The 52500-nt window shown below is 47.3% G+C and overlaps 2 protein-coding genes across 3 annotated transcripts; one reads left to right on the top strand and one right to left on the bottom strand.

The window, feature by feature from the left end:
- Positions 1–15500: 15500 nt before the first annotated feature.
- Positions 15501–35655, bottom strand: zfc3h1 (zinc finger C3H1-type containing). Its single transcript, XM_076732769.1, has 35 exons — positions 34934–35655; positions 33848–34249; positions 33417–33610; positions 32910–33324; positions 32455–32666; positions 31993–32116; positions 31491–31585; positions 31168–31359; positions 30735–30896; positions 30362–30499; positions 29923–30041; positions 29673–29813; positions 29370–29544; positions 29170–29298; positions 27010–27657; positions 26649–26758; positions 26087–26218; positions 25878–25999; positions 25691–25792; positions 25483–25611; positions 25029–25206; positions 24687–24873; positions 23924–24112; positions 23311–23548; positions 23008–23113; positions 21197–21395; positions 20966–21060; positions 20762–20866; positions 20556–20660; positions 20105–20267; positions 19870–19970; positions 19522–19623; positions 18899–18938; positions 18435–18497; positions 15501–16391 (listed from the first exon to the last, which is right to left on the bottom strand). Exons 1-35 carry the CDS (start codon positions 35487–35489, stop codon positions 16296–16298), a joined length of 6264 nt encoding a protein of 2087 aa, XP_076588884.1. The 5' UTR covers positions 35490–35655; the 3' UTR covers positions 15501–16295.
- Positions 35656–36639: 984 nt separating this feature from the next.
- tbc1d15 (TBC1 domain family, member 15) lies at positions 36640–49671 on the top strand. Of its 2 annotated transcripts, none has more exons than XM_076733436.1 (17): positions 36640–36704; positions 37832–37933; positions 38280–38354; positions 39746–39887; positions 40050–40254; positions 41911–42013; positions 42451–42645; positions 42993–43121; positions 43313–43416; positions 43751–43845; positions 44177–44293; positions 44608–44708; positions 45030–45129; positions 46218–46315; positions 46565–46681; positions 47044–47130; positions 47451–49671. In XM_076733436.1, the coding sequence occupies exons 1-17, from the start codon at positions 36681–36683 to the stop codon at positions 47637–47639; spliced, it is 1983 nt and encodes a 660-aa protein (XP_076589551.1). In that variant the 5' UTR covers positions 36640–36680; the 3' UTR covers positions 47640–49671. The 2 variants fall into 2 exon arrangements, with proteins under 2 accessions (XP_076589551.1, XP_076589550.1); XM_076733435.1 differs by having other exon boundaries at positions 42448–42645.
- The last annotated feature ends 2829 nt before the right edge of the window (positions 49672–52500 follow it).

The following is a 52500-nucleotide window of genomic DNA, read 5'->3' as shown; positions in this document are numbered from 1 at the left end:
CATCCTCTTCATCAGAGCGGGACAGCCTGACAAATATGATGTCATTGTGTAATAATAGATATAATCAATGAATCTGAAGGTCCGAGTGAAGCGATCAGAGACGCTGACGTGAAGAGGTTCATGAACGCAGCCTGGCTGAAGGAACATCAGAGTTCAGGCTTAGAGGCCGTCCGGTCCACGCATGAAGTTTACTGACTGTTTCTTCTGACTGTTCAGTTCCATCACAGGCAGCCACATCTCCACCTTACCTGACAGCGTCTGTGAGGAGCTGCCCCACCTGCTCAAACTGTAAGACGCCTCTCACGTCTCATTGACTCTCATGGGGGTTTTTGTATGTTTATGGAGACATTCACCAGCATCGACACGTCAACGCGGCTCACAAATAAGATCAAGTCGATTCCTGCAGCATCGTCACTGTGACTGTCCACACATGTCTGCATGTTGTGACAGTGGACATGAGGACAGTGTTTGTTACTGAGTCTGTCTGTCTGTCTGCAGGGATCTGTCCAATAACCTGATCCAGAGTCTGCCCAGCTTCAGCAGCTGCAGGAAGATTCTGCACATGTAAGCGGTCTGTGTCCGTCCCCCTGTCCTGACATCGTTCACTGCTTGTAGCTGGACTGTCTCTGTGCTGTCATGTGTCCTAAGACCTGACTGAAACGTTTCTAATCCAGTGTTTGAGAGTAAAAACGACTTAGCTGATTAAAAACTACACTCTCCAAAAATGTGCTTAAAGATGGGAGATTTGAAATCAGTCTGAAATGTCTGGCTGATCACGGTTCTGTGGGACAAACTGAGCGACTGTCCTCCATAAGAGAGAGGGGACGATCATTTAGGAGACCTGTGGACGGAAACGAGGCCAAGAATTTCAAAAGAAATGAGTCTCCGTCCACGTTTCTGCCCTCAGTGTCTCTCTGTCCATCACAGCTGGGCCTCCGCCCTTTTTTCCCTCTCTGGACAAATAGGAAAAGGTGTTTTGGTGGACAGTCCTCAGTCAGGACGGCAGGTGCATCATGTCCAGCAGGTCTCTGACAGTCCACAGGTTTGACCCTTCACAGTGGAGGTGATGGGAGTGATAGAACCAACAGGGGAGGGTGGGACAGGTCATCATGGTGAGGACACTGCACTGTGAAGGTGTCTCTGTGTCTCCATCAGCGATCTGTCCTCCAACCGGCTGTCCTCCACCTCTCTGACGAGTCTCACACCGCTGAAACAGTCTGGAAACCTGCAGCTGAGACTCTCCCACCAACACCCGCACAGGTAACAGCGCACACTCAGGTAAAAGCGTCACTTCCTGTCTTTACGCGTGCCTGTTGTGATTGGCCGGTTGCGTTTGGTTTGCAGGGTGTCGGCGCTGCGGTTCGTCTGCTGCTGCGCGTTTCGTTGCTGCGAAACGTCTTCAAGCTCCAACTGTGTGGACAGCAGCGGTAAGCACCAACCTGCAGCCTGCAACATGTTTTCCAGGTGTTTCAAGGTGGAAAACAGCAGCAGTGAACGCTCTGCTTCTTCTCTCCAGAGCAGCCATTTAGCACAAATACACACAGGCAGAAATCCACCACAGAAGAAGAAACGCAGTCTGCTCTTTGACCAAATGATTCCAGGAGCAAAAGAACGTCACTGAAAAAAAAACTGCTGCATTCAAAACTTCAAGAACTCAATTTGTTACATTTTGTAACATTTTGTAACATTTTGTCCCGTTTCGTTACATTTGACACGTAAAGACTTCCTGTTTGCTGCACCCGCAGGTCCGTGGACGTGTTGTCTGGACTCGTCTCTGTGGCTGCTTCACTTCAGTGTGTCCTTCATCTTCGTCTCCATCCTGCTGAGGATGAGTCCGGCCTGGAGACTGATCCAGGATCAGGACTCAGGATCGTCCTCCGCAGTCTGTCCTCTGAGGTCTGTGTCTTCATCCTGACGGCTGTCTTTTTGAGACCTGAGCCTGGACAGAGCTGCGCATCAGTTTGTGTTGACGTTTCCTGTTTCCTGTTTCTGATCGCCGCCCATGTGACCCGTCAGGAGGAAGTGACGTTAAACCAGAGGACTCCATGTCGTTTTCACCTCCTCACAAACTCAACGCGGCTCAGAGTCCACCGGCCACGTGAAAAAGATTCTGAAGAGTACTTCAAGTATTTTCAAGTACTGCCACGCGAGGCCGACCTCACACGTGGACTTATGTCACAACAACAGACAATTATTATTATCGTCTTCAGGTCAAACATCCAGAGCGCTGCTTCATGCCGTCGATGACAGAAAAACAGGAAGTGAGCAACGTTTTCCACGAATCAGACAAAGAGCTGCCAAATATATCAGGGACAGGCAGGTGTGACGGTGCACAGTTTGTCTGAGGACATGTTCACGTACCTGGGATGTTAGTTTATATTTGGCACAACTCAGTGTGATTTTCCGCTGCATGCATGTTTATTAGAACGTGTGCACTAATGCAGATATTCTATTTTAGGAAAGATCCATGTAGTGGACTTTATTAGACGCCTCAGATTAGCTAATAATACTGATGTCAAGAGTCCTGAAAATATATACTCGGATACAAGAGCAGTTATTTTACCTAAATACCACTGAATTACAAGTAGCATTTTGATATTTAATGTCCTTTTTACTGACGCCCTCTATGTTTGCTGCTGTAATACCTGTGGGACTAATAAAGGTATAACTTATCTTATCTTATTATTACTCCTGTTAAAATAATACTAAAATAACAGTGTTGTCCTCACACTTCTGAGAATCAGTTGCTTTCTAACTGTTGCCTAATGCATTATGAATAGCAACATCGAATTAAAGGTTTCAGTTTTCTCCAAATCTGGAGTCTCCGTTCCTTCTTTCTGCTGCTGTGTTCTGCTCAGTTGGATCTGCTGCAGTTTGTACAGTATTTATTTATTTTGGTTGGTCAGTATGTTGGGGTTACCGCAGGCCCAGTTCTGATCACATAGTGTTGTTGGTTACAAGATGCAAGTTGTACACAGTACTCACTGATGATTTTAAAAAGTAACGAAGTACATTGATGTAACACACACTTAAATATACGTGACGTTACAGACTCTGAAAAAATACTCAGAAAAGCTGAAGTAACCCTCAAAAACTTGGTTATTTGAGTAGATGTAATTAGTTACTTCCACCATTGGTCAATAATGTGTTTTTTTAATCATCACAGTGTTTCCTGTATCGACCTCACTGTCAGAATTAGGACTGCAGCTATCAGTAACTTTAGTAACAGAACATTCTGCGAAATACTCGTCATGAAGTTCTCAGATAAACGCCTTCCCAGGACCAAAAAGATCAGAGATTTGTTTGCTTTCGGAGCCGCTCATTTGTATGAAAACAAGCTGTTTTCAGTCCTTACTGTCTGTTGAGACATACTGTGATTGTACTGAAACTGAGGCAGCAGCCACGTCGTAGACCACCTAAAATCCAAAGGACTCTGGATTCATTTGAATTCAAACGTGGGTTCATGCTGTTGAAGACGATCTTTTGATCCTCTGCAAATACACAAGATTCATGAATACGTTTGTGCAATCTGTTTTTTTTGTTTTTTTTTCGGGTCTTCAAAGTTGTCAAGAAATCTGACATCCCAACATTGGACTTAACTGCCTGCGATGAATCAGAGAGCGAAGTCGATGAGGAGGTGTTTGGTTTTCTTCTGACCTGGTGTGCTGGAGATTTGTTTATCCCGAGGCCCAAATCCTGACGGCGAGTTCAGAGCAGATCGTTCGTCCTCACAGCCCCAGCTGTCCTCTAACATGTGTCACAGTCTGTGAAATTAGAGATAGATCTGCTAAATTGCTCTTATTTTGATGATTTGAAGTCGTTTTGTGCTCACCTGTCCCACACCTTATGGATCTATAGTCAGCCTCATGAAATGTAATGTGAAGTTTGTGCATTCCTCTTGTCATTAACAAAAAGTATTTTTGTAGTAGTATTGATGGGTTTTCATCTTCATCACGTAATGTTCAATGTGAACCGTGCCCATAAAGTCTTACATGTTCGATGGACTGGCTGAGCTCCCCTCAAGCAGCTGCTTTGTGAGTTCCAGTGGAGACGACGAGGCAGACTCTGATGAAACCACAACATCAGTCCTGCTACAGCAAAGCCAGCGGAGGACACTCGTCCAGCTCATCGCAGCTGTGCAGGCTGCTTCACGGTCCTTCGCGGCCCTTCGCGGTCCTTCGCGGCCCTTCGCGGCCCTTCACGGCCCTTCGCGGTCCTTCGCGACCCTTCACGGCCCTTCGCGGCCCTTCGCGGTCCTTCGCGGCCCTTCGCGGTCCTTCGCGGCCCTTCGCGGCCCTTCACGGCGGGTCAAAGAGGACTGCGCAGGGCATCAGCTCCTGGTCCCAGTCCTGGCTGATCCTACGGGCACGTCTCGCTCTGCACGCACATCACAAACAAAGTCTGATCTATTTATGGCTCACTTTTCACTTTTCTCTGTCATCTCGGATTTTAGAGTCAGTAAAGAGCAGCACAGTAAAAACAAACAAACAAACAAAGAAACAAACAATATGTATATAACATTAATTCAGTTTGCTCATTTAAACCAAATAACGTTCTTAACTTCAGGAGCACGACTACAGTGACGAAGATGGAGCGGGTATCTGGCACGGAGCCTGAAGTTTGTTCAAAGGAAGCCTCAGAGGGACAAAAGAAGATCCTCCGTCAGTCCGAAGCGCTGACAGGTGTGTGATTTTTTTTTTTTTTTAAATTCTCAGTTATGACATGATGAAGTTTGCTGATGCAGTCTCTGCATAGTTCCTGGAGAAGTGGCCAACTGTCAACAAGCGTAAAGTCCTTCAACAAAGCCGACAGGTGAGCTCCAGCACCTGCTTCAAAGTGCTGAATCCACGGCTGAGGTGGAGAACGCTACGCTGGAATAACAGTGTTACTGTAATGATTAAATGACCTTAAAACTCGACCGCTTCTGTGTCACAAAGCATTCACAGCGTGATGACTCCGGTTGGTTTATTGTCCCGAACTGTTTCCTGTGATCGATGAAGTGGCAGTCAGCTCTCTACAGCCCATGTGTTGGATTGTTTTTATTTTTATTCACATGCACTAATGTTTATTTCTAAAACAGAGGCCAAACTTGTATTTTTGATTGTACAGAGGCCACAGTTTTATTTTCTTCAAATTCTATTTGTGACAGAAAAAGTTGAAATGTTTTGATAAACTGCACATTTTTATCATTGTAAGAATAAAATGTGGTTGGTTGAATTCTGATTTCTGATTTATTGACCAAGAGTTTTAATAACCATCAGTGAATTACGGTGATGAGCAAAACGCAGTCTTATTTTGTAAAACCATTCTACATTAAGAAATACTGCTCAATACAATCTGAAAGCTAAGTCTATGTGTAGCTGCGTTGTACTCTCTCTCTCTCTCTCTCTCTCTCTCTCTCTCTCACACACACACACACACACACACACACGTCTATAAAATGTAAAATAAAAAGAAAGTGCAGGTTAGCCACACACTAGCCATTTTGTGAACACAAAAAACCAAAAACAGTCAACTTTTTATGAAAAAAGCACGTGCTCAACCTCACGGAGCTGTATGTTTATGTAAGACTTAACTTAAATCACCCCTTAAAATTAAAGTAATTAATATGACACATGCCAGAGCTCACAGCTCGTGCACCTACCAGGAAGACAGCACGCTCCGCTGACACACACACGAACGACGCCTGCCATGAGGTACGAAAAACTATTTATTTATTACAAGGAAACTCGGCTTGACTCTGTCGGATAAGCCATGAGCCCGCCGAGCCTCCGTGGTTCACCTCCGTCAGACTCACCTGGACAGGAGCCGATTCAGTCTGCTGACGGGGCTTGGACACGAAGTAAATATACTCCAACCCCAAGTTTAGATGGAAGATTTACACACGTGCAAAAACAGTTACACTGCAAAAAAGGGGAAGCACACCTGAAGCACCGCCCGAGGAAACCGGCCGAACAAAAAATACGACGAACAAACGAAAAATAAAGGCAATAAAAAAACAGTCCGCCCCAAAAGCAGTACCCAGCTCTTTTGCCCGCTACCCGCACACTTGCAGCGGCGGACTGGACGGAACAAAAAACCTCCAAAAAACACATGAAATCAACAAAAACAGTCCCACGGCGAGATGTCCTGCGGAGGAACAAACACCAGCAAACAGTTTATTGACACGATCAAAATACATACTAATGTCGGCCACGTGTTAAAAACTACACGACTAAAACTTTAAAATACCTGCTACGTCGATCTGTTTCAACGTGGACCACCAGCCGCCTTCAGCCCAGCGGGGATCCGAACAGGTGTGAAATACACGGACAGTAAAAACAACACAGATTCCACCTGAACAACACAAGGCACATTAAAAACAGAAAACTAAGCCTACCACTTATTCCTGCACGCCCGCTTTCCCTGCATACCAACGCGGAATGAGGTGTGCACCAGCCTCACTCCACCGGCCTGAACACCTGCTGCCACCTGCGTTCCTCTGCAGGTAGCTCCGTGTCCCGCCCACCTCCCCCTTCTCTGCTCTGTGCACCCACCGCAATAACAAACAAACAAAACCCTTGGAACATCTTTGACAAAAACAAACAAAAAATGCTTTAGACACTGTGACGTCACTTCAAGCGCCACTCCATGACGTAGCAGGCCTGTGACGTCTGCGGCAGGAACATCAAAGGCATCAAAGCCACGCTCAGCCTGGCTTTGATGCCTCCAGCTCTCACTCCACACCCTGATTGGTAGTATAAGTATTTCACATATTCACAGTATTTTGGATTCTTGAGGAAAAACTTGACAAACGATATTTGCATTATTTTCCCTTTATTGAACTCCCACAACCAAAACAATGACGATTGGTCTGACTCTGGTCCACTGGCTCACCAGAGCCACGGATCGCCTGTTCACATCCCAACCGGGACCTGATCGTCGTCCACACGTGCCGTCACCTGTCCGGACAGACTTCAGCCAGCTCCGCCTGCTGCATCAGAATAAAGGCATACACTCTCTGTTCATGGCATCTCTGGCTAATGACACTCAGGAGGGCGAACAGGAGGACAACACCTCCGCATCCACTGACTCTCTGCTTCACAGAATTCAATGTGACAGGAGTCTTTGTCCTGCAGCTCCCGCTTACGGCACGTGTCCACCTGTGTCCCCTGGTGTCTCGAGCACAATGGAAGACGGAGCGTTGGAAAACAACGAAACACCTGAGCCCCAGACACCGACGACACCTGAGCCACAGACACTGACGACACCTGAGCCACAGACACCGACGACACCTGAGCCACAGACAGCCGTGGATCGCCTGTTCACATCCCAACCGGGACCTGATCGTCCCAGTTCACCGAATGCTAACCCGGCAGAGGGCGACGGACGATCTCCACACGTGCCGTCACCTGTCCGGACAGACTTCAGCCAGCTCCGCCTGCTGCATCAGAATAAAGGCATACACTCTCTGTTCATGGCATCTCTGGCTAATGACACTCAGGAGGGCGAACAGGAGGACAACACCTCCGCATCCACTGACTCTCTGCTTCACAGAATTCAGACACTAACGACACCTGAGCCACAGACACTGACGACACCTGAGCCACAGACACCAACGCCTGTTGGCAAAGAGACCACAGTGTTTTCCAGAGCTCGTGCCAAAATTGCAGCGTTCAGTTGTGGCACCAGAGCAGCAATTTCAGCAGCTCTAACCAGGCTCAGAAGAATGACTTTCGCCATTACATCGACACGAACAACGGTTTTTCGTTTCGTGTCTTTGTCAAGAATCGCAAACTTTGTTATCAGGCTAAGAAACAATATAGTGAGTATTTGGAAGTCATTTTTATATTTCACACGGTTTGTTGTCGCCAGCACAGCAGCAGTAGTACTTATAGTTTTACTTTTCATCTATATTGGGTGGTTTGTTTACGTCCTCGTCTGCGCTGTTTTGGTTTTCTTGCGTAAGATTCTATTTCTGACCCTGACCCTCGTAATAATTACAGCTGCTTTGACTGCACTCCAGGCAATCATAAGATATTCCGGTCGTATGTCAGATGGGCCGTTTGGGGATGTTTTCTATTTGACTTCCTCCCGTCGGTCGAACACAAGGCTGCCTGTTGGCTCCTCACACAGTGTCGCACGTTCGCCGCAGGTTGATTTGCACACGACACAACAGTGGAGTGATTATGCGTTTCAAAGTGTCTCACGCGGACTGTCCCGGATCAGGTCCTGGTGCACATCCCAACCGGGACCTGATCGCCCCAGTTCACCGAATGCTAACCCGGCAGAGGGCGACGAACCATCTCCAGACGTGCCGTCACCTGTCCGGACAGACTTCAGCCAGCTCCGCCTGCTGCATCAGAATACAGGCATACACTCTCCGTTCATGGCATCTCTGGCTAATGACACTCAGGAGGGCGAACAGGAGGACAACACCTCCGCATCCACTGACTCTCTGCTTCACAGAATTCAATGTGACAGGAGTCTTTGTCCTGCAGCTCCTGCTTACGGCACGTGTCCACCTGTGTCCCCTGGTGTCTCGAGCACAATGGAAGACGGAGCGTTGGAAAACAACGAAACACCTGAGCCACGGACACTGACGACACCTGAGCCACAGACACCAACAACACCTGAGCCACAGACACCGACGACACCTGAGCCACAGACACCAACGACACCTGAGCCACAGACACCGACGACACCTGAGCCACAGACACTGACGACACCTGGGCCACAGACACTGACGACACCTGGGCCACAGACACCGACGACACCTGGGCCACAGACACTGACGACACCTGAGCCACAGACACCGCCGCCTGTTGGCAAAGAGACCACAGTGTTTTCCAGAGCTCGTGCCAAAATTGCAGCGTTCAGTTGTGGCACCAGAGCAGCAATTTCAGCAGCTCTAACCAGGCTCGGAAGAATGACTTTCGCCATTACATCGACACGAACAACGGTTTTTCATGTCGTGTCTTTGTTAAGAATCGCAAACTTTGTCATCAGTATTTGGAAGCCATTTTTAGATTTCACACGTTTTGTTGTCGTCAGCACAGCAGCAGTAGTACTTATAGTTTTACTTTCTCTCCATTTTGGGTGGTTTGTTTACGTCCTCCTCCGCTGTTTTGGTTTTCTTGCCTAAGATTCTATTTCTGACCCTGACCCTCGTAATAACTACATCTGCTTTGACTTCAATCCAAGCAATCATGAGACATTCCTCTCGTGTGTCAGATGGGCAGTTTGGGGATGTTTTCCACTCGACTTCGACTCGTTTGAGTCGACGGTCTTCAGGCTCAGCTCCGTTGTACATGCCACCGTTTTAGTCATCACTGCACTGACATCGGGTTTACTCCGGGTGCTCCGGTTTTTCCTGCATGTTAAAATTGAAAAAAAAAAAAAAAAAAAAAAGTGCCCCCCCCACACACACACACATTAAGAAAAAAAACAAAACAAAACAATAAAAGCTAAAACTATTTGATGTGAATTGTTAAAGTTGATTAGCGCCACACACACTCATAAGCATTCATCGTTAGGTGAAGCATTGCCATGAAACAGCAGCACAGCTTTGCTGTCACTGATTGTGTGTTCACAAAAATGAAATGTTGTACTGGACTGCACTTTATTGAACTGGTGTCTCCAATGTGTCCTCAACCTAATTTAAATAGAGTATGCGGAGGAGCAAAATAATACAGAAGTTAAGTCAGCAACTCTCAAAAACTGTGAAAAGTTTCCAGTTAGGATTCAATATATTGGTCAACTTCTGCAAAATAATTAGCTGAATAAAAAGCCAACCAATGACGATTTAATGATAGTGATGCGCAGGTGGTGTAAAACAATTGTTCCTCCGTCCTTTTGTTTTCACTGTCACTTGTCATTCTATCTGCTGTGATTCATGAGACATGAAAAAGTGGGTCGAACAGACAAATTCACACCGGAATGTTTCAAATGTTTGTGTGACGTGTCTCACACACCTGTTGGCTAACATGTCCTGTAACCTGCACAGTGTTCCGTATGGAGGCTGTTACAGTAAATCTGAAGCTACAGTGAAGCTTCCACAGAAAGGTAAAGCGCCGGCGGACGCTGTCCGTGGTGCTGATGTCTCTTTCTGCCCCTCCTGATGTCCTCACATTCTGCATACACCCTGTCCTCTGGGTCAAAACGAGCCGCCTTCACTAAACCCCCAAAATGAAGAAGCAACTTGTCATTCGCCACAAATTGTGCGAACACCTGAGTTTTACCTCTTCACATGGCAGAAAGACATGTTTCTGCTAATGTTCATTTTCAGGGTTTCTTTCTTTCTTCATGCGTCGCTGGTTTCCCCCATCTCTCTCTTTTTTTTACCCCTTTATCTCCAGCGGGCTCCAGTGTGATCTCTTGCATCAGCTGCCTCTTCCTGTCCTTTGGCAGCAGCGAGTCAGCCATGATTGCTCTGCTCCGCCCGTTTGGGGAATCAGCATCGCTTCCTGGAACGTCCTGGATGTGCTGACTGTCGAGCTCTACCGCTCTGACAAGAGGTAGGCAATTTAGGCGTGGCCTGAAATCTCCTGGACGCCGTGAAGGTCATGGTCAGTGGGGATGAATGATGTGGTGAATGATGTCATAAGAGTTGCCCAACAATGATTGGTTGGCTTACAGGGATGGATGACATTGTGGGGTGAAATCATTGGTAGTGCATGTGATGTAAAGCTTCTAGCTGTCTTGTTGCCGCTGAATGGCTTTTCTAGGATGTCCTCTAGTCTTTTTCCCTCCTTATAGCTGAATAAGTAAATCTAACACTTATTTGTTGAAATGCAACAGAGAACAGCTTTTGAGTTTTCATTTGCTGGAGGCGGGCATCGACCGCAGGCCTGTTTGTGGTTTTGCCGGGAGGGTTTCAGACGCCGCGTCCCCACAGCGCCTGTCAACACCATAAATGACTACCATGCAGCCAAAGAATGCGAGGACCTCCCTGATGGAGCAGAAACGCTCACAGAGAACAGCTGCACAAACACCTCCAGGTACTCCGCCACGTCAGGCCCAGTCCTTCAGCGTCCCCGAGACGAGACATCGGACGAGCTCCACGTGTCCGAATGTCAAACTGATTCATCTTTAACAGAATAATGACAACAAAAATCTGCTGTTTCTGGCACAAATCATTCAACTGTGTGGACCCTCTGAGCTGCAGGGTCTGCTCTTCAGGGATTCAGATTGTGGTCTGGCTGCAGGCCTCCTCTGTCCCGTCCTGTGACCGTCCGTCCCGCTGAGCTCCTCTCTGTCTTCTGTCTTGTCCCTTCCAGACGTCTGGACGCTAACGTCATTTCCCGCCTGCCGGCCTCGTCCTTCAAAGGCCTGACGTCTCTGCGTCACCTGTGGCTGGATGATAACGTCCTGACGGAGGTTCCCGTTCTCGCTCTGAGTCACCTGACGGAGCTGCAGGCTTTGACTCTGGCCCTCAACACCATCAGCTTCATCCCCGACCGAGCGTTCGCCGCCCTCCGCCAGCTGGTGGTGCTGTGAGTATCTCTGGGTTCAGACACGATAACAAGCAGCTTTAGAACAAACTCCCGCCTGCGTTTGGGCGTGCTAACAGGACGCTAGTCGCTAAATGCCTCCATCTTGTATCCCGGTGAGAACAATTAGCGTCGTCTACAGGTGGGAAGCCAGTGAGGGAGTCTGTCTTTCCTTTTTTCTCTTTGTTCTTCGCAAGATATCTCCATGACAACCGCATCCACAGTTTGGGCCGGAGGAGCTTCGATGGACTGCTCAGCCTGGAGACTCTGTAAGTCCACCTTACATACAGGCAGCATGAAAGCAAACAGAACTGCACCAATCTGTTAGATTCATCTTCATCATCTTCGTCTTCATCTTCAGCTGTTTTAAAATACGTCTTGAATAAAAACAAAATAATAAATATAAGAGAAACTTTAAGAGTTAAAATAAGTTTTCATTGGTTCATAATTATCTTAATCAGTAAAAAAAAAAGAAAGAAAAAAAAAAGTGACGGCTTTTAATAAGAACATCATTATTTTCCTTCGTGTTCGTGTTTTTAACCTGTTATCATCATTATTATTATTAATAAATACAGATCAAATAGTTCCGAAAATAAAGCCCGTTCTTGTTAAAGTGGACGTTTTGTTCCAGCAGTCGCAGGATGAGTTGAATTCTTTGCTCTCGTCATTAAGAGTTTTCCAATCGACCACATCATGAAAGTGTTTCACGTTTTTTATGATCACTTCATTGTTCACTTAAAGAAAATGTTGTTTGTGTCTTCTGTGGACATAAAGGACGTTCCACGTGAACATCGTATTTACCTGCAGCACCTCAGAACACGTGGCGGTAAAACATGAAAGACTGAGACCGACGAACGAGTTAATTACCAATGAAATAATTAGTATTCTGAACCAGCTTCACCTGAACAGGTACGACAGCTGCTCACACACTGATGCATCAGGAGAATACGAGTACTGTCACAGGGGGTCAGGGTCACCACAGAGTACAAGCTCCTGAGTTATGAGTACTTCTACTTTTGATACTTCAAGTACATTCTACTGTTGACGCATACAAATAGAAGTGGAATTATTCAATACAGGACTTTTACTTGTAATCATGTAGTTTATACTGCAGTATTTCTACTCGCTCTGGATCCCAGCGCCTCCTCCACCCTGTGAGAGCAGAGCAGCTTTTGATTGGACGAAGATAAGGTGGTGTAAACCGTCTGTAAGGTGGAGTCTGTGTACAGTGTGTAGGTTCATTGTGGCGTCTTTACGGCATAAATGCATCCGGCTGGCGTTTATCTAGATTGGTCTATTAGGACGTAGAGCTGCACGAGATAGATCCGCCTGTGGTCTCTTTGTTTCTCAGAGACACGAGAGCTAAAGACACGGACGCTCAGCAGCCGCCTCGCTCCATCAAAGACTCTGAGGTCTCCATAAAAATCCTTCCTTTGAGTCTTAATTTGACGAGTTCGTTATCAAAGTTCCATATTCAGCACATGCAGACAAACACACACGAGCAGCAGACGGAGTTCATGGAAGTGAAAGAAAGGAGCTCAAATCTGAGTCATTACGTCGAACCCGAACACGAAACACGTCTGAAGTATCTGAGAGTTTTACTGTGAAATGATCTCCATTATCTAAAGTTTACAAACACTCAGTGATGAACTTGATTCATTTTCCAAAATCCCAGTTCAACTCTGAAATCACGAAAAAGGAAAAACTTCAAAACTGTTCTAAATGCTGTTCAATTCAATGCAATTCAATTCAATGCAATTCAATATTCCTTTATTAGTCCCGCGAGGGGAAATTCCAAATTACAGCAGCATCAACAAAGCAGATAGAGTAATATAACAAGTGCATGCAAATTAAAAACAACACGTATACAAAAGAGTGGGAATTTAAAATTTAAAATAAAAAGAGACGTCATCCTAAAGAAAATTGTAAAAATAAATAAATAAATAATTGTACTGGTATTTACAGACTGTATGTACATGTTTATTTCACTGATTACTTGGAGCAGTTTTTGTTGTACAGTCTGACAGCTGATTCCGCTCCTTCACACACTTTGGACGTAGCATCCTGTCACTGATGGAGCTCCTCAGTGCAGTGAGTGTGTGTTGGAGGGGGTGGGAGTCATTGTCTGTCATGGAGGACAGCTTGGCTGTCATCCCCCCCCCCCCCCCCCCCCCCACCTCCTCCACCAGTTCCAGAGGGCGTCCCAGGACAGAGCTGGCCTTCCTGATGAGTTTGTCCAGCCTCTTCCTGTCAGCTGTAGTGATGCTGCTCCCCCAGCAGACTACACCATAGAACATGTCAGAGGCCACAGCAGAGTCACAGAAGGTCTTCAGGAGTGCCCCACGCACCCCAAAGACCTCAGATAGAGTCTGCTCCGTCCTTCTTTGGAAAGTGCAGTGGTGTTATGAGTCCAGTCCGGTTTGTTGTTCAGATGAACACCCAGGTACTTATAAGATGTCACCATCTCTCCCTGGATGTTCGCTGGTGATGATGAAGAGTACGGGCGCCGACGAAAGTCCACAACCAGACATCTGGATTATTACTGCAGTAATCAAAGTGAGCAATCAGGGACCTGATGTGAAACAGCTTCATGGAAAATAAAGTCTTTGAAATTTGACTTTGTCTTTTTTCTGATGTTTGAGTCGAATGATGAACGAATATTAACTGTCGATGTTCTTTTTCTAAACATGGAGAGAAAGTGATGAGAAGAATGTAAATATAAACACAGACATGTCTCTACATACATCTGAAGTGAATGGCCTCAGTCCTCAGGACTCAGGATCGTCCTCTGAGGTCTGTGTCTTCATCCTGACAGCTGTCTTTTTGAGACCTGAGCTCTGCATCAGTTTGTGTTTCCTGTTTCCTGTTTCTGATTGCCGCCCATGTGACCCGTCAGGAGGAAGTGATGTTCAACCAGAGGACTCCATGTTGTTTTCACCTCCTCACAAACTCAACGCGGCTCAGAGTCCACCGGCCACGTGGAAAAGATTGTGAAGAGTACTTAAAGTATTTTCAAGTACTGCCACACGAGGCCGACCTTTAAAGTACAACTAAAGTGTAAACATGTACAGACACACTAGTATCCCAAAGGTGTATTTGTAATCTCTAAATGTTAGGTTACATGTACAAAGTACAGCTTCCATTACTTTCTAAATGTATTTCAGTTGTACTTTAAATTGAAGAATAGTATGAGCCAATATAAAATAATTAGTATATTTGCAGTTTATTAAGAGTACTTCAAATATGTCCATTTACACAGTCAAGTACACAGAATAAAACTTCAGTTGGACTTTTTTTTCATGGATTCTGACTCCACCAGGTGAGGAGCAGGTGCGGAGGTAGGCGGGGACGTCCAGGTCACTGCAGAGCAGACGAGGGAGGTGAGAACAGGTGTGTGAGGCAGTCAGGTGATGGATGGAAGAGGACGTCTGAGGACATCTGGTGGATAAAAGGAGAACAGCAGAAAGGAGGAGCAGGGAGGCGGACGGAGAGCCACACTCTGCTCCTCTTCACAAGGTGTGAACACGAAGAAGAACAAAGTGAAACAGAAGCTTTCTGTCGTCTCAGGACCAAACGTTCCCTCCACGCTGTCGTCAAAGAGCGAGTGGAAAACTGACCTCAGTGGACAAACTGAGGGCTCACCTGTCCGTCCTCCACACTCTGTCTCATGTCCTCTGAAATCCATCTTGTTTGGAAACCATTTCTGGGATTTCTTATCAAACAATCATCTCACTGAGATGAGCAGGGTGGGGTCATGTGACCTGCCGCATCTCAGCATCACCCTGTTCAAAACTGTGACTTTGACGACGAAAAAAATCTGTTTTTGGAAAATAAAATTGATTTCAGAGTGTAAATCTGATCTGAATCTGTTCAGACTGCCGTCGTCAGCGTCTCAGTGGAATCATGATGCAAAGTCAGGACAGTTACATGGTCGATGTTCTTAGACTGCGACGTTTGATGGACCTTTGACCAACAGATCGACACAAAGACTCTTGTGACTCAATAAAAACTCAGGGGACAATTTTTTTTATCTTTAGAAAATAATTTAATAACATGTAAATGCAACATGTACATATAAAAAAAACAACAGTGGAAGGACTTCTCTCCTCTCCTTGCTAATACTCTTTAATCATTATATGTAGAATTTTGACAAAAAGAAAAAGACAAATTGCACATGAGAGTATGTTGGCGAGGGTCTGCCTGCCTCTAACAGTGCTGCTGGTCTGGAGGCGGATCAGTCTCTGTGGATCAGTCCCTCTTTCACACATTCAGACCCGACGAAGCCAAATAGAAAATACTAAAGCGGCTCCACTCGCAGATCCATAATCAAAAAGTCTGCTTTGTTTTTCTCTGATCACTTAACAAAATAAAAGTCTTGTTTCTCTTCAGGAGACAAAGAAAAGACAACGTGCAGATGTTGCAGCATCACTGGGGGTGGGGGTGGGTGGGGTGGGGGGTGGGGGTTCTTCGGGGAAATTGAAAACCAAACGGGAGGAAATGAAGTCCAAATGAAAAGTGACAGGAACAAAAAGAGGGAGGACATGAATCAAGAGAACAAAGGCAACACTCAGTGTCACTCAGCAGCTGATACTTACGTACATGGTGTGATTTAAGCAGCTCCAGTCAGACTGGAGGCCGCTCAGGGGTCCGAGGAGGAGGAGGAGGAGGAGGAGGAGGAGGAGGAGGAGGAAGCTCTGTCTTACCTCGTCTCATCTGCCTGCTCTCACTCAATCATCTACAGCTGATTGATTCATTGATTCTGCTTTGAGTTTATTGTGCAGCTGATGGACGTCACTCATCTTCTGTCTCATCCACTAAACTGAGTCACTCACTGAGACTCACTCCCACCTGCTGACACCTGTCCAGAAGCCTCCTCAGTCTGTCCGTCTGTCCTCCCTCTGCTGCTTCAGACAGCACCCGCTGCAGGGGGAGGACAGGGACAGCAGGGGGAGACAGGCAGAGGGAGGGAGGAGAGGAGACAAGGGAGGAGAAAAGACAGGGAGAGGGAGGGAGGAGAGGAGACAGAGGGGAGGAGAAAAGACAGGGAGAGAGAGAGGGAGGAGAGGAGACAGAGGGGAGGAGAAAAGACAGGCAGAGGGAGGGAGGAGAGGAGACAAGGGAGGAGAAAAGACAGGGAGAGGGAGGGAGGAGAGGAGACAAGGGAGGAGAAAAGACAGGGAGAGGGAGGGAGGAGAGGAGACAGAGGGGAGGAGAAAAGACAGGCAGAGGGAGGGAGGAGAGGAGACAGAGGGGAGGAGAAAAGACAGGGAGAGAGAGAGGGAGGAGAGGAGACAAGGGAGGAGAAAAGACAGGGAGAGGGAGGGAGGAGAGGAGACAGAGGGGAGGAGAAAAGACAGGCAGAGGGAGGGAGGAGAGGAGACAGAGGGGAGGAGAAAAGACAGGGAGAGGGAGGGAGGAGAGGAGACAGAGGGGAGGAGAAAAGACAGGGAGAGCGAGGGAGGAGAAAAGACAGGGAGAGGGAAGGAGGAGAGGAGACAGAGGGGAGGAGAAAAGACAGGCAGAGGGAGGGAGGAGAGGAGACAGAGGGGAGGAGAAAAGACAGGGAGAGGGAGGGAGGAGAGGAGACAGAGGGGAGGAGAAAAGACAGGGAGAGCGAGGGAGGAGAAAAGACAGGGAGAGGGAAGGAGGAGAGGAGACAGAGGGGAGGAGAAAAGACAGGCAGAGGGAGGGAGGAGAGGAGACAGAGGGGAGGAGAAAAGACAGGCAGAGGGAGGGAGGAGAGGAGACAGAGGGGAGGAGAAAAGACAGGGAGAGAGAGAGGGAGGAGAGGAGACAGAGGGGAGGAGAAAAGACAGGGAGAGAGAGAGGGAGGAGAGGAGACAAGGGAGGAGAAAAGACAGGGAGAGGGAGGGAGGAGAAAAGACAGGGAGAGGGAAGGAGGAGAGGAGACAGAGGGGAGGAGAAAAGACAGGCAGAGGGAGGGAGGAGAGGAGACAGAGGGGGCAGGAAAGAAGTCAGGGGGAGGTAGGAGAGGAGACAGAGAGGACAGACAGAGAGGAGACAGAGGGGGAGGGAGGGGGAGGGAGGGGGCAGCAGGTGAACAGGTGTGCATACAGGTGTGATGTAAACACAAAGGCCTCATTGTGTCACTTCAGGTGTCTCCTCTAAGGATAAAACCAGGTGTCTCTTCAGTTTACACCTGAGACTGAATCTAGCTGCAGTTTGTTAGCACCTGGCTGTTAGCTGCAGTTTGTTAGCGCCTGGCTGTTAGCTGCAGTTTGTTAGCGTCTGGCTGTTAGCTGCAGTTTGTTAGTGCCTGGCTGTTAGCTGCAGTTTGTTAGCGTCTGGCTGTTAGCTGCAGTTTGTTAGCAGCTAGTTGTTAGCACCTGGCTGTTAGCTGCAGTTTGTTAGCAGCTAGTTGTTAGCCCCTGGCTGTTAGCTGCAGTTTGTTAGCAGCTGGCTGTTAGCTGCAGGTTGTTAGCGGCTGGCTGTTAGCAGCAGTTTGTTAGCGGGTGGCTGTTAGCAGCAGTTTGTTAGCGGCTGGCTGTTAGAGGCAGTTTGTTTGCGGCTGGCTGTTAGCGACTGGCTGTTAGCTGCAGTTTGTTCGCAGTAGTTTGTTAGCGGCTGGCTGTTAGCGGCAGTTTGTTTGCGGCTGGCTGTTAGCGGCAGTTTGTTAGCGGCTGGCTGTTAGCGGCAGTTTGTTTGCGGCTGGCTGTTAGCGGCAGTTTGTTTGTGGCTGGCTGTTAGCTGCAGTTTGTTAGCGGCTGGCTGTTAGCTGCAGTTTGTTAGCGGCTGGCTGTTAGGTCTTCAGTAAATAGCGTATGTGGGACGAGTGAACACTGCATCTCCACCCTCCTCCTGAGGTGTTCGAACAATGAGAGTTCTTGAATGTTTTTGCACAACGATCGATGGGCCTGAGACACATGAAGTGACTGAGTGTAAACAGGTTCTGACTGTTTGCATGTCATGCATGTTAAAGACAAACTGAAGGAGGTAAATTACATCTTTCCACAGGGCAGCACACAGTGGAAGGTGATGGAGGGCCTGCTGATAGAGAAGTCGAACCTATAGAAGAATAATAAGAAATAAAAAAGGGAGGGGGGAGAAAAAAGACACCAGACGCCAGAGCATTGTGTCAGTAAGAGAAAAAAACAAAGCGTGGAATGAAGTCAGAGGTTCAGTCGAGTAAATGTACAAAAACACACCAAAGAACAACAAACCAACAGTCAACCAAGAAGCTAAGGCGCTACTTTACACATTACTGCTGTTATAAAACCTGCAGAGGAAAGAATCAGATTCAGGAACAATTAACAGTTATCGACAGCTGAGGGAGAAAAACTTCACACTTTCTGCCGACTTCAAACATTTTCATTGGTTTTAACAACAAAAGAGGAACCTGTTGATTGAAATGATGTTGGCTAAACTTCCTGCCGTTGACTGTCACATCCCCTCCATCGCTAACTCACCTCGGATCGCTCCTTTAGCTCCCTCTCCACAGCTATCGCTCTGCCGAGAAACAAACAGTCCGTCAGCTTCACGTCTGGACAGCCAGCTGCTCAACATCTTCATCTAGTTTTCTGTGTTTATCATCAACAAATCTCATCTTGAGACAACACGTTGGTCCGTCCCTCACTAGTGTCTGACTTCCTGTCTGAAGCTCTCAGTTCCAAGCTCATTGGTTCCCACTGAAGACGTAAATCTTTAAGAATAGCTCACAAATCTGGTTTCATGTTTAAAAGAACTTCAGTAATTTTCCAATAACTTTAACAGTTTAACATTGAGTCTTAATGTGTCTGTGTGATTTTTGTTTTCCAATCATCTTGAGACCCTTTAGATTTATCTTGCAGGCCTTGGAGGGGTGCCGGACTCCATGTTGGGAACCAGTGCTCTCTGGCATAAAGCAGACTGTGGACTGCGTTCATATGTTGACTTTGTCCTTGTTTTCGTCTTCTCGTGGGATTTATTGACCATAAACAGAGTCTCATCTGACCTGTGGCTGAAGCTCTTTGGGTTTAATCTCAACTGACCACCTGGTTTCAGCTCAAACTTTGACATTTTTGACATTTTCTTTGCGTTTCTGTCGACTCACATTTTCCAGTTGGCCAGACACTTTGGAGAGTGACTGCTCAACATCCTGGCCTGGAACTTCAGCTGTTCAACGTTTCCGTCCTGCCACTCCTGATGCAGCAACCTGCGCAGCAACATCTCGACTCAGAAAGCAGCCAAAACAACGGCCTCTGTCCCTGACACACACAGCATTCAGCCACCAGTTTGTCTACTGGTGCAGACGATTACCAGTTAACTCCACAGATTTACATCAGACAGAGACCAAAGACACGAGCGTTTACCTGCTGAAGGTTTCTGAGGTCACAAACGGAGACAACAAAACCTCTGATGAACACCAACCTGATGTTCAAGTGTGTGTGTGTGTGTGTACCTCAGGCCCAGTTCAATGTTGTTGGGCATGGCATATCTCAGTCTCTCCAGGACCAGTGCATGCTGGGACTGCGGCAGACAGCTCAGGTAAAGAGTCACCACCTGAAGATACAACATCAACAAAGAATCATTTGAGCTGCTTTAAACAGCTGAGCCCTCTGATCACGCACGCTCACTCACTCACTCACTCACTCACTCACTCACTCACTCACTCACTCACTCACATGCGCACACACCTTGTTGTGGAAGTGGTAGCAGCTCCAGAACTCCGCCGGGTTGAAGAGAACCTCCAGTCGAGACGGGACGGTGCTCAGACAGCGCTGCACCAGATCTGAGAACAGTTTGGACTGACTGCTGGCTGGACCGCAGGCCTGCTGACGGCTGCTGAACAGCAGGTAACTGCAGACACACAAACGGTCTGTGATCAGAGCTTGGAGCAGAAGCCTTCAGGTCTCACACAGCTGATACCGATTCACGTTTGTGTGAGCTCATCAAAGATCATCTGTGAGGGAAGAAGCTCCACTCTGCAACACCACCGTACAACCAGAGTGTTTCAGCAGAGTGAGACCTCTTCTCTGCAGATGTAGTTCTCTCTGATGTCATGTTGTAAATGTAAACAGAGGCGGAGCTCAGTGAGAAACAGTGAGGCTTGAAACAGCAGGTGAAGCTCCTGCAGGTGACACTCACTCCATCCACAGTTTGTGAAGCTCTTCCAGCTTCAGGGGTGACGCCAGCGCTCTCTCAAAGGCGTCCACCGTGTCCTCCACAGAGCCGTGCAGCCACTGCCAGCGACTGCAGCAACAACCACCAACACAGTTTAAACTCAAGGATTTACATCTAATATGTATTACGCTTTCTCACACACACACACACACACACACACACACACACACCAGTGGATCAGGTGGAGGTAAGGCATCTGCTGACTGAGCTGCTCCTGAAGCTCCTTGATGATCGGACCTCTCAGCAGCTCCTCGGTGGGAAATCCAAGAATGTGTCTGAAGGAAGGAAAGGACAACAGAGCGTCACTCATCCAGTCCAGTCCTCGCCGTGTCTCAGCGTTTATCTCAGCTCCACACAGAGCACACACAGCGTACCGCAGGACGTCCACAGGTTTCTTCTGACTCTGCTGGTCCTCACAGAGACTCAGGATGAAGCCTCTGAACAGAGGGACGATGGCGCTCGACTTGTCCTGTCAGACAACACGAGACAGAAGACATGGAGCCACCTGCAGTTTCACTGAGCAACACTCACGACGCGAACCTGCTCGCTGTACATCCAATCGCATGCAGACGGTCCCTCTGTGTGTCGGAGCAGCCTGAGCTCACCTGAGCCATGAGGAACTTGCAGGAGTGATAGAAGACCTCGGCGTTGTTGGGACACTCGGCCAGGACGTGAAGCCACATGTTGACCGCCTGATCTGCGTTTCCTTTCCTGATGTGGAGGTCGGCCAGAGCGTCTCTCAGAGTGCAGGACTCGGGACAACACTCCAGCAGAGACTCACAGAGAGCAACGCCCTCATCAAACCTGCAGGGACACAACAGCAGCGTCTTTCAATACAGCGTTCAAGCACGTCAACGTTTCTAAATAAATAAGGTCAACAAAGCCCAAACGCTGCACGGTCCGCCTCCTGAAGAAGACAAGCCTGCATGAAACACTGAACTTAGAGAGAAGATCTGTTTTTGATCTGAAAGAAAGCAGCCAAACACGCTAAGACGTCAGTCCTCTCAGTAAAAAGATCCTTCAGCCTTTTCCATAAAACCTGAATATAACTCAACATAGGGCTGGGCGATATGACTGAAAACTGTATCACAATATAAGTGTTTTATATCGGTCGATATTGATAATTATTGATATTTTTTATGACCTATTTAAAATAAGGACCAGGAGAAAAATACATTAAAATTAAACATTTTTATTTTAAATTTAACCTTCCTCTGATTATAATCCCCTCAGCTATCAAGACAGAAAGGAAATGAAATGTCAACACGACCATGGAAAACACTCACATAATAAATGTCAATAAAAGTGTAAAAATGTAAACAGAGAGAAACCTGAGAACTCTTTTTCTTCAGGTTTACTGACAGGAAGTTCACGAGCTGATTCACCTTCTGCTGAATAAAATGTTTTCAAATATGTGCAGCGTTTTGTGAACAAAGCAGAAACTGAGGTAGACCTGACATCTGTGACATACAACAAACAAACATGACAGACAGTAACACTGATCGAGCTATAAAACCAGCCCAGACATATGAAGAACTTCAATAACTCATAACATACGTGAACTATTCTTACTATACTATAGTTTATTATATTTTTATTGCAAGTGTGCTTAAAAAAAAAAAGCATGTGAAAGAGATGTTTATAAGCTGTCTTCTCCACAGAGCTCAGCGGAGCACGTCTTTATCGTTATGACACCACTGCCTCCGTTATGTCTTTGTGCCTTTTAGATGATTGGTCATAAGGCGCTGAAGCAGAGCACCTCTGCATGGCGGTCTGCTGCTTGTGCGGCGGTGCTGCGGTACGGATGTTGTTGGACGTTGGCGAATACGCTGCGCTCTGAAGGGTGAGCGCGGCGAAGGTGGTTAAACAGTTTGTGGTACTAACCGGTCTTGTGGGGACGACGGTCTTGCATACTTTACAGACCACACTGGTCTGACTACGGTCCGACTTACAAAATCCAAAAAACTGCCATACTGGCGAGCTGACTTTCCCTGTTTTATCGACAATTTCTTCGCTTGTTGCAGCGCTCACTTTCTACTTATCTCAGTCCTCGCAAAGAATCAAACACGAGACAACGCAATGGCGCAACCAAACGAGATACTGTTAAATGATTGGTTGTTAGCGTGTCACTCCCACTGATCAACGATCACTCCCTACGTTGCTCGGTTACCTGAGAGCGAGTGCCTTTGTTCATGCAACCAACCTTGCTTTACAACTTCTGGTTTCTTCCAACGAAGAAAAAAAATTATCGAATGTTCCATTGGACGCATTTTTTTATTGATATTGATTATGTGTCTATCGCGAGACATATCATTATCGTTTTATCGCCCAGCCCTAACTCAACAAAATAAAAACATGCTTCATTCTCACACGAACGATCACGTGCATCAGACCAATCACAGATGAGTCAGCTCACCTCTCCAGCAGTTTGTTGAGGAAGATGAGGTTGGTGTGAAGAGGCAGGCAGGCCAGCGTCCTCTCGCTCTGAGACAAACCCTCATCAGTGCATTGATGGATGGCGTCTTAGAGGGGAAACAAAGACATGGACCAACGGCGTCAGACTGAAACCTGAGCCCTCTCAATCACGTTTAAAACAAAGTGATCTTTTTCTGTAGCAGCACTGTGTCAATAAAGGCTGTTAATAAAGAATTAAAATCACATTTTTCTCCGTCTTTCTGCTGTTTAACACGTCGTTTGGAGGTGTTCGGCGGATCGGTACCTTGGAACAGAGCGATGAGGATGTCAGGCGGCGTGCTGACGTCCTGCACCGTCCTCCAGGGCAGCATGAAGGACTCCCTGCTGACCAGTCTGGACGGACCGGACTCCGCCGGGTCGTACAGGCTGAACGGCAGCCGGTCGAACTCCGTCAGGTGGATGTACGAGAGCCAGAGCAACGCACGGTCGCTGGCTGTCAGGTGCTCGGCGATGCTCCGGTCGTGGGCTGATTTCAAGGCATTCTGCACACAAATCAAACATCTTTCTGATCATCACTTCATCTCACAGTCAGACAGTCCACAGAGTCCAGACGTGTCCACGTCAAACAACTCAACCTCTAAATGAAGCTTTTCGTGAGAATTTTAGTTCTGAGTCTTCAGTTCTATGCATCTGCCTTTGATTCATGACTGTGGGCTGAATTCTGCTCATTTCACTGCTGTGTTGTGTTTTACTGAACTGCCGCTGCAGGAACAGATGGATTCAAACCACTGTTTCATCTCTCAACACTGAGCTGCTCATGTCCATAGTGTTCAGTGTTACACTGAAAGTGTTTCCAGCACAGCAGATTCAGAGCAGAACGGTCACTTTTAGAACATCTCTTTCTGCTCATGTCTCACCTGTAAAATGGCCAGAGCGCTCTCCATCCTGCCTGTGAACAGGTTGAGCTCGACTCTGTAGAGCAGAGCCTCCATCAGCTGGAAGGACAGTTTGTCTGAGACACCAGCAGAAGCTTCAGTGAGGAGAAACTGCAGCAGGCGGTCACACACGTAGTCCTTCCCCTCGAACGAGCTCTCCAGGTTTAAATACTGCAGAGAGAAAACCATCAGCTCACACCAAGACCTCGAAAACACAGAATCAACCACAGACAGTTCAATTTGTTCTCCAGCTCAGAGTGAAACAAACACATAACAGAATGTGATTATCCGCTAATCCTTTTTGACATAAACTCAACTGAAAACAGTACAAAGACGATATATCTAATGTTTGAGCTCATCAGCTTCGTTGATTTTTGTAAATATCGGTTTATTCTGAGTTTGATGCAGCAAAACGTTTCAGACACGTTGAGACAGGAGCAACAAAAGACCAATGATCTGAGCTGTATTAAAAGACAGTTGTTCAGTGCTGATGCCACGTCTAGATGCTGCAAACCTGTTTTTATGCTTGTAAATATGAAAAAAGCTCAGGACAACAACTGTAAACTATATCAGAAATGCGGCTGCTGAAAAACAGCTGCTTCTGCTGTGTTTACAGTGAAACAGTGAGAGAGCCACGACTGAGCTGGAGCGCTGCCGGAGGACAGCTGGAGGACAACCTGAGGACAGCTGGAGCCTGAGGACATTCAGCACGAGATCACAAGCCTTCAGTGGAAACAAAACTTACGTTCCACCACACTTTGTAGTTGGGTGCATGCTCCACAGCCATCTCACACATCTCCTGGACCTCCTCCCTGCTGCCTCGCCTGGAGAACAGGGACAGGTAGTGGCTCCACACCTCGGGGTTATCACAGTTAGTCTCCAGAGCGCGAGACAACGTGTTCAAGGCAGCTTCCAAACACTCTGCCGCAGACCTACACACACACACACACACACACACACACACACACACACACACACACACACACACACAGCTTTAGATTCTCATCGTTCAGAGCAAAGTCTAACGAGGAGTTCAGAATAGAAAACAAAGCAGAAGCCAGAATCAGCGGGTTGTTCAGTGACTCACGTCTCGTTCTGATTGAGGTATTTGTAGGCTAATTTGATCCACAGCTGAGTGTCTCCAGAGCTCTCCAGGACGCTGGTCTCCAGGTTTGATATGTCGTCTGTCTCACTGGTGAAATAGCGTTTGTCCTCTGATGTGACGCAAACGTCCAGAGTGGACAGGCTGGTCTGAGAGCAGTCGCCTGGACAAAGACACACAGTGGACAGATGACGTCCAGCTGATGGACAACAGAACGTCGCAGCGTTGAAGTTACTGAACATCAAATATTAATATGATGTATTTGATGGAAATACACAAAAAAATACTGAAACCGGGAGTTTGCGGACAAAATGTCGACGCTTGAGCAAAGAAAGCTTCTTAACCGAGGGGCGCTGATATCATGAAGCCTCTCGTCTGACTGAAAGACGGCAGACATGTTTGTCTTTCTGTGAGCGGCTGCCGGTAAACGCGTCCTCACCGTGTCTCCCGGCCGTCAGGTTTCCAGCTGCGGTCTCGTCCCCGCTGTCGTCCTCTGGGAGGAAGCTGCTCTGTGTGGACGGCTTCGGTCTCCACCTCCTCGTGTCCTTACAAGTGGTGAACGGAGGGACTGGAGGAAGACGAAGAGTTCACAAGCCTGCAAACAGTTTCTCTGATGACGATGAGCATTAAGGGAAAAGTTCACTGACCGTGTCGTTTGCTCTCGTTCACTTTGCTGACGAGGAGGACGGCCTTCTGGTCGATTCCCATCCGGTCTTTGTTGGTTCCAAAGAGCTTCTTCATGTACTTTTCTACAAATCAGAAAAATGTGTTTTAGCTCCAAACACTTTCTGTTTGAACAGTCTACTGACACAAATGGGTCTCTCTGCGGTCCACCTGTGGCAACGCTGATGTCCTCGTCTGAGCTGCTCTCAGAACAGCCAATCAGAGGCAGACTGTACGACAGGATGTCCTGGAAAAGCTGGTTTCCAGTCAATGTGCAGTTTCTCATGTGCTGCCTGCAGGACAGAGGGAGCAGACAGAGACAACGATGAAGGTGACAAACAGCAGGACAAGCAGAGAGTTAATGATGCTGACGTTCTCACCATCTGCAGTCGTCGTCATTGCAGGTTCCTGTCAGGTCGAAGCGACAGAAACACTTTCTTGGCTCGATGGTGTTGCTGTATGTTACAGAGCTCAGTGATAACTTCTCCTTGGTCCTGTAATATGGACTGAACCTGACACACAGAGGACACAGAGATTCTTCATCATCATCAGAAATCTGCTGCTTTGGTTTGGGTTTTAAAATATGAAATACTTTAAATACTAAAATCTGAGTTTTTAAAGTAGTTTGTGGTGTTCAGCAGCTTGTCTGTCAGACAGGTTGTTCAGGTAATTTAAAATGATCAACCTCTTGTTTTCTTGCTTTATATGTTATTGTTTTTATGATTTTACTTCACACATTTCTACTTCTTGTGTCCCTTAGTCTCTTCTTGACTTCCCTCTGATCCACAGAGGCTGAGCTGTGCTATGATTTGGTATTATGTAGGTCTGGTTCTGACACAGCGTGAGCCTGCAACTGAATGCAAAAGCATTGTGAGGGAAAGCAAAAGTAGTTCTTAAAAAACCTTCCCAGTGTGACCCCTCAGCGCCTCTCTACTCTTATACCTGTATGATTTGAAGACCAGCAGAGGGCTGTGATATGCTCCAAAAGGAACGGGCTTCAGCTCCAAGCTCCCTGATTGGCTCGTGGCTGCGTCCACCTCCACTGAAACCACCTGCAGTCACAGAAAAATATGATATTGATGGTGAATATGAAGTGAATAAAATCAATTTATTCTAACACAATGTAATCTATTACTAATATAAAAACTGTGGCCAATGGAACTACAGAAGATCTAAACTGCTGAAAGTGCATTTATTTAAGGTCCTTAACATGTGCAGATACCCTGCACGATCAAGTGAACTTTTAAAGAAAGCGTGTTGCAGTTTCAGTCCTGAAAAAGTATTTTAACGTGCTGCTGGTCACCTTTCCAACTGGGGGGTTGTCAACATTTTCTCCCACTTTGTGCAGCTCACTCAGCAGTAGCTCTCCCAGCCGGGCCTGCTGCTGATACCTCAGCTTCAGAGCGTCCAGATCCAAGCCCGAAAACATCTCTGCAGGAGGCTTGGAGCTGGTGGGGGTCTTGGCAGGTTTGGCAGAGCAGCTGTCTTTAGCTGGAGTGGAGCTCAGCTGCTCCAGGTTGGGTTTGGTGAATGTGCTGCTGGACTGAAGGAGGGAGTGTCTGCGGCTTCCTTTGGCAGCGGCAGCAGGTGTAGGCGTTGGTGCAGGTGCAGATTCTGATTCGTGATCATCAGCCTCGGGCACGTCTTCACTGTCCAGGGTGAGTTTGTCCTGGGTGAGGTCGTGCAGGGAGGGCTGGGGCAGAGGGAAGGGGGTGGAGGGAGGGGGGAGCTGGCTCTGAGGGTCAGGAGGGGTGGAGGCTCGTACTGGGGGCTCTATGAGCAGATCTGAAGGGAGTCCTTTGTTGCGCAGGGCCTGAGCCTCCTTCAGCTTCTGGATCTTGAGGGCGTACTCTGACTCCAGCTGCTGCAGCCGCTGCTTCTGAGCGATCAGCTCTGCAAAGTGACGCTCTGATCCGCGAGGGGCTCCATCCACACGCAGCAGCTTACTGGACTGAGAGGGGGCAAACGTAGAGTTCATTCAGTGCTGCATGTGTACATACGTGAACAACAGGAGCAACAACAGCAAAACAGAGATGACGTTACCAGATAAACTCAAGCACCAAAAGAGAGTCCCAGACATGACTCCAGTATGTGTCCCATCATCGAGCTTTGCACATTAAATATAATGATATAATGCCAGACTGCACACTGCAGCGTCACTGATACACACTGATTTAAGTCTGTAATGGCTCTGATCAATATTTATTATTCTTCATTATCATCCTCATTACCCAGTGACTCCTGAATGTGTGTGCTGTTCGATCCATAAGAGGTAAATCAAGTTCAAGTGCCTCCAATCTGGAAATTTAACTGCCATTTTAATCATCAATCATCATAATCAACATATTCCACGTGATGCTAATTTGTACTACGTCATATAATCAGGCTGCTAAACAATGCTAACATGCTATCAGACGACACACACCACTCCGTCAGATATTTAAACTAACGCTGGCTGTGCAATATGGAAATAAAACGGGTTTAAATTAACACTAAAAACTATTACAGCGAGTCAAAACTCATCTTAACAAACCTTCCCTCTTCGTGGTTAACACCGCAACAGGTAAGAACACTACCGGTAGCTTCAACGGCAGCTAAGCTAACTGTGTTATTAACTGTAAGGCAGCTAATGTTAGCAGACTGTACGATAGCATGTGGCTAATGTTTGCTAACCAAGAAAACACGGCGGTAAAAAGCGGAAGTATCTAATTAGCTAACTCAAACGTATTATTTCCTTTTAAAACGTGCCGTTTAACTCGTCAGACGCTGAGAAGGTAAACTGAAACAGCATTACACTCGTTTCAATGCTGGTGAACGTTACAGATGTTCCGCTGTCACTCGGCCGTTACGGCAAACGCAACGTTCGCAAAGCGAAGCTGATATCATAACGGAAACGTCCCCAATGACCCTCCAAAAATATCGATCAGTATTTCATCGTTATTCGGGGACATTAAAACGACAGGTCGACAACATGGTGCTGAGGCAGAAACAGCCACTGATTTCCTCTAAAACGTCTGGACTTGAGCTCAAATACAAGTCTATTATTGAGGTCCTGACTTACTAACTGGAGTAAAGCTGAAAGTGTAAAGTATACTTCAGTACAGAAGTAAAAGTACAAATACGATAAAGCATATTTGAGCTGTATTTGAAATGAAGGCAGCAGGAAGCCTCAAAGTGAAGAAATAAAGGAGGTTCATGACTTCATTTCTCCTCCTGATGGTACACACCTGCCTCACAGGTATTCTGCTGCCATGACAACTATTCAACCCAATTACTGCTTACCTGCAGCTCAGGTGACCAAACCATGATGTCAAGTGAAACAGGTAAAACTCTCCCCAGAAGATGCAGTTCTTAAAAACTGTTATTTTTTGAAGAGAAGCTCAGAGCTGCTGTAACCGTCCAGCCTGCCTCACACACTCCGCCCACATACACCTGCACTGATGGACTTCAAAGTGTTGCTCACCTGCTTCTGGGTGGAGTCTGTTTGGCGTTTCGAGCCTCTGCCGGCAGTCAGCCGAGTGTGAGCCAGCTCCTGCTCCAACCTGACGGTCAGACTCTTCTTTATGGACACTCGATGTTCAACGCGATGCACCTGCAGAGGAGGACCAGAGGTCAGACATGAACCAGGACTCAAACAGCCTCTCTGTGGGCTCGCCCTCCCACCTGTTCCTGCAGCTTCTTGAGGAGCGTCCTGTTGGCGCTGGCGATCTTCTCTGACGCCTGCAGCTGCTCCCTCAGTTTGGCCACCTTCCCCTCAGCGGCCTTCAGAGACTCTCTCTTCTTCAGCTCCTGCTGGAGCAGGTGTCTCAGCACGGCCTCGTCCCTCTGCAGCAGCTCTCTGTGAGACAGACTCGGTCAACGCGCTTCACCGTCTGCTGCATCAACACCACCCTAATGCTTCCTCCACACTGCTTCAGCGATGTGTGTGTGTGAGCGTCTGCTGCTCATGTGTGCTGAAGGTCTCACCTGTGTTTGTTGAGTCTCTGCTCTGCTTCGGTCAGTTTCAGCTCCGCAGCTGACTTTCCAGGTGAGTCCAGCACAGAGTCAGAGACGGCAGGTGAGGTGCAGCTCACACTGTGGTCCTTCAGCATCTTCTGCTTCTCCCTGCTGTGACACATCACAAACATGTCCCTCTGTTAAACATCATGAGAGCACCACCGAGTGATTCTGATGGCTGACCTTAACGAGCTTGTAGTAATGACAGTACTTCCTGTACCTGGCGATTTCCTCTTTGAGCAGGCGGTACTCGGCCTTCTTGGCTTCAGGTAACGCCTCCGGAGTTCTGACGGGGTTGTTCTCCTTCTCAGATCCTGACGCTGCTTTCGGCTTCGCTGCCTGGAAAAGATTTTTGTTTTGTGTTTAGATTGTATCTGAGAAGTTTGGACGGACAAACGTTAGATTTCAGACACACTCATCATGCTGCCTTTCACCCTGAGACCGACCACATTACTGACTGACTGATCCGCTCGTCATCATCAACAGTCATTGATGGCTCAGGTGTTTCTGCTGTCACGACTTTGAGAATGACCTCAGTTTTACAAACAGGCTTCAGTTTGTCCTCTGGATTACAGGTGTTTCAGTGAGGAAAGACTATGACTATGACGTGAAATAACTGTTGTTCTAATGTTCTCTCATGTCTGGTGAGCTGGACCCACCTCCACGGTCCTCCTGGCCTCTTTGATCATGAACTCCAGCCCTCCAAACGCTGCCTGTGTGGAACTGCAGGCGTCCATATCGGAGTCGCTGTCGTCCGAATCGTTGAGAGAAACCACCACCGACTTGTGTCTGGGCAGCTGGAGGGAAACACGACAACGAGCAGGTGAATCCACTGATCCCAGACCTGTTACTGTCCACTAAACACTGAATCTGATGGTCTGTGGCTGCTGCAGGATGAAGCTCCACATCATCATCATCATCATCACAGGCGGAGTGTTGTTGCTCTCAGCTGCACATCTGCTTGACATGGTTTTAGTGTGTGAGGTGAAGATAGTAGAGTCTAGTTTGTGTGTGTGTGTGTGCGCTTCTCACCACCAGTGGAGCTCTGTTAGCGTGATGTCCTCTGCTGAACTTGTTGCTTCTGGACTGAGACACCGTGTTCAGACTGACGGTGCTCAGGTTTCCTCTGGCCGGCGGCTGGACGCCTGCAGGAGGCTGACGGCCGGGCGACTGAGGACCGCTGCAGCTCTTCTCCTGCAGACAAACGTCACGTTCATGTTCAGAGGCTGCGCTCCGTCAACACACATCATGGAATCAGTGAGTCCGTCACTGAGCAGCTCCATCGTCATTTTTAGTCTCAGTTTTCTGAAACAAGCTGCAGTTTAACATCTACAGTAGACACTCTGCAGAAAGTTTAGGACAAACTGTTTCCAGCTTCATGTGGACCTGCTGTCACTGTGAACATGTAACTGTGGGTGGAGGAGCACCACCCACAGTCTGAGCAGAGCAAACACTCGACACAAACCTCAGTCGCTGCCACTCTCTTGTTGGCCATAGACATCAGACAGGTCTCCCTGAGCAGCATCTCCTCCTCCTCTTCCTCGTCAGCGAAGGGAGGTTTCGGTGGAGGCTCCAGCTCATCTGGTGGAGGGGGGAGAGGTGGAGGGGGGGGAGGTCCACCGGACAGCATGGGGGAGAGGAACGGCTGAGAGAAATCCTGAGAGAGAGAGAGAAAGATGACTTTATGTCAAAATTAATGACGTTTGTTCATTTCACTCTGCAGAACAAACATCAGCTGCATGTTTCCACTTTAACGCTCTGCTGCAGCGTGGGGGGGGGGGGGCGTACCATTCCAAACTGATGGGAGTCAGTCAGGTAAAGAGACACCTGAGGGAAACATCCTGGATCGTCTGCAGCCAGCTGGTTGTGTGTTGGCGACGGCACTGAAACACACAACAGGAAAACAGTCATTATTATTATATGTACTACAGACACTCAGTCCACTGACAGAGTGATGCATCTGTTCACTCATAAACAGTCTTTGTGTGAAGACAGATGGCAGCTCATCAACCAGAGGACACAAACTTTACTGAGACAGACAGACAGACAGACAGACAGACAGACGGACAGACGGACGGACGGACGGACGGACGGACAGGCAGGCAGGAGAAGCTGCTGCAACATGTTTTCATGAATCTTTGATAATAACACGAGTGAAGAGAAATAAAAGGTTTCTGAAGCCGTTTGTTGCCAAAGAACAACCAATAAACTGTTTCATAATCGAACTGATCTGATTGGACGTACAGCTCATCTACCAGCTGTCACCTTCTGACAGCACAGCTCTGCTCACCTGGTGAACTGGTCTCGCTGTCCGTGTCCATCGCCACCTCGTCATAGTTGTCATACTGGTAGAGGTTCCCTGAGGCGTCCACACCTTGTTTACCCGCAGACTTCCTGTGCTCCCGATCTCTGGACTGCAGCAGAGAAACACTTCAGCGCTCATTTGTTTAACACAGTTATTCTGATGATACTTCGTTCTTTCAGTCATTTTTCCATGAAAAACAAACGTTTGTCTGATGTGACAGTAAACTGAAGCTCTTTGGGTTTTAGATTTTTAACTGAGAGACATCAGCTTGGACTTCTCACCGTTTGGATTTTTCACTGTTTGCTTACATTTGATTGGCCGAGCCATTAAATCCACTGAGTAAACAAAGAGTGGTTTCAGTCTCTGTCACAGTGGATGAACCAGAACCAGACGCACTGAAATCAGACAGACACATGAAGGAACAGGACGGTTTGTGTCCGTCCTTACTTTGCTGCGCGTCCTCGTCTTCCCTCCCACCAGCTTCATGAAGCGGTTGTACTGCTCGTCCTGGTTGGACAGATCGCGGATTCTGCGGATCTCGTCCTCTCGTTTGCGTCGCTCTTCCTCTTCCTGCCGTCGTTTCTCCTCCTGCTCTCTCTGCTGCTGCAGCTTCCACGTCTTCAGCTGCTGCTTCCTGACCGCCTGCTTCGCCGCTGAGCCTGAGAGCAAGATTACTATTGGTTAGTCATATTATTATTATTGTTTCCATGGTTGGTCTGTCACACTGTCTGTCAGGCTGATCCCGTCATTCTTCATACATCAAGAGGCTGCTGTTTCTGTTTGTACGGAAGCTCCAAATAAAGGAAGAAAATGATCAAATGTGACAACGTTCACACATTTATCAACTCATCCAATCAAAGGGGGCCCCGTCAACTGGGCCACCTGACGGCAGGTGTTCTCACCTGAGTTTATCATCTTCTTGGCCATGTGAGGTTTTCCTGGAGCTCTGCTTCTCTCCAGCAGAGGTTTGGGACCAGGTTTAGGACAGAGTTTGGGCCTGTCTCTGTCTCTGTCTGGAGGTCTGGGCCCGGTCTTGGTTCTGTCTCGGTCCCTGTCCAGAGGTTTGGACCTGGTTCGGTTCCTGTCTGCGGCGGCAGTGGCGGCAGCGGAGGAGGCAGATCTGGTGGTGACCCGCTGCCTGCCGGCTGGAGCCCCTCCTGAGCTGAAGCTCTTCTCCTGGACCACTTTAGTGATCCGGTCTTTGCTCTTCTTCATCACCTGCAGCTCCTTCTGCTGCCACTTCTTACTGGCCGACTGCAGAGCAAGGAGACGCAGCTGCAGCTCCGACAGCTCCTCCTCCTCCACCTTCACCACCGGCTGCTCGGCGGCGTGAAAGAGATTCAGACTGTTATTTTGGATTATGTACAAATCATCACCTCTCTAGTAACAACCATCAGTGTCAGCCCCACCTTGTCAGGTGAGATGACGGAGTCCTCGCTGGAGGCCGAGGATTCGCTCCGGCACGAACACGTCTTTGGCGTCTTCTCGTCTTTGTCTGTTTCTTCGCTGCAGCACGGACATGTCTTCTTCATGGCGTCCGAGTCTTCATCAGCGTTCTGTTCTGGCTCGGCCACAGCTTGTGCTGTTCTTTCTTCTTCTTCACCTGGAGAGACACAGACAGGAAGTGAGACTTTAAAATACTCTTTCACTTTAAAATAATCTATTTGACAGATTGGTTTGTTCATTTCTATTCCGTTTGATGACTTCTGGATTTTGAGGTGTTTCTTCTTACTTTTCTGTTTCTGATTTCTGAAGCGAACAAACATTTGACTGACTTTGATGTCGATGAACTTCCGGTTTCAGAACAACAGTAAAGTCCAACAGTTTTCTTTTTGCTCACCCTCCATCTGCGCTTCCCCTCCGTCGTCCTGCTCGGACCACTTCCCCTTCAGCTCATCCAGGTTAATGGGGGTGGGAAGTTTCTGTCGGAGAGGCTTGATGTTGAACGCCTGGAACACTTTCCTCTCAGCCGTCTCCAGCTCGGCGGTTTCCTCTGGACTCTGAGCCGCTTCAGGTACTGGTTTGGTCTCTGTAATACTGGCAGTGTTGTCTGGGGTCTGGTCTCTGGCGGGGGACGCGCTGGGCTCCAGAGCCATCGTCTCCTCTTTACGGATGCACTCCAGCTCCAGCTGAATCTGCTTGTACTTGCACAGTAAATCCTCGAAGGACTCGTCAACACTGTTGTCTGGTTTGGAAACACTGTGAGCCGGTTTTCTCGCCTGGTTCCTCCCCGGTAGTTTTTCTGTTGTCAGATGTTCAGGAAAACAGAAGTACGGCAACAAATAACGATTCAGCTGCTAATTATTTTCTTAATTAATGGATTGATTACTCATCTATTCCATAAAAGAGTCAAGTGTCAGACAGAAGTTCCATATCTGAGAAACTCAAACATCTTATTTCATCCAACCAGTAACTGCAGATGTGTTCTTCACTAACTCACAGAAAATATGATTCACTTCCTGTTCTGAGGGACACCACCTGTACTGCCACTGTGATCCACCTCAGTGACACTCGTAAAGACAGCGAGGAGACAGGAAGTTCACAGCTTCACAGCAGAGACGCGTCCTTCTCTGGTTTTGTTTCAGTTTAACACATTCATCGGCTGTAAAGTGTGACTCATCTCACACATGAATGTACGACAAGAACGTTTCTATAAACATGGCAGCAGGTCTGACTGGGACCCACAGCTGTTAAATTCAGGAGTTCTGAAACATGACAGATAATGTACTGATGATGCACTTTATATGGATCAACATTAAAGCCTTGTGACACTGTTAAGGGCAACATGGACATTAGTTTTATCCGTTTTTCTTACATCACGATCATTGTCTCCAGCTAGCAGACATTCACAGGCCCTCGGTGAGCTGTAATTCAATCAGTGTCCCTGAGGACTGCTGACTTTGTGGTGGAACAAAGGAAAGGATACGTTTTCTCGAGGGGGAGACTTTCATGTTGCCGTGACTCTCTCCGGGCCCGTAACGACCGAGGGGACCTCTGCTGTCTCCGCGTCCCCGGCTGCCTCGGTTCCAATTCCCGCGTCCACCGTTCGGCATGGCCCGGTGCCTGAACCTGCCCAGGGCACCGTGGCTCCGCTCCCAGAAGCTGGTTCGCGGGTTCGGCTCGCCGTGAGGACCGAGCCCCGGCGGCGGCGGCAGCAGCGGCGGAGGAGAAGGAGCAGGAAGCCGGTCGGGCCCGCTCGGCCCACACTGCTGCCTGTGGCTCGGGGGGAAAGGGCCGTGCCCGTGAGGTCCGCGGTTGTATGGCATAAGGAGGCGGAAATCTGGCGGTTGGTGACCCATGTGCGGCAGCATGTCGTGTGGATGTTGGTGAGGTTTTCGTGTCCGTGGAGGAGCGCCGCGGCGGGGCCTGTTACCATCCCCCCGCCGGATCGGCACACTTTCCTCGGTTTCATCATCGCAGATCTCTCCGTCCTCGAGCTCTCCCTCCTCTCTCGGAGAACGATGAACCGTATTTAAATGCATCCTGTCGTTAAGGCCGAACTGACTACTGATTGTAAACTCATTGGACTGTAAATGTTAAATTCATGTTGCCGTTTCACCGAACATTTGATAGGAAGTCAATCCGCTCGCCCGGAAGATTAGCTCAGACAGATAGCTTCCTCTCCTCTTCTGCTCATCCAACTCTCGCGATACAACGAGACTTACGAGACCGGAAACAGCCTATGTAGAGTATAGAGAGAGATGAGTGTCGTTTTTCTTTCAGTGTTAATCAAATTGTTGGGAAATGATCGTATTTGACTGTAGTTCCGGTTTGAGAAAGAACATAAATGGATGTAAAACACAGACAAAAACAAACAAACAAATGCTTCATATGCATGTTTAGATGTGAGAAACTAATACTACAAAATACACACACACACACACACACACACACACACAAAAGGACTGGCTGAGGTGGCCAGCTCTGGAAGAAATGAGGAGGAAGAAAGGAGGAGGAGAAAGCATCCCAGGCTGAGCCATCATCCCTGATGGAGAACATGTCCCACCCCATACTGAACACTATGACAGCACTGGGCAGCTCCTTCAGCCGCAGGCTGCTTCAATAGATGGCCGAAGGCTAAAACTGAGAAGACCCTCCTCTCCACCGTAATTTTCATGCAAAACTGATTGAATGAAGTAAAGTACAAAAATGACAAGACAAAATTAATTCAGTGAATCCAGTATCTAACCAAGCAAAATAATAACTTTATTAGTTAAAAAGCTTTTGTTGTAGAAACCAAACATTTAATCAAATTTCTATTCATTTTGTGCCTGTCTGTGTCGTTGGTTGTGATGTCTTGTTTTTTGTTAAATTATATGTTCACGATCTTCTAGAAACATTCAGATCACCACTATTATAATATAGTTACATAATATAAGACTTTATTGATCCAATCCTGGGGAAATTCACTTGTTACAAGAGTAAAAAGGACATAACTGACATTCCAAAATATAACTATTATTGAACTGAACTATGTGTACTAACTGTATACTGTACAATGAACTATATGTTTTCTTTATCATGGCTTTAAAAAAAAAAAAAAAAAAAAAAACCTCTGTGAACACGCAGTGCGCGTGTGCAAAGCTTTCCACCGGAAGGTGACTTGTCAGTTTTGTTTTGGAAGTTGACAGGCACGTGAGCTGTTGTCGTCATCAGTGGAGAGGGCAGGCGACATGGCGGCGGATTCGCTTGTCAAGGTAAAAACATGGTAACATTATTTATCTTTCAAAGGTTTGCCAGATGCTGTTAATTTAACTCAAATCATGATTGAATAATGCTTTAGTTCATGGTTTTAGCTCCGTGTTTACCGCACAGATCCTTCATCGCAGGTTAGTTAGCTAACCATTTGATGAGTTAGCTGAAGTTAGCTAGCGTTAGCTTATGTGTTAGCCGTGATGTAGCCGCAACGACACACTCAGCCCATACCAGAAGTACGAGGACATGCCACGCAGCATTACAGTGTGCTGTGAGCTCCTGTGAACTACAGTCCTGTCCGTCTCTATCATTACTTTGTAGATGCACAGCACGACCTGTAGGGTCCTATACGAAATGCTACAATCGAGGGTAACGTTAGCATCTTACTAGCGACGCGAGCTGACGGCTGTTGGCAGGTTGGGCCCCCGAGAAGTCACTAAACTGGTCAACAGTTAGCTTCCAAACTACCAGACAGTGTTTTTAGACTAAGGACTAAATGACAACAGTAAAAGCAACAGCTGCTAACTGCATTTTGCCAAGTCACGACCACCACACCAATGAAGAATTTCGGTTAGCTGATGCTTAGTGTGGCTGCTAAATGCTAACGTTAGCAGGGTAGCTAACAAAGTTTCTCACCTGTTTTGCTCCTAAAGAAACCCTCACACTTCTGGCCAGCTTTCCGTACATGCTGGAGAACATAACATAGCTCCAGTTTGTTTCGCTGCTGTGTGTTTACAGTCACTTTGTATAAGCCCAGTTTTCCTAAAAATAAATACTCAGCGGTGTTGGACAAACGCAGCACTTCCTGCTGTTCTTAAGCTTTTTCCAGAATCCGCAACGACTCTTTGAAGCAGCCGGATGGAAAAAATATTCTGTCTGTGGGAACATAAACAAGAGTTTAAACAAAGTTGTGCCTCTGTTCCCTACAAAGACAGATGACGTCTTTGTCACATTTGTGCAATGTGAAGTTCTGAACCGAGCTTAAAAAACTCCATCAGAAGTCCTATTTGGCTGTATTGATGCTACTTTTTTTATTATTTGATATTTTCATACTGTTTAATGTGGTAGGAAATATATAAGAAGAACAAACTGAACCAGAGCCAACTTTAACATAACCTCTGGCACACAGGTTATATTTGAACAGGAGGGAGTCTTCCTTCATCCGAGCAGTGATGAAGATGGCATCGAGCAGGATTTACTCATTTCAGGGACCCTTCGGATTGTCGACAAGGTAAAATGAAGAGTTCAGGTGTCATTGTTGTGTCTCGTTCTGGTATTCATAGACCGCACATGTGTGTTTGCCTGCAGCTGACTATTCTTCAAAGAGATGTCTTCAGACTTCTTGTTTTGTCTGACCAACAATCTAAAACCTAAAGATATTCAGTTTACTGTCATAGAAGACCAAGAAAATCACAAAATATTAGCATCTGAGCAGCTGACACCAGAATATCTTCAGATGAAGTTTTCCGTCAGTTGACTCAGTGATTGATCAGCTGGTTGTTTTGGCTCCATGTGGGTGTTGTTTAGTCGTATGAAATAACTTGCTGATTACATTTTTTGTCTCTCCACGCTCTCAGGATGCTGAAATCATTGTGGAGTACAGACCTTTGGAAGACACAGTCGACCCATCAAACATGCTCTGTGCTGGAAAGGTTTGTGTCAGTTTGCTTTAGTGCTTAAATATCACAACACAAATACATAAAATAACATCATCGCAGTCTTCAACATAGCTCAGACTGTCCTGTTTGACTTCACATTCATCTTCATGGGACTATTGATGTGATGACAGCAGGAACCTTGACCAAAATGATCTTTAATATTACAGTTATTGTTTGTGTACAACACTTGGAGCTAATTCCAGATTTTGTTCACAACATGTCTCCTTCTGTTTGTGTCCCTGTTTCACTTTTCATGTTGGTCAGCACTGATATAATCTGACACCTCCATGACTTGAACCAGGTCAGAGGTTGTAACAGAGGCAGTTTTTCCCTGACTGAAGCCTGTATGATGGGAGTCCTGCCTCTTATAAACAGAATCAGAATCAGAAATTGCTTTATTGCCAGGTATGATTTTACACATACAAGGAATTTGTTGTGGTGAAGTTGATGCAGACACATCTACTAAAAATGAAAGTAGTAGACAGATTCACGTTGTTAACCTGATTAATGTGCACTCATTTCGTTTGAGCTCCGTTTGAGAGGCTTTACTAAGTCAGGATTTCTCAGAGCTTTCTGTCCTCTACTTCCTGTTTGTGCATTTCACTGAGTGCAGGGGCAGGGCTTCACTCGTCCACAGACACACACACACACACACACACACACACAGACTCACAGACGCACAAAGGGAAGTGAGTCGAGTCGATTATGAGGTGTATTGTTACATAGATCTGCTGCACCTGTTTTCATGTTTGAGTAAGTGGGACAGACTGCAGCTGATTTTCAGAAAGGCTCTGCAGTCACCTGGAGTGCTTTGTTTTCAGATTTGTTTGAGTGTGAGAAGGTCCTGTAACCTGCTGAATGTAAGTTATGTCACAGTTGATGTTTATTATGAATGTGCAGTTGAATTTCCCTTTAAAGAAAAGTTACAAAAATGTTCCTGCACTCTGTCAATGATGATTCTTTGAAAGACAGAATCAGAATCAACAGGTCAGACTGTTAAAAAATTGAGTTGGCCAATAAAATTGCAGTCGGTACGTCTCTCTTTACGAGCCGAACAGACTTAATGTGATCAAATGTAAATGTTACCTGAGTAAGCAGCCGGTCATTTGGAGAGCCAGGCCAACGTGCAGGCTTTTTTTTTTCCAGGGGTCTTTATTGACAGCTGACATTAGAAGGTCGACAGGAAACAGTAACCTGCAACAAAGCTTCCTGACAGACTTGAACTGGGAACGCTCCAGTTCATGGTCAGATCTTTCAACTTCCAAACCAGCCTTTTACTGTTTAACTGCTTCGACTCATAATGTCCCATCAGGGTAGAAAATGGTAGCAGTGTGACTTACTCTGATCACACAAGTCATGAAGTGACTTCCTGTGTGTTTGAGCAGGACTCCAGTTCAGTCATGGAGTGGGATCAGTCTCCAGGTGAGAAGTCCCACCAGCTGTTAGAGACACAGCAGAGCTACGAGACAGAGTGGGACATGGTCAACGCCGTCTTCTTCAAGAAGAAAACCTGCACAAACGGAGAGGGTGAGTTTCCTTGATGCCAGCCCGCTAATGAAGTTTCACACGGAGACGTCCTTTAATGTTAACTATCTGCTGATTCTGAGTCTGTAGAGTTCAGAGAGATGAGATGATTTTACTGACAGGCTGTGTGTGTTTGTTTTCGGATCCCTCTCCTCGGTCTGTCAGGCTCTCTGAACCACAGCCACGAGAGGAGCAGGTGGGCGTTCACCTTCAGTATCAGCGACCTGAGGTCCATCACAGTGAAGGAAGAAGGTTGGACCTTTGTGGTCTTCAAGCTGAAGGAGTCCACCTCACTGCCGGCTCTGCACTTCCACCAGTGCGGTAGCACGGAGTTCCTGGACACCCTGAGGAGGTTCGCTCTGCTCAGCGAGTGAGTACCAAACAGCACGACAACAAATGTGAATAACCTGAAGCTGTAGTCAGACTGGACTTTAACTGGTGAACTTAAAGCCACCACCCCCCCACCCCCACCCCCATTTCTGATTGGCTGTCAGAGCATCAAGCTTTCACAGGTCACAGTGGAATGAGACCACTGGAAGCCCAGTTCTTGTCATGTGTTGAATCCAGTCTGTTAGTTCAGGAGGAACTCTTTCAGGATGGAGAAGCAGTTTGACTTCAGCTCATTGAGATTCAGAGTACACGTGAAACTGTACAGCTGCTCTCTGAACACTGACGGGCGACCATCAGCCGAGGAGTCCCAGAGGCAGACGTCATCTGAAGTGAGAGACTTTTTTCTGCCCGCTGATTCATTTCACACAGAGGCAGCACAGGTGTTTACTGTCAGCCCGATGGAGCGAGAGGAGAGAGGTGGAAACTGTAGAAAGAGCAGCGTCACGTGAACCCGCCCGCTGTGCTGCTGTCCAAGTGAAGGACACGCTGGTGTGACTTTAAACTTTTACTTCACACTGTTTAATGTGGTTTAGTCAGACAGCTGAGTGAACAGATGAAAGTGATCCCACAGAGCACAAACCTGTTGATCTGAACACACAGAGACTCAGTCTGATCTGCAGATGAGTTTCACACACGTCATTTACAAGAGATGTGTGCTAAAATGTCTTTTTAATGCAGGAAACTCAGTGAGAGTGAACTGTGCTGTCAGTGTGAATCTACAGTTTGGCAGACTCATGATTAAACAAACCTCACAGTCAGACTTTGGTTTGGTCTGAAAATCATTGTTTTTTCTTCAGGTGCCATTTATATGCTAAATCATGTTAATTACATACATCCAGATTGTATGTGATGCTGTGTGTCGCCTCAGTGGACCAGTTTTATTAACTTAGATTACTGTCCTGAGGACGGGGACAGTGTCTCCGTCTATCTCAGTCCAGATAGCTGTTATTAAAGTTCTTATCGAAGCCTTTCATAATGAAATCGTCTGGATTAAGTGCCGGATATTTTCAGACTCGGAGCAGCAGTGTGACGTTCTGTTGACTGTCTGTCTCCTGATTGGCTGCATCGTCTTTTATTGGATGCTGTCCAGGTCTGCTGAGATTGATAAAACTGAAGGTGTTGACTCCCTGTTTCTGGATTTGATTTTGAAGTTTACCTCTGAATCACTACCTGCGTCTACGTGTGAGACACATCTGTCCCTCTGGTCTGTCCCTAAACGCTCCTCTGTGTTCACCAGCTGCTCTCTGACTGAGTCTGTCTGCTGTTTGCTGCTCAGCAGGTCGTGAACTGAGGGCTTTTTACAGTGTTTTCTCTGAAAGCGACGCTATGAGAGGGAATCAGAGCAGTGACATTATGTCTGGATGGATAAATGAAGAGCTGAAACTGACTGTCCAGCTCCGTAAAGCCGAGAGAAGCTCCAATCGACAATCGCATGATTGTCACAGCCTTAGTTCACACGGCACCGACCACCAAAACGGGGATGATTTTAGCCGTTGATTGAAACCTCGAAGCATGTGACTCATGACAGCCGTCAGCCAAACAGCCTGTAATGAATTCGAGTCGGCGACTGATTCTGTGGAGACGTGACAGGGATCAGTTTACCTGTAAACACTCTGAGCTGGTTTTGTGTTTGCAGGGCTCCAGATGATGAGACATGTCTGTGGGTCAGCACACCGAACAAAGCTCTGTCTCAGTCCTTCGAGAATCTCCTGGATGACAACAACTTCGGCCTCGTGCATGTAAGAATTTAAGTCGCTCTAAAACCTCATAAACACAAAGTGAATATCTTGACTTGTTTGCATTTTGAGTGTGTTACATGAATAAACAGATGAGGACGCAGGTGGAAGCCGAGCAGCCTCCTTCACTGCAGTGGATTCTCTGTAAACTAGCATTAGCATTTAACTCTTAACACCAAGAAGTTTGTCCTGGACGTCGTAGAACTGAATATGTGCCGTAAAAATGAAGCTTATAGTCTACAAAACCTAAACTTTTCAATAAATTCAGTCCAGTTTTAACAGAAATTCGCTGCTGAAGTTGTCAGAAGGAGATGAATCATAGAAGCGCTGAGTAGCTTCAGCGTGACGCAGTGAGAGCAGATGTTCTTCCCTCTTTTGAGGTTCTGCTGTTCTAAGCGCTGAGTGAGTGGGTTGTTAACATTACGGTTTTTTTCCAGCAGAAGTTCAGGAAGGATCCCTACGTCACCACCCTGGGCGGCTTCTCCAAAGTCACCAACTACATATTTGACGCTTTTCGGGGGACAGAGGAGCAGCACCAGCGCCCCCCAGAGGAGGTGGCCGACCTGCTGGGAGAAGTCATCCCGGGGCTGGAGATCAACCAGCAGGAGGAGCCCGGCTTCGAGGTCATCACCAGGGTGAGAGGAGTCACACTGCGTCTCCTGGAAAAGCTCCGACATCACGAGCGTCAGTGCTTCCTCCATTGAGAACGTTCACAGATATTGAGCTGTTGTTTCCTCACATCACTAAACATGAATCCAGAAGGAGACGCTGAAGGCACAAACTCTGTCCTGTAGAAGGATGTGTGAGGTATGAGGGCAGAGTTGTCCCATCAGGTGTGTGTGAAAACAGCCGGACACCTGAACTTTCAGGGGCTGAAGTGAGAATGAGGCCGTGGAAACAGGCTCACCTGACGGGGCTGAGGAGATGCAGGTTTGTTAGCATGAAGCACCTCTGACTGCGTCTGTCTCCTTCGTCCCGTCAGATCGACCTGGGAACGAGGCCTCAGGTGACCAGGAGGGAGCCGTTGTCGGCAGAGGACTGGGCCAAACATCTGGATCCAGAGGGGAGGATGGTCAACATCACACACCTCAAACAAGTCATCTTTAAAGGGGCAAGTTGAATTATTGTTTAGCATGAGAACATTTTTTCAGGTTAAAGTCATGAACGAAGTGTCTGAATTAGGCTGAAAGTGGCCGTCTGTGACCTCATAATCAGCATCCAGTCGCTGTGTGACGTGTTTTTTTGTGCAAAGCTGCGTGTGATGACTCAGCATCACGTGTGTTTTGTCATGTGACCCTGCAGGGACTCTGTCACGCCGTGAGGAAAGAAGCCTGGAAGTTTCTGTTGGGATACTTTCCCTGGGACAGCACGCTGGAGGAGAGGAAGGCGCTGCACAGAGCCAAAACGTACGCCGCCGCCGATGGTTTAGCACTGGCAGATACAGCCAGCGGCCACTTTATTAGGCACACCTGTAACCTGCTCATTGAGGCCAATACCTCTGCAGCCGATCAGTCGTGTGGCTGCAACTCAAAGCATAAAAGTGTTGTTGCATTCCATCATGGCCTCAGCCTGCGCATGTTCTAATGGCTGCTCCCAGATCAGTGAACTGATATCATGACGTCAGGAGTTCGGGCTGTTCTGGGCCGTCTGATAATCGATTAATCATCACTTCTCAAGCAAAACACCGAACCTGAGTTTGCCTGTGTTCACGTGAAATGTGTCCTGTGTCTTTGCTGACAGTGACGAATACTTCAGGATGAAGCTGCAGTGGAAGTCCGTCAGTGAGGAACAAGAGAGGAGAAACTCCAGACTGAGAGACTACAGGAGTCTGATCGGTGAGGCGGACTCAGACGTTCATCTGGGATCATTTTGGTTTTTCACAGCGAAAACAGCGAAACATGACGTTAAATCTCATTTCATGCTTGTTTTCATCTCTGAGCTGTGTGATCGCCAGCTCTTGTGCACATATAGTTTTTAGCAGATCATCTTTCCCATCAAAGGGTCCTGTTTGATGTTAACTGGTTAAACTGGAAACAGAACATCAGATGTCACTGAATCGTCGCCAAGAACTAAAACTAATATTAAGATGTCTTCTGGAAGGCAAACAGAGCCTTTATTCACCAGCTTCACAGCCTCTCACAGCGTCTGCTCTCTGACTCTTTCCAGAGAAAGACGTGAACCGAACAGACAGAACCAACAGATTCTACGAAGGCATCGACAACCCGGGTCTGGTCCTCCTGCACGACATCCTCATGACCTACTGCATGTACGACTTCGACCTGGGTGAGACACCGTCTGCTCCTAAAGTGTCCTCTCCTAACACAAATGTCACGTTTCCACCGTCTCACCTTTGACTGCAGCTCTTTGAATGACGTCGTCTCGGTGCGTCTCTTCTTCTACGGTGGTTTAATGGCACCGACTGGACAATCAGCTCCACCTGCTGTTTGTCCCCATCTGTGAATCAGAGTCAGGGTGGAGACAAACGTTCGCTTACGTTTTCACCATTTTCGGTTGTTCCAGTTAAAGTTTGAGCCTCGTTCGTAGAAACTTGAGTTCGTCTCTTTCGGCTGTGGCTGACGTCTTTCTGTCCCCCTCAGGATACGTTCAGGGGATGAGCGACCTGCTGTCTCCCATCCTCTACGTGATGGAGAACGAGGTGGATGCTTTCTGGTGCTTCGTCTCCTTCATGGAGCAGATGGTGAGTTGAGCAGGTGCTGAAGCGATGGAGTGCAGGCGCGCGGCGGCTTCCTGATGGCGGAGGGCGAGCTGTGAATGTTCAGGAAATCAACCTGTGGTCTGATTTCAAAACCGGGAGAGAGCTTTAATCCAGAGGCCTCCAACAGATGTACTGCAGAATACTGATAAAGTACTGTGTGCGTGTGTGCGTGTGTGTTTACAGTGAAGACGTGTCATCAGGACAGAAGCTGTGGTTCGGGCCGACTGAAGAGGAAGTGATGTGTGTCTTTCTGTCTGCTTTCTAACACGCTTTTGATTGGTGTGTGTTTCTGTGGTTTTGCAGCACCATAACTTTGAGGAGCAGATGCAGGGGATGAAGACTCAGCTGATACAGCTCAGCACTCTGCTCAGACTGCTGGACCTGGCCTTCTGGAACTACCTCGGTATGTCAGAGTTCAACAGTAAAGGTCTGCTGGATGTGAATGTGCATTAACGGTGTGAAGGAGCTGTGTGTCAGACCTTCAGCCACGTCCGTCCAGTCCAGGTTAGGTCACATCAGCTCGGCGTCTGACGTCTGAAGCTCAGCTGCTGAAGAGGGACCATTGTCACACACTGTGACTGGACGTTCACTGCGTTCACATCATCTCTGCACACATTAGCTCTGCGTTTAGGCTGCAGGAGTGTCTCTAACATTACAGACAGGAAGGAAGTGGCTCAAGATTTATTCACTTGGTGCCTTCAAAACAAAAGTTGCAGGAGAGAAAAGCAGTTAGAAAACAGAAATGCCACCAACAAAGAAGAGTGAGGGTGGGTTGAACTGGAAGGCGTCGTGGTGAGAAAGATTCAGCAGAGTGAGGGTGGAGTTCTACCTGAGAACATGTACGAAGGTCACATGCTCAGACGCCCCCCCCGTTCAGCTTGAACATCGTGCTCCTGGTAGGAGCAGCTCTGAGGTTCCAGCTGTGTTTCATGTTCGATGAGCTCAGAGCAGGAAAATGTGTAATTAATCTGCAAATTGAGTCCTCGTGTCAAAGTTCATTTAGTTAATTAGTGAAGAAGTCAGCTGATCTGAAAACAGAGAGATGAGTCGTGGACCTTTCGACGTTCCTTCATGTTATCTGATAAATATGATTAATGTTTCTTTATTAACTGGACAAATTAAGCCGAGTATGAAGAACTGTGACATCAGCTCCAGCAGCAGCCAATGAGATGAGTCCTAATGAGCTTCCTGAACTTTGTCCTCTGCAGCTTTTTGACTTGGACGAGACAGATCCATCATGTGATATCAGCTGATCACAGATCAGTCAGTATGCATCGCTGTCGCTTCAGTATAAAACAGCTCAGAAACATCAAAACCTTTAAAGTGTTTAAATTCATTCAGCTCTGAGTGGTTTTAACATGAACTAAACGTCCTTTAGCCGCTCAGTCAAAGGAGGAGGAGGAGGAGGAGGGGGAGGAGGAGGAGGAGGAGCCAGGTGAAAGCAGCGTTCTGTTGTTCCTTCCTTGAACTCTGACTGTGTTTGCTTTGCAGAGTCTCAGGATTCAGGTTATCTGTATTTCTGTTTCCGCTGGTTGTTGATCAGATTCAAGAGGGAGCTCAGCTTCCAGGATGTCCTCCGACTCTGGGAGGTGAGTCTTCTCTGGATTCGTCCTCAGGTGACGCCGAATGAGGAAGAATTAGTCGATGAGTCGATCAGCTGATCGACAGAACTTTTACTTTGATCACTGAATAATTGTCATGTCTGAAAAATGCAGATTTGATGGTTCCATCTTCTCACCTGTGAGGGTTTGACAGATGGTTTTTGTAGCTTCAGACTGTCGTTCAGACCCACGCTGTCTCCAGTCTGATGTCCCTGTCTTGCTGCGTGTCGTCCTCAGGTGATGTGGACGGGTCTTCCCTGTCAGAACTTCCACCTGCTGGTCTGCTGCGCCATCCTGGACTCAGAGAAACAGAAAATCATGGAGGAGAACTACGGCTTCAATGAAATCCTCAAGGTGACTCGCATGCAGCTGGTTCAGGACCAACAGACTCAGACTGTTCATACTCATCACCTGTTAGCTTTTAGCATGTTAGCTTCCTTTTGAGCACGTTACACGTAAACACCATCCAGCTCTGTGATCGCCTCCGACAGCAGAGACAAAAGACTTCAAATGAGCCGTATTTCCACTCTGATTTCGCCTCAGTAACAACAGAAAGATGAGAATTTAGTTGTGTTTGAAGCTTTTTGGGTAGTTTGAGAGTGAAGGACAGCATTTAGCAGTCTGAGGAAAGCTGCTCTCGTCAGGATCAGATATCTGAAATGTGTTTCCAGCTTGGCAGGACTGAAGAAACTGACGGCGGTCTTTCTTTGTTGCAGCACATTAATGAGCTTTCTATGAAGCTGGACATTGAGGAAATCCTTCAGAAAGCAGAGGGCATCTGTCTGCAGATAAAGAAATGTAAGGTACGTTCAACAGGGCGCGTGCGAAGGATCATCAACAGTTTGATCAAAGCAGGTTTCCTCTCAGCCGCACGCCATGGCCTTCAGCACGAGTCATGGAGATGCTTTAGCTGCTTCGTTGACCTGAGTGTCAGTTCTGGTCACATGATTAAAACCAGAGGTCAGAGGTCACCAGAGACTTGAAGGAACACTCTGAGGTCACGTGATGAAGGCCGTGACGTGTGGCTGAAAGTCGTGGAGAAACGCACGGGATCCAAATAAGAGCCGTCAGCGTCCTCAGAGAAACGTTTGACTTGAACTGGGCTGTCGTTCATCTTCCTCAGGACCTGCCTCATTCCATCAGCGTCATCCTGGACCTCGACACCGAGCTTTCCGGCTCCGACCCGACGGACTCGGGATCTCCTCCGGCCTCCAGAGCCGCACAGCGAGCGGACGCCTGCTCCAACGGCCTCGGACACTTGAGAGAAAGCAGTAACTCTCACAACAGCTGCAAAGTTGCCTTCATATCGTAGTGAACAGCAGATCCAAGCAGAGACTGACTCAGTCTGTCAGCAGGACAACAGGAGGAGGAGGAGGAGGAGGAGAATGTAAAAAGGATTTAAGATTATTCAGAATCTTATTTTTGTAATTTCTTGTATCATATTGTCTCTTTGAGTCAAATAGTCATTCCTTCTCTCCTGTTCATGATGTTTTCTAAAGCTCCATTCAGACCGCAGGAGGAGGTGCAGGAGGTGGAGGAGCAAAACTTCACCGAGCTCCTCGGTAATGTCACTCATTGTTCACAACCCGCTTTAACCGCGGTGAAGTCACAGGACTGGTCTGCGATGGGTCTGGTCTGTAGTAGACCAGAACATTGTGCAGGACAGAGACAGGAGACATGACGAGCTGTGACAGTGTGGCTCTCCTGATGGATTCACTGTTTCTCTTATCATGTATGATGGTGTTAGCATGTTAGCATCCATCAGCGCTCCGTCTGACAGGAGCTCACTGTGCCTGCAGACCCCACTGAGGGAAAAATGACCCCCGACAGGTGAGCGCCTCCGGTCTGAATGGAGCTTTAGAGGGGCGGAGCCTGGTGTTACCTGTGACGTGCGCGCTCCCCTCTCACAGTGAACCACATCAGGACCGGCGTGACGTTTGATTGGCTGTTCACAGACGACAGCCCGCTTTCATTTGAGAAGACAAGCTCGCCTGCTGCGTCACAGATCAAACTCTTCTAACTCTACTGCGTAACCTCCTCTCAGTATTAATCATCTAATATCAGATCGTCGTTCCACGTCAGATGGAATAAAAGAAGATGTTAATGTGCCCGGTGAAAAGCAACCCCCCCCCCCCCGACGTGCGATGACGATGTCGACTTGTGTTTTTACATGGTGACGCTGATGAGCTCAACCAGGCTGTGAAAACAGACGCCTTTTAGGAAATAACTTGTTTTCTTGCTGGGATTTAATGAGAAGATTGAGTTTAATTTTCAGCATGTTGAATTCTAGTGAAAGAGCAGAGGTCAAATTCAAGGTTCAGGCCAGTTTCTGGTAGCTTCAGTCTCACGTCTGTCTGTTCTGATAAGAACCAAAGTGATTAAAAGTCAAGTTCCTCCCACACGAGGCTCAATCGTTTGTCTCCGTCCTGCTGCCTGACTCTGACTCACTGCTGATGGAGACAAACAGCAGGTGGCGCTGGTTCACCAGTCAGTGCCGTTAAACCACCACAGAAGAAGAAACACAAACGTCGTGTTGATGTGAGGAAGGTCACAGCCTCCTCACTATCCTCCACACATCTGATGTTTTCAGACGTTTGAGTCACATGATTCATGATGTCATCATTCATTCACTGTTTCCACTCGAGCACCTGCAGGAGTGTCTTCACAGCCCTGGTTGATTGGACACCTGTGGTTACCCTGGTAACCGCAGGTGTGTCTGAGCAGCTGCATCAGTAATAAAGAATTCAGTCGTTGTTACACTGAGCTTCCTGTGGCTGCTTCACAATAAAAGCATGTTGAAGTGTTCTAACAGGAAGCAGCTGCAGTAGGACATGGCGGACCCCGCCACGAATGACGGTCTACTGTGTCGAGGGAGAATTCCTTTTGAGGGTTTGTTTTCATGAAAATATGAAGGATTAAACTCCAGCAAGAAAACAAAAGGTCGTTTCCAAAATGTGGAAATATTCTTTTCAAGCACCAAACTTCATGCTCTGCTGCTCCAGTCCGACGTGACTCCACAGTTTCAGTCCAAAGCGAGACGGCTGACGCTTCAAAGGAACAACATGAGTGAGAGGAAGAGAAATCTGCTCTCTGATGACGTCAGCAGGTCTTTGGGCCCTTAAAGTAATCAGATTACTGCAGGAATAAACTGGGTGTTGATGGTTTTGGGGTGAAACTGTGGACTCAGGGCTTTAATGACACAGACTATTTCCTGGTGGAGCTCTGCCGTGTTTCTGCTGCAGGTTTAAACATTTGTGATTTCAGCTCTTTTCATGTAATCGATTGAACACTTTGGGCAATAAAATGATTTCAGGAGCATTTTTACTTTTTCTCGTGAACAACCTTAATCGTGTGAAAGACGCTCTGATCAAGATTTCTGATTATATTACAGTGTGGATCTCAGAAATGTCTCTCTGCAGCTCTGCTTTTCAGCGTTTTAGCCTCTTTTACCTCCTACTTCTGGTCTTGCAGCACATTTCCTGTGTGGTCACAGTCCAGTGGTGAACACAGTGGAACATTTAGCAGCTAAAGAGACGGACATGTCCCTCAGGAGCTGCTGGAGACCAAACCAGAGCTAAAACAGACTTCAGGTGACACAAACACGACCCATCATGCTCCCCTCTGGCTGCTGGAGGTGGAAGAAGGCTAACGAGTTAGCCACAGCGATGTTATAAGATGCTATATGAGAGGCTGGTTCTGCTGAAAACAGAATCAAGATCAAGAATAGAACGTGAGCAGGTGACGGCTGATCATGAATTCACCACTTCAGCTGGAAGATGAAGAGCTTTGTGCTGATTTAGCAGAAAAGCAGAGCGGCCGCTCCTCTTCAGGGGCTTTTAAACATCTTTTAAGGAAGCAGGTTGTAAACAGGCTCGATGTTTTATGAGGCAGGAAAAAGCCTTCAGCGTGTCGGCTGGAGCTCAGTGAGTCTCAGTGAGTCCGCTTGAATCTACACAGAGATGAAGGACTGTTTGAGTCCAGGACTCAGACCACCGGACCCCCCTCAGCTGAGTGGAACAGCTGATTCAGACAAAATTCAGAATAAAACTTTATAAACAAGCATTTCAAGAATAAAGACTTCTGACCTTTAACCTTTGACCTCACACACACAGAACGACTCGATTCATCAGGAAGAACGACAAAAGGAAAAGCATTAAGATTTCAGAGGACGAACAGAACCTGAACTTCAAGGCGTTAACGAGCGTTTGAACACATCCATCTTTGATCTGCACGGAGGCTGAAAACAGCAGAGAAACGATGAAATCTGCTTCCTCTCACCAATACAAGCCCCCCTTCAGAGACCCTCCCCCGCATCGTGTTTGCACATCTCTTCAGCTTCGATCAGAAACTGACCAGTGCAGCGACACAAACAAATCATGAAGACGACGACGACTGACGAGAAAGAAGCGTGTGAGGTTCAACGAGCTCGTTTCGACGTTTGAAATGAGCCAATAACAAATCAAACATCATTAGTATTCACAGCTGACAGTCAGAGAGAGGAAGAGGAGCGTGGACTTCAGCTCTGTGAAGGCTTCAACATCTGAAAGACCATTTTTCCATTTAAATTCATCTTTCCTTCATGAATCTCTGCGGAAATGTCAGAGCTGCAGCCGGAGAGCTGAAACTCCTTCTTCCTCCAAATGTCACTTCAGCTGCTTTCATGTGTGTGATGGACGCCCTCCTCCCCCTCCTCCCCCTGATGGGAGACATTTGGCGTGGAAGACGAGGAGACGGAGGAAGGTATCACCTGCAATCTGCTCATAAAGCTGCTGCAGAGCGAGAACAAAGCCGCCGCGCTCCTCCGCCGTCTCACTGCTCTTTCATTTCCTGTGTGGCAGGAAATTGTCTCAGCACGCGGCTGATAGGCGCCGCCGCTAATCGAGCCTCCATCTCTGGGGGTTTTATTGAAGTGGAGGCTGCTTTGTGTGGACGGACTGTCATTCATTCAGCTCCACCTGTTCAGGCGAGGTGGAGGCGAAGCGTCAGCCGGCCGACCTGCTCGACTAACACCTCGTTTCAGACACAAGAACAGCCTCAAAAACATCAAAAGAGAAAGAAAAACATGGAAAATAGATTCAGATTAAATTAAATTAAATCAAATTAAAACCTTCTGAATTCACAACAACAGTTTACTGTGAACGAGTCAGCGCACAGCACCTGAAAAACTCAACTTCAGATGGATTTCAATGATTGTTTGACAGTGAAAAATGAACCAAACGGACTAAAATGTGAAATTTAACATTTACAGGGTTAAAGCTGAATTGATGCTGTTTGTAATCGATAAACAAACCAAATGAGGATTCACACGTTCATCGGTGAGCTTTAGAGAGGGTTTCTGTTAGCATCAGTCTTTATGCTAAGCTAAGGTAAGCTAATCAGCCGCTAGCTTTAGCTTCATGTCCGGCTCCAGTGAATAGAAATAAAAAGGCTGTTCTGTCCGTAAATCACATGACAAACTGACACCATGCTGGCCTTCGTTCCTCAGTGAGGTGCATGATGTTCAGAGGAACGACGCCTTCGCTCAGCGACCTCGGCTCAGATCTCTCACCTGTACAACCTGCTCCTGCTTCAGAAGTCATTGTCTGGACCACAGGTGCGTCACAGGTAAACATTTTGTCAGGGATGTTCGATGGCGGCTCTCGATTGTTGAGGTTGATTTGTTCTCAGTTCTCAGAAATGGACTTCACATCACCTGATCAAGTCCTAAAAATATCATCAGTCAATCTGGAAAAGTCGCTGATGTCTTGGCTGCAGTTTTCATAAGACCTTCCTCTAATTTCATTCTGCTTCAATCTGGAAATCTGGTCCTCATGAAACTGAATTTGAAGACGGGAAAAATGATGTAAATCTGCTGAAGTGACAAACTATTTTCTTCTAATTGATCATAAATAATTCCTTATTGATCCCCTGATTGAACACGATGCTCAGACCTGGTTAAGGTTCAGTGTCTGATGAATGTCATCGTGAGCTCTCAGCTCTGTGATTGGTTCAGTCAGAGAACAACAGAGACATGAGACAAGCTTGACGTCCTCGTCTCTCCAGGAGGAGGTCCTGTGAGCGTCCCCCACTCACACTAAACCTCTGTCTTTGTATCTGCTGAGAGGCTCTAATAAACTCTAATAAACCGTGAGAAACTTTAACAAACGTTTGTAAACTATTACAAACTGTAATTA

Source organism: Chaetodon auriga, chromosome 6 (genome assembly GCF_051107435.1).
Source record: "Chaetodon auriga isolate fChaAug3 chromosome 6, fChaAug3.hap1, whole genome shotgun sequence".
NCBI lineage: Eukaryota > Metazoa > Chordata > Actinopteri > Chaetodontiformes > Chaetodontidae > Chaetodon > Chaetodon auriga.
Note: the sequence above shows the minus strand (reverse complement) of the source record. Positions and strands in the feature narration are given on the sequence as shown.

Bases quoted from the DNA above. Each gene is read 5' to 3' on its own strand.
- zfc3h1 (XM_076732769.1), bottom strand. From the start codon at position 35,489: ATGCATTTAAATACGGTTCATCGTTCTCCGAGAGAGGAGGGAGAGCTC. The intron at 18,939-19,521 runs GTGAGTCGACAG...GTTTCTCGGCAG, and splicing joins TGTCTGGCCAACTGGAAAAT to AGCGATAGCTGTGGAGAGGG. The intron at 16,392-18,434 runs GTAATTTACCTC...CTCCCCCTGCAG, and splicing joins GTGCTGCCCTGTGGAAAGAT to CGGGTGCTGTCTGAAGCAGC.
- tbc1d15 (XM_076733435.1), top strand. From the start codon at position 36,681: ATGGCGGCGGATTCGCTTGTCAAG. The intron at 39,888-40,049 runs GTGAGTTTCCTT...TCGGTCTGTCAG, and splicing joins AACCTGCACAAACGGAGAGG to GCTCTCTGAACCACAGCCAC. The intron at 43,417-43,750 runs GTACGCCGCCGC...CTTTGCTGACAG, and splicing joins GCGCTGCACAGAGCCAAAAC to TGACGAATACTTCAGGATGA.